A 52,512-nucleotide genomic window follows, 5' to 3' on the forward strand; every position below is an offset into this window, starting at 1 on the left:
AAAAACCACATGATCATATCACTAGATGCAGAAAAAGCATTTGATAAGGTACAGCACCCATTTATAATAAAAACACTCAGCAACATGGGAGGAGAGGGATTATTCCTCAACATAATAAAGGCCATATATGAGAGACCTGCAGCCAACATCATACTCAATGGGCAAAAACTTAAATCATTTCCACTAAGATCAGGAACAAGACAAGGTTGTCCACTTTCACCACTTCTACTCAACATAGTATTGGAAGTTTTAGCCACCACGATCAGACAAAAAAAAGGAAATAAAAGGCATCCAAATCAGAAAGGAGGAAACAAAACTGTCACTGTTTGCAGATGATGTGATAGTGTACATAGAAAATCCTATAGACTCTGCCAAAAAACTACTTGACCTAATAAATGAATTTGGCAAAACAGCAGGTTAAAAAGTCAATATCCAGAAATCAAAGGCATTTGTGTATACCAACAATGAATCAGCAGATGCAGAAATGAAGAAAAAATCCCATTTGATAATAGCAAAAAGAAAAATAAAATATGTAGGAATACCCCTAACCAAGGAGGTAAAAGACCTGTACTCAGAAATCTACACAACACTGAAGAAAGAACCCAAAGAAGACACAAACAAATGGAAATGTATACCGTGTTCATGGATCAGAAGAATTAACATCATCAAAATGGCCATGCTACCCAAAGCAATGTACGGATTCAATGCAATACCTATTAAAGTACCAATGGCATATTTCACAGACATAGAACAAACACTTCAAAAATGTATATGGAACCATAAGTGACCCCAAATAGCTGCAGCAATTTTGAAAAAGAAGAAAGTAGGAGGGATCACAATACCTGACACCAAACTGTATTATAAGGCCACTGTAATCAAAACAGGCTGGTACTGGCATAAAAACAGGCACATGGACCAATGGAACAGAACAGAGAGCCCAGAAACAAACCCAACACTCTACATTCGATTAATATTCAACAAAGGGGGCAGCAACATAAAATGGAGTAAAAATAGACTCTTCAACAAATGGTGTTGGGAGAACTGGACAGCTACATGCAAAAAAATGAAACTTGGGCACCAACTTACACCATACACAAAAATAAATTCAAGGTGGATAAAAGATTTAAATAGAAGTCATGACACCATTAAAGTCCTAGAGGAGAACATAGACAGGAAAATCTCAGATATTCCATGCAGCACCATTTTTACTAATATGTCCCCTAGAGCAAGGGACATAAAGCAAAGAATTAGCAAATAGGATCTCATCAAAATAAAAAGCTTCTACACAGCTAAAGAAAACAGTATTAAAATAAAAAGAGAACCAACCATATGGGAAAACATACTTGCCAATGATACCTCACACAAGGGTTTGATCTCCAAAATATATAAAGAACTTACACGACTCCACTCTAAGATGACAAGCAACCCAATTAAAAAATGGGCAAAGAACTTAAACAGACACTTCTCCAAGGAGGGCATACAGAGGATCCAGAGACACATGAAAATATGCTCAGTATCACTAACTATCAGAGAGATGCAAATTAAAACCACAATGAGATACCACTTCACATCAGTCAGAATGGCCACCATAAACAAAGCAACAAACAACAAGTGTTGGAGAGGTTGTGGAGAAAAGGGGACCCTACTGCACTGTTGGTGGGATTGTAGACTGGTGCAACCACTATGGAAAACAGTATGGAACTTCCTCAGAAAACTAAAAATGAATCTGCCTTTTGACCCAGCAATTCCACTGTTAGGATTATATCCTAAGAACCCTGAAACACCAATCCAAAAGAACCTATGCACCCCAATGTTCATAGCAGCACAATTTACAATAGCCAAGTGCTGGAAGCAACCTAGGTGCCCATCAGTAAATGAGTGGACCACAAAACTGTGGTACATTTACACAATGGAATTCTATGCAGCAGAAAGAAAGAAGGAGATCCTACCCTTTGCAACAGCATGGATGGAGCTGGAAAGCATTATGCTAAGCAAAATAAGCCAGGCAGTGAAAGACAAATACCATATGATCTCACCTTTAACAGGAACCTAAACAACAAAACAACCAAATAAGCAAAATATAACCAAAGACACTGAAATATAGAACAGGGTGACAACGACCAGAGGGGAGAGGGGAGGGAATTTCAGGGGAAAAGGGGAAGGGTTTACAGGAACAAGTATAAAGGACACATGGACAAAAACTAACGGGGAGTGGAAATGGGAGGGAGGCGGGGAGGGCTGAGTGGGTGGGCTGGCGTGGGAGTAAAAGACAGAAAACTGTACTTGAACAACAATTAAAATAAATAAAAATAACAACTTAAAAAAATTATATAGAATAAAAAAAACTCCAAAAAATCTCAGCAATCTTGAGAAAGAACAAAGTTGTAGGTATCACAATACCTGATATCAAAGTATACTCCAAGGCCAATCAAAATAGTCTGGTACTGGCATAAGAACAGAACCACACAGATCAATGGAGCAGAATAGAGAACCAGAAATAAACTCATGTCTCTATGGTTAATTATTACTTGACAAAGAGGGCACAAGCACACAATGGAGTAAAAAACAGTCTCTTCAACAAATGGTGTTGGAAAACTGTACAGGTACATGCAAGACAATGAAAGTAGACTACCAACTTACACCATACTCCAAAATAAACTCAAAATGGATAAAAGACTTAAATATAAGTCTTGATACCATGAAATTCCTAGCAGAAAATATAGGCAGTGAATTTCAGATATCACACGTAGCATATTTTTGCCAATATATCTCCTAGGGCAAGGGAAATAGAGGAAATAATAAACAAATGAGACTACATCAAATTAAAAGGCCTCTGCACAGCTAAAGAAACCATCATCAAAATGAAAAGGGAACCAATTGTACAGAACATATTTGCCAATGATACATTGGACAGGGGGTTAATCTTCAAAATACATAAAGAACTCACACGACTCAACACCAGGAAGACAGACAATCCAATTTAAAAATGGGCAAAGGAAGACATACATATGGCCCATCGACACATGAAAAAATGTTCAACATGACTGCCATTAGAGAGATGAAAATTAAAACCACAATGAGATACCACTTTATGCTGGTCAGAATGGCTGTCATTAACAAATCAACAAACAGCAAGTGCTGGCTAGGATGTGGAGAAAAGGGAACCCTAGTGTACTGTTGGGAATATGACTGGTGTAGCCACTGTGGAAAACAGTATAGAATTTCCACAAAAAATTAAAAATTAAAACAATTTTTAAAAAATTTTAGCCCAGTGTTTCCACTGCTGGCATTATACTCTAAGAATCCCAAAACACCAACTCAAAAGAACAAAATTAACTAATGAACAAAATAGAACCAGAGACACAGAAACATGGAACAGTGACAGCTGCCAGAGGGGAGGGAGGCAGCAGGGAATGGAGTAAAGAAGGGGAAGGCATTAGTCAAAAAATACGTATGAATGACCCATGGACATGAACAACAGTGTAGGGATTGACTGTGGGATCGGGGTTGGACTAGGCAGAGGAGGGCAAAGGGGGAAAAATTGGGACAACTGTAATAAAACAATTTTTAAAAAAAGAAGTATTACATATATACAATAAAATATTACTTGGCCATTTGTGACAACATAGAGAGCCCTAGAGGGTATCATGCTAAGTGAAATATGTCAGTCAGTGAAAGACAAATACCATACAGTTTCACTTATATGTGAAATCTAAAGAGCAAAATAAAGAAACAAACAAAATAAAAACAGATTCATAGATACAGAAACCTGAGGGTTGCTAGAGGGGTGGAGGGTTGAGGGACTGGGCTAAAAAGGTGAAGGGATTTAGACGAAGGCTAAAAAGGTGAAGGTGTAGCACAAATTGGTAGCTACAAATTAGTCACAGGGACATAAAGTGCAGCATAAGGCACATAGTCAATACTACTATAATAAGTATATATAGTACCAGGTGGACACTAGACTTATTGAGGGGATTACTTCAAAAGTTATATAAATGTGTAACCACTATGCTGTATACCTGAAACTAATATAAAGTATTGTCAACTGTAACTTAAAAATAATAACTAAAAAAATAGGCAGAACATGTAAACGAAATGATTCTACAAAATACAGTCAATCAGTTTTAATGAGAATGACCCACCTTTATTAGTATGTAATTCTGTGGCTATAACTATGACCCCCTAATAACAGGCTTATTCAAGCTAGAAGTCTAGTTCTCTGACATATAATGGCCCTGTTGTAGGTAGTCCTGGATTGGTGTACTGTCAGCAACATATGCTCCTTCAATATTCTGCTCTGAGATCCCCAAGATAGCAGTTCCCCAACTCTGCTGCACATTTGAATCACTTGGGGATTTTTAAACACACTACTGTCTGGCCTCCACCTCCAGACCCTCTTATTTGATTGGCTCATGGTATAACCTGGGCACTGGGATTTTTAAAAGCTCCCTAAGTAATTCTAACATGCAGAAAAGTTTGGGAATTACTTGCCCTAAGGAAATGTTTGCATCCCCATGGTCCAAGTTGGCTTACCTCATCTGCATTCCAAACAGTGGATAAGAGTATGGGGCATGAACCAAAAGCTGCACCCATCATTTCTAGTCATATCTCACTGACCAATCACATGACCATACTTGGCTGCATGAGATGCTGAAAAGGTAATTTTTATTTCAGTCAGCCAATTGCTCAGCTAAAAATTTTTATTTCAGTCAGCCAATTGTCCTTCTTAAAAAAAGAGTTTAGACTTCCAGCCAAGATGGAGGCATAGGTTGTGCCTCCTCACACAACCAAAAGGACAACAACAAACTTAAAAACAAAAAACAACCAAAACTGACAGAAAGTCAAACTGTATGGAAATCCGACAACCAAGGAGTTAAAGAAATATTCATCCAGACCCATAGGAAGGGCGGAGACAGGCATCCAGGCAGGGAGGACTCGAGGCAAGGCAGCAGCTGGAGGATCAGGGCAGGCAAGGCTAGGTTGGTGGGCAAGGTGGCAGCTGGCAGACAGAGCATCAGCGGCTTGCAGACTGGGTGATCCCACATTCATGTGCAGATAAACCAGGAGGAATAACTGGGGAGCAAGACAGACCGCACAACCCAGGATTTCAGTACGGAGAAATAAAGCCTCAAACCTCTGACTGAAAACACCTGTGGGGGTTGAGGCGGCAGCGGGAGAAACTCCCAGCCTCACAGGAGAGTTCATTGGAGAGATCAAAAGGGTCCTAGAATGTACACAAGCCTACCCATGTAGTAATCAGCACCAGAAGGGCTCAATTTGATTGTGGGTAGAGGGGGAAGTTACTGAAAACCAGCAAAGAGCAGAGCAAGTGGCATTGTCCCCTCTTAGATGCCTCCCCCACACAGAGTGCCACAACACAGCTCTGTAGGTTGCCCTACCCTAGTGAATACCTAAGGTTTGGCCCCTTACTATGTAACAGGCATACTGAGACAGATCGAAGCTCCAGAAAAAATACAACTAAGTAATGAAGAAAGAACCAACCTATCAGATGCAGAGTTCAAAATACTGGGAATCAGGATACTCACAGAAATGGTTGAGGATGGTCGCAAAATACAGGAAGAAGTGAAGCCTATGAAAAGTGAAATAAAGGAAAATGTACAGGGAATCAACAGTGAAGGGAAGGAAACTGGGACTCAAATCAAGAGTTTGGAGCAGAAGGAAGAAATAAACATTCAACCAGAACAGAATGAAGAAAAAAGAATTCAAAAAATGAGAGGCCTAGGAACATCTGGGACAACTTTAGACATTCCAACATCCAAATCATAGGGGTGCCAGATGGAAAAGAGGAAAAGCAAGAAATTGAAAACTTATTTGAAAAAATTATGAAGGACATCTTCCTCAATCAGGCAAAGGAAATAGACTTTCAGGAAGTCCAGGAAGCTCACAGAATCCCAAAGAAGTTATACCCAAGGAACCATACACCAAGGCACATCATAATTATGTTGCCCAAGATTAAAGATAAAGAGAGAATCTTAAAAGCAGCAAGAGAAAAGGAGACAGTTACCTACAGAGGAGTTCTCATAAGACTTCCAGCTGATTTCTCAAAAGAAACCTTGCAGTCACGAAGGGGCTGGAAAGTATTCAAAGTCAAGAAAGGCAAGGACCTACATCCAAGATTACTCTATCCAGCAAAGCTATCATTTAGAATGGAAGGGCAGATAAAGTGCTTCCCAGATAAGGTCAAGTTAAAGGAGTTCATCATCACCAAGCCCTTATTTTATGAAATGTTAAAAGGACTTATCTAAGAAAAGGAAGATAAAAAATTATTAACAGTACAATGACAACAAATTCACAGTTATTAACAACTGAACCTAAACAAAAACAAACTAGGCAAACAACTAGAACAGGAACAGAATCACAGAAATGAAAATCACTTGGAGGGTTATCAGCAGAGGAGTGGATGGGGAGAGAGAGGGAAAAGGTACAGAGAATAAGTAGCATAGATGGTAAGTAGAAAATAGACAGGGGGAGGGCAAGAATAGTATGGGAAATGCATAAGTCAAAGAACTTATATATATGACCCATGGACATGAATGGGGGGGAATGTGGGTGGGAGGGAGTGCACAGTGTAGAGGGTAATAAAGGGGGGAAATGGGACAACTGTAATAGCATAATCAATAAAATATTTTTTTAAAAAGATAAAAGATTTTTTTTTTTTTTTACTTTTAGAGAGAGGGGAAGGGAGGGAGAAAGAGAGGGAGAGAAATATCAATGTGTTGTTGCCTCTGGCATGCCCTCCACCGGGGACCCAACCCACAACCCAAGCATATGCCCTGACTGGGAATCAAACTAGCAATCCTTTGGTTCACAGACTGGCACTCAATCCACTGAGCCACACCAGCCAGGGCTAAAAATACTTTTATTAGACAAGAAGAGGACGACAAATATTGGCTATAACCATCAATCTCTCTCCCCACCCCTCCCTTTTTCTTTACTAAACATAAGCAGTCTGTTCGGGCAAAAATGCCAATCCTTGAATCTACAGACAAAACTCTAACAGACTTCTCTGACATTGTCAGATACCTTCCGTCCACAAGTACATGCAGCCAGAGGCTGTAACAAATCATCCTCAGAGGGTAGAAGATCCAAGCTTGATGAAGCATGTATCAGAATATCAACCCCAGAAAATTCCTGGGTTTTCAGGTGAGTAGATATGTTATGAGAGTCAAAAGCAGGCAGCAACATCCAAACTCCATGTGCATTATCCAGCTGACTGAACACAGTGATGCATTCTCAGTGCAGCAACATAGAAAAACTTCAAAGGGAGGGGTGGTCTTCTAAAATTCACCAAATGTGTCATCTTGGGCCTGAAACCATCTTGTTAACTACTTGTTGAGACTCTTTGTTCTAGATTTGTGTGTATTCAAAACTTCTTTTCCAGAAGAAATGCAGACACAATTAAATGGTAATTTCATCATCATGCATCTTGAATGCTGCAATTAGTCTAAATGAAATAAAATAAACATAAACATATGAAGTAACAGATCTTAGAAAACAGCATGAAACTGTTTATAATTCAACTTTCACATTATAAATCAAGCATTAACTAAACCATACCTTTATAGAAAATCACCTTTATGACACTCTAGTATTACATGTTCACAGATGAAAAATACTGAAGTTCAGAAAAATTAATAATTTCTTTAAACTGGTAAATTGGTAGGACTTCTAGGTCTGAAGTGCTAAGGGTCTGATTTCAAACTTCTCATATTTTTCATTATACTATGGAACATCCTACATACCATTGTATAGCTGTCTTGCTCTGCAAGGGTTTTCTTTATCTAAGGTATTTGCTGCTCCTATTCCACTCCCTCCCCAATCCCCTCTTCCAACCCCATGCCCACTTTACATAATGACAGGAGGAAAGACAGGCAGGGCAGAGGGGCCTACTGATCCACCATCTTTCAATATCTCTCTGTAGATCCTGGGCCCATTCAGGTGCTCCATTCACAACCACACTAAGATTCTGACACCATTAGATCTGGTTTCTCTGGACTTCTCATCTGTAATTTTGGTTCTTAATTAGTCTAATTCAGGCATTCCTTCATTTAAGATTGAGAATCCATTTCTTCTCTGATATCCCTGCCTCTGGTCTCTTCCCTCTGCTAGCCATTTGGGTATCCATTACTAAGTAAAACATCCAAAATTCACATTCATCACTCCTTAGCCAAGATCACCAGAAGCTCCCTGTTACTGATCCACACTGAAAACTCTCCAGTGCTACTAGGAGGAAGTCACTCAGTATTTTCTTTAGCACTGTTATGCAGTGCTGAATTTGCCTGATGTCTGTATTAAAGGCCAGACTGTAAAGCCTGTAGTGGTTTCTAAGGCAACCAGGTGCTTGTTAATAGCAGTAACATGCTGCAAAAGGGAAGATGGAACAAAATCTTCTAAGTAACTTTCTTATAAACCTGCTTATTTAAGTGAAGCATATAAAGGAAAATGTAGAAATCCTAATAAATGTTCACAAAGCAAAACTGAACACATCTGTGTCCCCACTGCCCAGATTCATAGCAGCAGATCATGAAACAGTGCCTAAGGAACTTGTGACTGAAAGAGGACCATCACAAGGCACTTCCCTTTCCTTCTGCTCTTTATTGTGTACCAGAAAGGATACTTAGGCTAGGGACTTGAGGAACTCGAGACAATTTCCTTTGGAGAAATTAAAAGCAAGCAGAAGTCTTGTTTTCAGAAGGGTCAAAACTGAAATAAAAGCAGACATCTCATTCCAAAGTGTTGTGAATGCAAAAATGCCACAGCAAACACAAGAGCAGAACATAGTTCCCATAACATTTAATCCAAGGTGAGTCTTCTACTTAACCAGGACTAGCTTAAGCAGGGAACTACTAATAGCTGAAGATTAGTGAGAATGGTCAAATTGTATCTTGGAGTTTACAGAAGTGCTGGGTGAAACTTCTAAAAAGTTTTCTTCAAAATGAGCAGAGAGAAATGCACACTGGTTTTCCTCTTCTTCCATCCTGTTGCCTGATATATATCTGTGACAGGTAGAGCCCTGGTACCATCCTGAGCCAGAATAATGAGGGGCACACTGCAGTGATGTAAGAATGTAAGAAAACTGGTTCCCAGGACTTTGATGAACCATCAAATTGACCCTGGAGGACCACCTCCAAACATTTTTTACATAAGAAATAAATTTCTAATTTGTTTAAGCCACTCATCTTTCATCTATAACATATAGTCAAACCTAAACTGAGAGTAACAACATTCCACGTGCCTCCTCATTCAACCCATTCCCGCTTGTACACCTTTTCTTCACAATGTATCCTACACATGAGCAGGCTCTTTCTCTCTTTGTGATAGTCCAGTGAAGTCTAATAATGCCTTTTCTTTACAAAGTTAACACCACTATGTCTTCTTTATATGCACTGTTCCTTTACAACATGTTCCACAAGAGCACACAGTACTCCCTGCAGAACAAGGAGAAGGTGGAAAAACTTTTTCCTATCAGCTATCAAGAATTACAATAAAGTTACAGTAATTAAGATAGAGTTGTATTGGCACAAAAAGAGATGTAGGTAAATATGGATAAGTAGTTGTTGAAATTATGACACTGCAGAGTAGTTGTGAGAAAGAACATGTATTCATTTCAACCTATAACACTATAGTAATCAAAACAGTGACGTACTGGCATAAAAGCAGACACACAGACCAATGGAACAGACTGGAAAGGCCAGAAATAAACCCATACATCTACATCCAACTAATATTTCACAAGGGAGCCAAGAATACTCAATGGAAAAAAGACAGTCTCTTCAAATAAATGATGCTGGGAAAATTGAGTATTCACATGTAAAAGAATGAAACTAGAACCCTATCTTATACTATTAACATAAATTAACTTGGAATTGATCAAAGACTTAAATGTAAAACTAGAAACTATAAAACTCCCAGGAGAAAACATTGGAAAAATGCTCCTTAACATTGGATCTTGGCAATAATTTTTTGGATATGACACCTAAGGCACAAGAAACAAAATAAAAAATAAGCAGGTAGGACTACATCAAACTAAAAAGCTTCTGCACAGCAAATAAATAAATAAATAACAACCTATGGAATGGTTAAAAAACTTTGCAAACCATATATCTGATAAGTGGTTAATATGCAAAATATATGAAGAACTCATACAACTCGGTAGAAAAAAATACAAAAGACAAAACAAAACAAAAAAAAGGAATTCAATTTAAAAATGGGCAAAGGACCTGAATAGACATTTTTTTCAAAGGTGGCATCAAGAACATGAAAAGTTGCTCACAATCACTAATCACTAGAGAAATGCAAATCAAAGCCACAGTATCACCTCATACTTGTTAAAATGCCTATTACCAAAAAGATAAGAAATGGCAAGCATTGGCAAGAATGTGGAGAAAAGGGAACCCTCATGCACTGTTGGTGAGATTGTAAATTGGTACAGCCACTGCGGAAAAGAGTAAGAAGGTTCATCAAAAAATTAAAAAATAGAACTGTCTTATGATCCAGCAATTCCACTTCTGGGAATATATTCAGAAGAAAAAAACCACTATGTTGAAGAGTCATCTGCACCCCAACATTCACAGCACCATTACTTACAACAATCAAGACATGGAAGCAACCTAAGTGTCCATCAGTGGATGATTAGATAAAGAAGCTGTGGTATAGTCCTGGACAGATAGCTCATTGGTTAGAGCATTGTCCCATATACCAAAAGATTGTGGGTTTAATCCCTGGTCAGAGTGCATACAGGAGTCAATGTTTCTCTCTCATAGAGATGTTTCCCTCTCTTCCCTCCTCTTCCTCTCTCTAAAATCAATAAATACACACCCTCTGGTGAGTATTTTTATTTAAAAAAAGAAGCTGTGGCATATAATATACAATGAATTATTATTCAGTCATAAAGGAAATCCTGCCATTTGCAGCAACATGGATGAAATTTGAGGGCACTATAAGGGAAATAAGTCAGAAAGAGAAATGCTGTATCATCTCACTTATATGTAGAAACAAGGAAAAAACACAAACTCATAGAAAATAGATCAGATTTGTGGTTACCAGAAGCAGGGTTTGGGGATGGGGGCATTGGATAAAGGGAGTCACAGGAAAAAAATTCAAATAATTAGACAAGTAAGTACTGGGGATATAATGTACAATATGAGGACTACAGCTAACACTATGGTATATATTAAAGTTGTTAAGAGAGTAAATCCTAAGAGTTCTCATCACAGAGAAAAAAAAATCCTTTTGTTTTTTTGGACCTATATAAGATAATGGATGTTAACTAAACTTACTGTAACAATCTTTTCACAATATATATGTCAACTCATTATACTGTACACCTTGAACTTATACAGCTATGTATGCCAATATATCTTAATAACACCAGAGAAAAGAAAAAATTCCATAAGAAAAAGGCCAATAATTCAACAGAAAAAAAATGGGCAGAATAGACATTTCAAAACTGGAGAATATCCATGGTCTATAAGCATACAAAAAGGTATTCGACCTCATGTATAATTATGGGAAATAAAAATTTAAAAGTGATACCATAGTAATACTCAATAAAAACGAGTAACATTCAAGTCTGCAAATATCAAGTGTTGATGAGAATGTGAAGCAATGATGGTAGGGCTACTGTGAACTGAAAAGCCTTTCTGAGAAATGGTGTAGAATTATCTATCTACTAAAAATGAGCATATGCTTTACCAGTGATCTAACAATCCCACTCCTACAATTACTCAAACTATAAGAAAGCAATGTAAAATACATACATACCTATTCATACCAGCCAACATTCAGCAAAATTTATTCTCATTGTTGACTATCAGCAACAATGGGAATAAAATTGGCAGATTCATAAAGTAGATACTGCACACAATAAAAACAAATGAACTATAGCTACAAGCAGCAACAGGTGAATAAAAAATGTAATGCTAGCAAAAGAAGTGTGCATACATAGGAATTCAACATGTGATTCTTTTGTACATAATGATAAATCAGGCAAAACTAAACTAGTATATAGTGTTTAGGGACACATACTTAGGTGGTGGTAAATCTATTTTAAAAAGCATGAACGTAAATAACCAGGGGTCAGGGTAGCCCTATTATCAGAGGGAGGATAGTGATGAAGAGGAAGCTCAGGGGAGGGGGGATTCTGAAGGGCTGGCAACGTCCTATTTCTTGAGCTGGGTGGTAGTTACAGTGATTTTCTAAATATAAATATCTCTGTGCCACACTTTTTAGTTTTATGTCTTTTCTTAATGTGTTAATTCCATAATTTAAAAAAGTTTATAGCCCTGACCAGGGTAGCTCAGTTGTCTGGGCATCATCCCACAAAGAGAAAGTTCATTGGTTTGATTCCCAGTCAGGGCACATGTCTGGGTTGTGGATTCAGTCCCAATTAGGGTACATACAAGAAGCGACTCATCGATGTTTCTCTCCCTCTCTTTCTCCCTCCCTTCCCCTATCTCAAAAAATAAATAAAATCTGCCCTGGCTGGCATAGCTCAGTGGATTGAGCGTGGGCTGGGAACCAAAGTGTCTCAGGTTCGATTCCCAGCCAGGGTACATTCCTGGGTTGCAGGCCATAACCCCCAGCAACCACACATTGATGTTTCTCTCTCTATCTCCCTCCCTCCCTTCCCTCTCTAAAAATAAATAAATAAAATCTTTTTTTAAAAGTTCATCTATATCTATACCTACCTACCCACCTACTTGTATCTGGTTTTAACGTAATTGGGGGAAACAATTACTCTTCATTCTCATGGTTTCCTTGAGAAGAGATTTCCCCCAAACTGCCCTACATCCCCATCCTTGGAAAGCCTGACCTAACCAGTGGGGTTCGGAGTAGAAGCTGAGCATGCCTGGCCCAGCTTCTTGCCTTTTTCCTCCTCAAACCTGGGTGTAGAGGGGATGATGTCTCATCTGCTCCCAACCACATACATAGAAACTTAGCTGCAAGTTCTGATGGAAGCAGGGGCAGGGTACGGGGGAGGAGGGCAGACCTCAAGAGTTAGGTGGCAAATTCAATTAAAAGGAGGGTAAGCAAATCAACTAGCTATTTCTAGGCTATTCCCTCCAACTGGAATTTCATAAAACTAATAAAGGTGGTATTTTAGAGTCTGATTTCTGTATCTTTCATTTGAAACTGGTAGAGAGAAAAGAGAATGTTATTTACTTTAGCCCTAAAATAAAAAGAGCAAATGATTTTTTTTTATATTCCTGTCTTCGCCACTGACAAACAAGGAGTGACCTCCTATATGTACTAGAATTCAACATTTAATTATGAGACAACAAAATCCACAACAAGGACCTATACTACCTATATTTAGAATTATAAATGATACTATTAATTTTTTAAGTTAGTGACTTAACTTAACAAGTTACAATCTTAACAAGCTAAAAGAATTACAGTATTGGGGGAAAAGAACAATTCGGAATATTACAAGGTGCTACAGCCCCATGCTCAAAGGTATAACATAATGGCAGAAGTTCTGTAATGAAAGAGGCCAAAACTCCACACAAGGAAGAAGAGCAATGTAACGCTGGGCAGCAAAGCCACAGGCCTTGCTGGCTGAGACACTCTGCTTTCCTTGATAAAGCTGTATCACCCACTCTGTTACACTGTTTCCTAGCCAAGAAACTATAGGGTAAAAACAAAATTCCTTCTCCAATCTCTTACTGCTCCTGGGGGGAAAAACAAAACAAAAACAAAAAAAACAACACTGTGCTCCTTCTTATTTTGAACACTTTATTGCTAATTACTATGGGAAAGAGGGATTATGAACTTGGAGAACTTCTTCTACAGTTATTGAGCACATGTGTCATAAAATGTATTAGGTTACTAAGGATAAAGATAAAAACCCAGCCCTGGCCAGTGTGGCTCAGTTGGTTGGAGCACTGTCCCATAAATCAAAGGGTTGCAGGTTCCATTCCCAGTCAGGGAACATGTCTGGATTGCAGGTTTGGTCCCCAGTCGGGGCACTTACAAGAAGCAACTGATCGATGTCTTCCTGCCTCCTCCCAACACCTCTCACTTTCTCCCTTCCTCTCTCTGGAATTAAAAAAAAAAAAAAAAGCCCATTTTTATTCTTACAGACACATAAACAAAAACACGGTTACGGGTGGAGATGCATGTATAGGTGCTAGGAGAGCCAGAAAAGTCCAAATAACCAGTGAGGAATTAAGAGAAATGAAGTCTGTGTAAAGTTTTACATGGTAAGAACTGAACCAGTGTTTGGGGAACTATGGAAAGCTCAGAACGGCAGGTATATGTGGTACAAAGAAGTGAGGTGGAGGCCACGTTACATGTACTGTGCTACATGTACTATGCTAAGGAGTGTAACATGATCCTAAAAGCACTAAAGAGCTACTAAGCAGTGGAGGGTGAAAATAAACCTGGGCTGGAACTGGAAAGGGACAAAAGAGGCAGGGAGACAAAGTGGCTGAAAGAATTCTTAGAACTCAGTAACAAATTAGTTCTGAAGGGTGAGAGGGAAAAATCCCAGATTGTGTTCTCTAAGAGAGTGGACCAGAACTCTTAACCAGAATGTAAAAACAAAAGTAATCTCTTTTGCTCTTGAGAGCAAATACTGTGTTCAATATTGCACTTGCTGAGCTCCCAGTGTCTGAGTTTCAGGAAAGGGATATAAACTGGAAATACATTTTGAGAATCTTTAGCATTCAGATTAGCAGATCTCAAATGTGTTTCTCTGGCCAAATTCATAGGAATTACCTAGGGAAACTTGGGACCACGGAGTGTTAGTCACTTCAACATGCTATACAATTTGAAAAAGTTTACCATTATAGATAAGAGATTATGAGAGTCAAGTATCAATGATTTCTTGTTTACTCAAGCAATGAAGACCTGATTTGCTTATTACAAATTGGAAGACTTCTGGCAAGATTGAGGCATAGGTGGACGCACCGTACCTCCATGCACAACCAAGATTAGAACAACAATTTAGAGGCAGAATAACACCCAGAATTGACAGAGAATTTATCTGAATGGAAGTCCGACAGCCAAGAAGTTGAAGTAGACCCGTTCATCCAGACCAGTAGGAGGGGCAGAGAGGAGCAGCTGGGCGCGGGTCGCAGCGTGCGGAGAACAGGGAGAACTGGGCGCATAAGGCAACCGGGAGCACGTAAGGCATCTGGGGTGCGCAAGATCACAGCGGGTGGACCCTGAGTACGCAAGCAGCAGCTGGCGGACCCAGTGAGGCGGCGATTGTGGACCAGGGCAGAGCGCGCAACCCAGGATCCCAGAGAAGAGACTGAGAGACTGAGATCCCAGGAGAACAGAGCTACAGCCATTGTTCCCTCCCACCCCCACCCCCACATACAAGGTCACAATCCAGCGACTGGGGTGCCCAGCCCCGGTGAACACCTAAGGCTCCACCCCTCACCATAACAGGAGCGACCAGACCAAAAAAAAAGAAAAAAAGAGAGAGAGAGAGAGACAAGTCTCAAACAGAACAGATCAATCCCCCAGGACTCATCCTTTTGAGTGACCAAGAGATAGCCAATCTATCACATGCACAGTTCAAAACACTGATCAGGGGGCTCACAGAATTGGTTGATTTGGGGCACAAATTAGATGAAAAAATGCAGGTTACCATAAAAGAGATGACGGAAGATGCGCAGAGAACCAATAGTGATGGGAAGGAAACTGGGACTCAAAACAATAGAGTGGATCAGAAGGAAGAAAAAAAACAACCAAACAGGAAAGAACAGAGAAATAAGAATTCAAAAAAATGAGAAGCTTAGGAACTTCCAGGACATCTTTAAATGTTCCAACATCCGAATTATAGGGGTACCAGAAGGGGGAGAGGAAAAGCAACAGATTGAACACGTATTTGAACAAATAATAAAAGAGAACTTCCCCAGTCTGGCCAAGGAAATAGACTTCCAGGAAATCCAGGAAGCTCAGAGAGTCCCAAAGAAGTTGGACCCAAGAAGAAACACACCAAGGCACATCATAATTACATTAGCCAAGGTAAAAATGAAGGAGAGAATCCCAGAAGCAGCAAGAGATAAGGGGACAGTCACCTACAAAGGAGTCCCCATAAGACTGTCAGCTGATTTCTCAAAAGAGACCTTACAGGCAAGAAGGGGCTGGAAAGAAGTATTCCAAGTCATGAAAGACAAGGACCTATATCCCAGACTACTCTACCCAGCAAAGCTTTCATTTAGAATGGAAGGGTAGATAAAGTGCTTGTCAGATAAGATCAAGTTAAAGGAGTTCATCATCACCAAGCCCTTATTTTATGAAATGTTAAAGGGACTTATCTAAGAAAAGAAGATAAAGAAAAAAACATGTATAGTAGAAGGACAGCAAACTCACAATTATTAACAACCACACCTAAAGCAAAATCAAAAGAAACTAAGCAAACAACTAGAACAGGAACAGAACCACAGAAATGGAGATCACATGGAGGGTTAGCAACAGGGGGAGTGGGAGGAGGAGAGAGGGGGAAAAGGTACAGAGAATAAGTAGCATAGATGGTAGGTTGAAAATAGATAGGGGGAGGGTAAGAATAGTATGGGAAATGTAGAAGCTAAAGAACTTATAAGTATGACACATGGACATGACTAAAGGGGGGATATGGGTGGGAGAGGGTGTACAGGGTGGAGGGGAGTGAAGGGGGGAAAATGGGACAACTGTAATAGCATAATCAATAAAATATATTTTAAAAAGAAATTGGGAGAAACCTCCAATTATAATAGCAAAAGATAAAAGAATCTATATGAAGAAAATTGTAAGATTTTTTTTTAAAGACTTTATTTCTTTTTAGAGATAGGGAAGGGGAAGCTGGAGAGAGAGAGAAACATCAATGTGTGGTTGCCTCTCTTACAGCCCCAACTGGGGGCCTGGCCCGCAACCCAGGCATGTGCCCTGACTGGGAATTGAACCGGCAACCCTTTGGTTCACAGGCTGGTGCTCAATCCACTGAGCCACACCAGCCAGGGCAAAAATTGTAAGATTTTATTGAAGAAATAAAACAAGACCAGAACAAATTGACAGCAAACCACATTCCTGGATGGGAAGACAATGTTTAAAAAATGTGAACTCTACCCAAATTAAGTTATATATTTAATGCTTTGGGGCGGAGGAAGAACCACAAGTTTTTTTGTCTTTGAAGAGAAAAAATGGTGAAAATTATTTCACAGCTTATATGCAATACACACCCAAGAACATATAACAAAAAGTATAAAAATAACAGTAAGAGAAGACTTACCTTTCTAGATTTCAGAAAATATTAAAAAGTCAATGAAAAATATTATGGTATTGCTATAAGAACATATAATATAGTTGAGAGGAATATAGAATCAAAAATCCAGAAATATAACTCATTATAAAAGAATTTCACATATAGCAAGTGTAGTACTTCAATTCAGTTTTTTTAAAAGAGGATGATTTTTTTAAAATAAATGGAGTAGGCACAACTCTCCATCCACCTGATCCATCTAATGAGTCCTGCTCAGTAGAGTAACCACATGCCACATGTGGCTGTTGAACACCTAAAATATGCCTAGTCTGAACTGAGATGTGATATAAGCAAAATATACACCAGATTTGAAATAGTATGAAAAAGAACATATCTCACTAACAATTATTTAAAATTAATTACATGTAAAAATAATATAATCAAGTTTGTAAAAATTAATCTCATTTTTTTACTTTTTTTTATTTTATTGTTGTACAGTTGTCCATCTTTTCCCCCCACCACTCCCCCACACCCCAGCCATCCCCACCTCCCTCCCCTGATTCCACATCCCCTTGGTTTTGTCCATGTGTCCTTTATAGTTGTCCCTGAAAACCCTCCACCCTTTTCCCCCCATTATCCCCTCCCACCTCCCCTCTGGTTACTGTCAGTTTGTTCTTAATTTCAATGACTCTGGTTATATTTTGCTATTTTTAAGTATATTTTATTGATTATGCTATTACAGTTGCCCCATTTTTTCTCTCCTTTATCCCCCTCCACCTTGCACCACCCCTCCTACCAGCATTCTCCCCAACCCTAGTTCATGTCCATGGGTCACACATAAAAGTTCTTTGGCTTCTCTATTTCCCATACTATTCTTAACTCCCTCATCTATTTTGTACCCACCAATTACACTTCTTATTCCCTGTACCTTTTCCCCCACCCTCCCTCCTTCCACTCCCCGCTGATAACCCTGTATGTGATCTCCATTTCTGTGATTCTGTTCCTGTTCTAGTTGTTTGCTTAGTATGTTTTCTATTTTTGTTTTCTAAGTTCAGTTGTTGATAGTTGTGAGTTTGTTATTTTACTATTCATATTTTTTATCATCTTTTTCTTAAGTAAGTCCCTTCAATATTTCATACAATAAGGGCTTGGTGATGATGAACTCCTTTAGCTTGACCTTATCTGGGAAGCACTTTATCTGCCCTTCCATTCTAAATGACAGCTTTACTGGATAGAGTAATCTTGGATGTAGGTCCTTGCCTTTCATGACTCTGAACACTTCTTTCCAACCCCTTCTTGAGAAATCAGCTGATAGTCTTATGGGAACTCCTTGTAGTTAACTCTCTCCTTTTCTCTTGCTGCTTTAAAGATTCTCTCCTTATGTTTAATCTTGGGTAACTTAATTGATGATGTGTCTTGGTGTGTTTCTCCTTGGGCCCAATTTCTTTGGGACTCTCTGAGGAAGCCTATTTCCTTCACCAGACTGGGGAAGTTCTCCTTCATTATTTATTCAAATAAATTTTTTAAAAGTATATATTTATTTTTAGGCAGAGGGGAAAAGAGGGAGAGAGGCAGTGAAACATCAGTGTGTGGTTGCCTCTCGTGCACCCATTTCAGACCTAACCTGCAACCCAGGCATGTGCCCTGAGAACTGAACCAGAATCAAACCAGCCACTCTGTGGTTCTCAGGTCAGCACTCAGTCCACTGAGCCACACCTGCCAGGGCTCAAATAGGTTTTCAATTTCTTGCTCTTCCTCTTCTTCTTCTGGTACCCCTATGATTCGTGTATTGGAATGTTTAAAGTTGTCCCAGAAGTTCCTAAGCCTCTCCTCATTTTTTAGCATTCTTGTCTCTTCCTTCTGTTACAGCTGAATGTTTATTTCTTCCGTCTGCTCGAAATCAATTATTTGAGTCCCATTTTCCTTCCCTTCACTGTTGGTTCCCTGTACATTTTCCTTTATTTCACTTTGCATAGCCTTCACTGTTTCCTCTATTTTGTGTCCATAATCAAAACACTTCATTGAGCATCCTGATTCCCAGTGTTTTGAACTCTGCATCTGATAGGTTGGCTATCTCCTTGTCACTTAGTTTTTTCTAGAATTTTGATTTGTTCTTTCATTTGGGCCATATTTCTTTGTCTCCATGCACCCCTTACATTGTACAGTGTGGAGCCTCAGGCATCCACCAGGGTGGGGCAACCCACTTTGCTGCATTGTGGCATTGTATGTGGGGAAGGAGTCAGAGACAGAACAATGCTAATTTCTCTGCTCTTGCCCTGCTTTCAGGCACTTCCCCCTCATTCACAGGCAAACTGGTCCTTCTGATTTTCAGATGGGTGGCCCTGTGTTCTAGGACCCTATGGGTATCTCCAATGAACTCTCAGTTTCTCCCACCACTGCAACCCCCACAGGTTTTTACAGTCAGAGGTTTTGAGGCTTTAGTTTCCCACACTGGAACCCTGGGTTGTGCTGTGTATCTCACTCCCCAGTCATTCCTTCTGGCTTATCCACACACAAATGTGGAACCACTTGGTCTGCCAGCTACTGCCTCACCCGGCCAGGTCTCTCACCTTGCCACATGTCCTCTCTGTTCCTTCTACGAGTTTGGATGAATGCTTCTTCTTTAACTCCTTGGTTGTCAAACTTACATCCAGTTTGATTTTCTGGCCATCTGGTTGTTTTTTGTTTTTAAATTGGCTGTTGTCCTTTTTTTGGTTGTGTAAGGAAGCAAAGTGTATCTGCCTAAAATTCCATATTGGCCACATGTCCCCTCTTTTTACTTTTTTTTTTAAATGCAGTCAGAAATAGAGGACTTAACATAAGTGCTTTACATTATATTTCTGATGGGCAGCACTGCCCTAGAGAAAAATAAAGATCTCCCCTTACATCGTATTTTTTAAAATAGAGATACTTAAATTAAAAATACTGTAAGAGAGCCCTGGCCAGTGTGGTTCAGTTAACTGGAGTGTCGTCCCACACACCAAAAGGCTGCAGGTTCGATTTCTGGTCAGGGCACACACCTAGGTTGCAGGTTTAATCCCCAGTCCAGGCACATATGATTGTATATGGGAGGCAACCAATTGATGTTTTCCTCTCACATCAATGTTTTCCCTTCTCTCTCTCTCCATCCCTCCCTCTCTGTCTAAAAAAAGCAATGAAAAGATGTCCTCAGGTGAGGATTTTTTTTAAAAAAGTACTATAAGAGAACCTAGGAATATAAATTAGAACCTGAGAATCAGGATGGATTTCTTAATGAAAACAACATGTCACACATAAATGACTATGTAGAAATTGATAAAAAGACAAAAAACCCAACAGGAGAAAGGGTCAAAGGACAGGACTAGAAATGCACAGAAAAAGAAATAATAGTAACAAAAAGGTACTCTAAATTGGGGTCCCCAAACCACAGCAATGCTCCATGGTCCATTAGGAACTAGCCTGCACAGCAGGTGATGAGTGGTATGTGAATAAGTTCTGTATTTACAGCCACTCCCCAGCACCTGCATTACCTCCTGAGCTCCGCTTCCTGTCCTGCATTATGGTGAGCTGTATAATTATTTCTCTCTATATTACAATGTAATAATAATAGAAATAAAGAGCACAATAAATGTAATGCACTTGAATGATCCTGAAACAATCACCCCCTTCCCTGTCTGTAGAAAAACTGTCTTTTACAAAATTGATCCCTGGTGCCAAAAAGGTTGGATGCCACTGCTCTAACTGACTAAGGAAGAGAAAATCCAATTCAAGTAACTAAGCCATTTCTACTGCCTGAAAAAAAATAAAACATACATAATACCTCTGCCAGGAATGTGGGAAAGGGACAAGCTCATGCATTGCTGCCAAGGGAAATATAAAGAATAACAGACTTCTGAAAAACCAATATGGCAATAACCATTAAAATCAGAATTACATACTATCCTTCAACACAGGAACCTTTCTCACAGTAATAAATCTACTATACATATTGACATATGTTCAAAGAACCTGCATTGTAACACTGTTTATGGAGCAGCAAAAAAAGGAAACTAAGTAACATTGAATAAGAAACTTAGTGTAATGTCCATCTGCTGACAAAAGGTTGAAAAAGTATGGTACCTACAGAACAAAACCAGTTATTCAATCATTAAAATTGTTAAATGAAAAATATCACCAAAATTCTTTTATTTGATAATGTCAGCACTGGCTCCATGATAGGGAAACAGATTATCTCATACTATGCTGGTGTGGGCATAAATAGCTACAACCTTATAGGAAAGAAGCTAGAAGACTCTATTAGATTATTTAAATTTCCATGCCTTTTGACTCAGCAGTCCAACTTCCAGAAATCTGTCCTACTAATATATGGTATGAAAGTCTAAACATACGTGTGCAAGTATATTAAATCATTATGTAGCATACCTTAAACTAAAACACAATGTTGAATGTCAATTATATCTCAATAAAACTGAAGAGGGGATATATGTACAAGGATGTTCACTATAGACTTTATTTAGAACCTAAATGTGCATTCTTAATAAAATGGCTGAATAAATTATGTATACAGAATGAAGTAATAAAAGACTTGAAAAAAATGAGGTAGCTCTATGTTACTGAACTAAAAGAAGACAGTATAAAGTATAAAAAGCCCAAAGTGAAGACTGTCTTTGAAATTTTTCATAATTAAAAAATAAAATAAAGGGGTTGGAGGGAATAGATAGTTTGTCTTTTTATGAGTAAGAATCTCAGTAATCTGGACAGCTGAACCCTCTCCACCCTGACCTACCATACATGACCTCCATCAGTTTCTACCTGCACAGCTAACATACTCATTTTCTCTATATGAGTCATTAATTATAAATCATCTTCTATCTTCCTCTCCTGATATAAAAACAATATTAAAAATGTATGTTTATAGGACTTCCGGCCAAGATGGAGGCACAGGTAGATACGCTTTGCTTCCTCACACAACCAAAAGGAAAACAATCAATTTTAAAAAAAGAAAGAAAGAAAAAAACTGCCAGAAAATTGAACTGCATGGAAGTCCGACCACCAAGGAGTTAAAGCAGAAACATTCATCCAGACTGGTAGGAGGGGCAGAGACCAGCAGCCAGGGGAGAGAGGATGCATGGCAAGGTGACAGCTGGTGGACCAGGTGGTCCCACATTCATTTGCAAATAAACCAGGAACATCTGGGGAGTGAGACAGACTACACAACCCAGGGTTCCAGCATAGGGAAATAATGCCTCAAAACCTCTGGCTGTAAAAACCTGTGGGGGTTGTGGCAGCAGGAGAAACTCCCAGTCTCACAGGAGAGTCAGTCAGAGGGACCCACACAGTTCTAGAACATACACAAACCCACCCACCCAGGAATCAGCACCAGAAGAGCCCAATTCACTTGTAGGTAGCATGGAAAGTGACTCAGAGCCGAGCAAGCAGCACTGTTCCCTCTCTGACATGCACATACCCTGCCCCCACATACAGTGCCACAATGCAGGGAAGTGGGTTGCCCTGCTCTGGTAATACCTAAGGTTCTACCCCTTACAACACGGGTGTCAAACTCATTTTCACAGGGGGCCAAATCAGCTTCACAGTTGCCTTCAAAGGGCCGAATGTAAGTTCAACTCCTTAACAGTTAAGTAGTAGTTACAGTTATACAGTCCTAAAATTATTTCAGCCCTTTGAAGGCAACCGCAAGGCTGATGTGGCCCCTGGTGAAAATGAGTTTGACACCCTGCCTTACAACACAACAGGTGCATTGAGAAAAAGAAAAATGGCCCAAATGAAAGAACAGATTGCCCTGACTGCTGTGGCTTAGTGGATTGAGCGTCAGCCTGTAAAACAAAGGGTTGCTAGTCATGGAACATGCCTGGGTGGTGGGCCAAGTCCCCAGTAGAGGGTTCGCAAGAGGAAACTACACATTAATGTTTCTCTCCCTCTCTTTTCCCCTCCCTTCCCATCTCTAAAAATAAATAAATAAAATCTTTAAGAGGACAAGCAATGTTTTGAAAAAAAGAAAAAAACAGATCCAAACTCCAGAAAAAGAACTAAGTGACAAGGAGATAGCCAACCTATCAGATGCAGAGTTCAAAACAATGGGAATCAGGATGCTCACAAAAATAATTGAGTGTGGCTGCAAAATACAGGAAGAAGTGAAACCTATACAAAGTGAAATAAAGGAAAATGTACAGGGAACCAACATGAAGGGAAGGAAACTGGGATTCGAATCAAAGAGTTGGAGCAGAAGGAAGAAATAAACATTCAACCAGAACAGAACGAAGAAAAAAGAATTCAAAAAATGAGGAGAGGGTTAGGAACCTCCAGAACATCTTTAAACGTTCCAACATCCAAATCATAGGGGTGCCAGAAGGAGGAAAGGAACAGCAAGAAATGGAAAACTTATTTGAAAAACAATGAAGGAAAACTTCCCCAGTCTGGCAAAGGAACTATACATGCAAGTCCAGGACACTCAGAGAGCCAAAGAATTTGGATACAAGAAGAAACACTCCAAGATACAACATAATTAAATTACCAGAGATTAAAAATAAGGAGAGAATCTTAAAAACAGCAAGAGAAAAGAAGAGAGTTACCTACAAAGGAGTTCCCAAAAGACACCCTGCAGGCAAGAAGGGGCTGGAAAAAAGTATTCAAAGTCATGAAAGGCAAGGACCTACATCCAAGATTACTCTATCCAGCAAAATATCATTTAGAATGGAAGGGAAGATTAAGTGCTTCCCACATAAAGGTAAAGGAGTTCATCATCACCAAGCCCTTATTATATGAAATGTTAAAGGGACTTATCTAAGAAAAATATTAACAGTAAAATTACAACAAACTCACAACTATCACCAACTGAACCTAAACAAACAAAAACAAAAAAAAACTACATGAACAACTAGAACAGGAACAGAACCACAGAAATGGAGATCACATGGAGGGTTATCAGCAGGAAGGAGAAGGGGGGAGAATGGGGGGAACAGTACAGGGAATAAGAATTATAAATGGTAGGTACAAAATGGGGGAGGTTAAGAATAGTGTAGGAAATGAAGAAGCCAAAGAACTTACATGTACAACCCATAGACATGAACTAAGGAGGGAGAATGCTGGAGGGAGGAGTGGTTCAGGGCAGAGGGGGAAAAGGGGAGAAAAAAAATGAGACAACTATAATAGCATCATCAATAAAATATGCTTGAAAAAAGAAGTATGTTTATAAATTTTCATCTCATTTAAGGAATCATCTCATTATTATAATTCATTTTTGCATATTACTGTGTTGGAAATCCCTTGGTTTAAATCAACATTACATACCTGTCACTCTCCCTCCAAAGCCAGGATAGAGGCTGACTGCCCAGTCACCCTACCTTAGCACTGAGGCGTTTTGTGAACTAGAACAAGTACTGTTGTGAAAACCCCTAATGATCCAATAACAATGGGGGTGGGGGAGTTAACAAATGTAATTTAAGTTTAATCCTCTCCAAACATTGGCTACCGAAAAGAGTGAACTAAAAGTAAAATAACATTAAACAAAAAGTACACCAACTGTATTTAGCATGTGTGACCAGAAATCTTTGTAATCTGAATATTTTCTGCAAGTAAACAGTTTGTAGCTCCCAGGATGAGAGGCTAAATACGGCACATTGTTTGTAAACAGTATCACAAGTTACACAGGAAGACGTTGGGCCACTGGTTATTGCCCTGGAAAGGTACACCGAAATTTGCTCATCTCTTTCAGTCAGCATTTTGCATGCCACGTGTTGGGGTAGAGAAGGCTGGGCAAACTGCCTTCTGCACCAGGGTCCTACACTCCTAGCCTGAGCTCTCCGGGACGCCCATCATACCCTCTTTCTCCAAAGTCACAGGCCTGCGAAGCTTCCAGCAGCAAGGTCGCTGTCATGCATTGGAGTCCACACAAGCACTATCTACTCCCGTGGAAAAGCTCAAGTCACATCCCTAGCAGTGAAAAGAACGGGTCTTGGTTTGCACGCAGCTTTAGGACGTTCAAGGCGCTTGCAGTTACGCGGAGCGACGATCTGAATATACAAAAGTGAGCAGCAGAATCGCAGTACCAGCTCTCTCGCGGCTCCCACTCCAGAAGAGACGGAGATCATTTCCTCAACGCCCGCCTAGCAGAGATACGGCGAGGAGCACTTGAAGCCCACGGCTGCGAGAACTTAACTCCCATTATAATAAATGGATAACTCTAAAGTAGTCGGAAGTGACGTACTCGGTGAGACTCGCAGATCAGCTACGTAAGTGGCTGCCACCTCAACTATCCACCTTCTCCCGGGACTGGCCGGCGGAGGATAACTGTAGCTCAAAGTCCGCCACCAGCCCCGCCTCTGCGGCTCCCAGCTGCACCCGAAACAAGCCAAGCCCGAGCCCTAACCAGACCGGAGAGCCTCGCAGCAAGCGCCCGGCGGCGCCTTGCGGGCAATGGGCTTCAGAGCTCGGCCACGCGCATGCGCGGCCCTCTCTCGGAGGAGTCCACGGATCACCTGGACGACCACGCTGCAGCCACCTGCACCTCCGGATCCTTTCCCGCCCTTCACTCCTGCTGCTCATTCTCACCTCTGGCCTCCGGCCTTTTGCAGGTACGGCTAAGCTCTCCCGCGGCCGCCCGCCGATACCCGGCTTCCACTGACTCGAGCCCCTCGGCGCGGCTTCCGTTTCCGGCGAGTATTGTGTGTCGCGCTGCGGGCGAGGGCGGGGTGGGGGGGAGGAGGAAGGAGGGAGGCAGCGCTCTGGCGGCTCCGCGCCCCGCACTGCCGGACCCGAGGCCGGGAAGGTAGGTGCTGTCCCGCCGCCGAGCCCGGGCCCCGGGGCGTGCCCCACCGGCCGGCTCCACACGCCGCGTCCCAGCACCCCGCCACTGCGCCACCGTCCCGCACGTAACCACAGCTGCCTCCGCCCGCCTCGGGCCCGGGCGGACGTTTTGCCACCCGGCGACGTCAGCGCGTCCGGCGTTGCTTGGCTACCCCGCCGTTCCCCTGTCCCGCTGCTGCTCGCCTCCCCGGGTGGAACTCTGACGCCGTCATCGCGGGTCTGGGCTGCTTTCTAGCAGCGGGCACCCCACCTTCACGTCACACTCCTCACCTGGACACGCATCCCTTCCTCTCTGCCAACCTCTCCCTCTCTCCAGTACCCTGCACCTGATCTGACGGTAGAAGATGGAGACGGGGGTGGGATCGAGTCGTGTGGACCACGCTCAGGAGAGGGTCGCAAGGTGGGACCCCGGACAGTGGTAGAAACAAAACGAGAACATTCCTGAAGTTTGCCCTTCTACAGAGATACGAGGAATGGAGGGAAACAAATGACCAACCCAGAGGTGCCCCGAGGCCTCGCTGTTGCTGTAGCCCCAAGTCCTTTCCATGCTTCCTAAGATTTTCCCCATTGTTTTCACACACTCTTTGCCAGTCTAGATCCCTAACGCCAGGTCCCTAACTCTGCATACGATCCAACTCGCCCCAGGTGAGGAGACCATCTAATTTCTAGAAGACTGGGAAAAGGGCCAGGTCACTACTTAAAGTTGGGGTTCCGTAGGTGGGAAACATCATCTAACTAAATAGTCTCTTCTGGTTGAGGAAACAAATTGAGATCCAAGTAAGTTACCACTCTAAATTAAACGCTTCACATGTGCCATCAATAGGCATACAGGAATAACAATCATTGTTAACTCAGCTCATCATATGGTTGCTCCTCTCTCAGCACGTAGACCTGCTGAAGTTCTTTTGTTGGATTCCTTGGAGGGGAGGGTCAGGATGGACAGGAGGGGTCATGGGGATATAGAAATCAACCATCTCATGGGTAAAAATTATATTTTAAGGATAGAGTAGGGGACCAGCTTCCGCTTTATAAATCTCTTTGATGTATTTCCAATTCTTTTGAGGCTTCACTTCAGGGAGATTTTGATTACCTCCTTACTTTTCTCTCCCAGCCATTCCAAAACCTATTAGCTGGAGGCACCATATGTCTAAGGAGTTAGTTATGGATAGCTGTTTCATGAGACTTTAGTTACTGCTGAATATTTCAAATAGACTTTTCAGCCCTCTTTTCAAGAAGTTATTGGCCTGGGCTCAGTAATACACTCTTTAGTATTGTTGCCATGAATTTATCACTTAAGTGGTTTTCAGGGGTCCAAATGCACAAATGGAAATGGGATGTCGTGTGAATCATTTCATTCCAAGAAGAGGGCACACTTCCTCTAGGCTAGTCTGATAAAAGGAAGAATAATATCAAAACTTTACTGAAAAGAGGAGGTTGTTACCTTTGCATAACTAATTCTGTTTGAAAAAGTGAGAGAACAGTGACAGAGAGTCAGGCTCAGGTTCCAATGGACTATGGTGATAAGATTATTCTGTAACATTAAACTTTATATACCTAATTTATGAAATCTTAGTACTTTGACTTTTATGGTACTCTGCACTGTCCCAAACTCCTTTCTCATCTATTAGAAAAATATGCAAAAACTAGGGATACATTGATCTAGAACTATTGGTTTTAGGATACAAGTAGGATGAGCCTGGATCAGGAGAAACAGCTAGAGTTGAAGGAGACCTCTGTTTCTAACAAGGGAAAGCAGAAATAAAAGACAGAAGATATTGGGGGCTGTGTGTCAGTTTGCTGACAAGGAAAAATAAATAAGTTGATAGCCAGGAATCACAAGTTTTGGAAATGGAGAAACAAAAGGTTGAATCTAGTGACAGAGAAAATGTAAAATACCAACATGAAGCTGAATCTGGAGTTAGGATTTTAGACGTGGGTAAATGTCAGGACAGAGATGCAAAAAAAATTAAACCTCCAACTAACATTTTTGTCTGCCCTCTTCCTATCCCTAAGTTAAATAATGGCAGAGACAAGTCTGTTAGAGGCTGGAGCCTCTGCGTCCTCCACAGCTGCAGCTCTGGAGAACTTACAGGTGGAGGCAAGTTGTTCTGTGTGCCTGGAGTATCTGAAGGAGCCTGTTATCATTGAGTGTGGGCATAACTTCTGCAAAGCGTGCATCACCCGCTGGTGGGAGGACCTAGAGAGGGACTTTCCTTGTCCTGTCTGTCGCAAGACCTCCCGCTACCGCAGTCTTCGCCCTAATCGTCAACTAGGCAGTATGGTGGAAATTGCCAAGCAGCTCCAGGCTGTCAAGCGGAAGATCCGGGATGAGAGCCTCTGCCCCCAGCACCATGAGGCCCTCAGCCTCTTCTGCTATGAGGACCAAGAAGCTGTATGTTTGATATGTGCAATTTCCCACACTCACCGGGCCCACAACGTCGCACCACTGGATGATGCCACACAGGAGTACAAGGTGGGGAACTAGACACATGTCAATGTGGGGCATAAGGGAGGAGCACAGAAGGGGGGCCCCCTGGGGAGAGCATCATATGAGGGGGGACCCAAAAAAAACCGGAATTATTTTCTGCAGGGTGGGCCCCTTGTAGTACAGGCTTCCCCCATGAGGTGAGTGTTCTAGACACCTATCTGTGTCAGTGTATCATCTGGCGTTGTTGTGAGAGGCTGTGTTCGGCTTCAGTGAATTTTTTTTAAGACTGTCAGTGCATTTGCTTATTTCATGATGGGTGATTTACGGGCGCACCTGCCCGCACTTCACTGAGTTGTTCAGCAGTTTTTGACCAGAAACAGCATGACCCCCATGCCCCACCCTTCCTATTCACTGATCTTGCCTCAAGCGACTTTTTTTTTTGTTTCCCCGAATGAAAAAAGTCCTCTAACAGAAACGTTTTGCCAATGTGGAAGAGGTGAAACAAGAAACGGCAGAAGCACTAAGAGACATCAAAATCGACGAGTTCAAAAACTGTTTTGAGCAGTGGAAAAAATGTCTCAATAGGTGTATTGCATCAAATGGAGAGTACTTTGAAGGTGACTGAAGTTTAAACATGTAAGAATAAATACACAATATTTTATAAATAAATTCCGGGTCTTTTTGGGTCCCCCCTTGTAAGCTCCTGAGGGCAAGATTGTATCTGGTCCTCATTCTATAGTCCCCTCAGAGCTGCATATGCAGGGGACACATAGTACATCTGATTAATTATACTCAAGCATGAAGAAGAGCAATGGCGAGGAGTACCCCAAAATTTCTCTCTGACTTTTCTAACACATTTGAGTATGAGTGGTCTTGGACTGTATCATATTTTGCATAAATGAATGAGACCACATGAAGAAGATCTAAGTTAGGAAGAATTGAAAGGTGGTCTGGTTTCTTCATTCTGTCCCTCTGCTCATAGTACCCCTTCTCTTCCCATTGGTATTGGGAATAACATCATTTCACTTTAGACTAATCACCACCAGAGAGAGGAAGGTGAATGAGTCTTGTTTGCATCTTCCCCAGATAATGAATTACATGGCATCTGGTTTAAGTTATTATTGGGACACACTGTAAATGTTTAAGTAACAGAAACTAGAGATTTTAATGTCTTAGCACTTCATCATGTACCTTGCTTAACTATGTTAATAAAACCTTGGATATAAGATTTAAGGTAGTTTACAGTATAATTAAGATTTTATTATATTTGCAGATGATTAGATTTGGGTGGGAATACAAGTTAAAAGAAGGACATTAGGGTACAGAAGGTCACTTTGACAGTGATAGGCAGTTACTTGAGTTAGGAGATGGATAGGGTTGGTGACAGCTGGACCACTGAGATTCAGTGAGAGGAAAGTTTTGGTGAGCAAGGAAGGCGATAGGGACGGGCTGGTGGCAGGAAGAGGAACCTGTAAGAAGTTAATGGTGAGATGGATAGGATGCAAACAGTTTAAAACAAATGAGTTAACATCTGAATGTAGGCTGTGCCAGTCAACCCCAGATGCCACCTTTCCCACTTCCAACCCCTCAGGAAAAACTGCAGAAGTGCCTGGAGCCCTTGGAGCAGAAGCTGCAGGAGATCACCCGCTGTAAGTCCTCTGAAGAGAAGAAGCCTGCAGAACTCAAGGTAAAGGCAAGAGATCCCATTTGGGCTTCATGGCAGGAAATTAACCAAACATTAACTACATATTATTTAATTCACCAGTTCTGATTCATTTAAAAAAAAAACACCATTCTCTCAAAAATGATGGTATTTTCTTAGGCTTGATTGTCATTAAGCATTGTACTTAAAATTACTTGTCATGAATTAAGTGTTGCAGAGAAGGATCAACGAAGTGAAGGACAGACAGAATGTCTTACGTCTGGCAAGTTGAGAGAGTTTGTGCCTCTTGGTCTCCTTTTCTTTGTATGCAGGGAAGGAGGCTCTGCTAAGAGTGCAGGTATAGGAGTTTCTTAGAGAAACTGAGGGGAGGAGAATTTGGAAGGGTCACTGGGGAGGAAGGAAGGAGGAACTGACCAAGAGTTTCCAGAACTGCCTGGTGACATTAGGACCACATTATCTTAAGTAAGCTCAAAAATGCCAGGTGATATTCCTAGAATGTTCTTTTCCTCCCCATCCTCTACCTATAGGATCTATCTGTCCTTTAGGCAGCTTGAAAGCCACTTCCTATGCAGCTTTTCCTGACCTTTCAGAAATTAGCTCTCTTAATTTTCATATAGTTTTGCATCTTTTTCATAACATTACCATATTTGTAGCATGATGTTCTGGTATCTGTCTTATTTCGTCTATTGGACAGTGAAAAATATTAATAGTAACAGTAATAACTGATATTTATTGAATTCTGTGCATTAATTCATTGAGTGTTCATGACTTTCAAAGCTTACAGCATTGTATTAGGTCTTAGGGTTCTGCCCCAGCTGGACTTATGAGTTCAGGCTAGATAACAAGAAGCCAGATAACAAAGGGAAGGAAGTCATAAGGTCATCTTTGGCAAGTGTGAACTTAGATACCTTATAAGGTAGGTATTATTACCCCCAATTTACACAGGTGGAAACAACCTGGATAGTCCAAGTCTAGTTCAAGATCATACAACCAGTTTGTGGCAAAACCAGGGATACTAGTTCAGCCCCTGAGCTCCTTGAGCTTACAGTCAAGTAGACAAAATAAATAATAATACAGCATAAAAAGCATAGTTGCAAGTTCATAAGAAGACAACATAGAAATTGGACTTAATTAAAGGATTCCAAAAGAAATACAGGTTTTTGATGTTGAGATTTCGGGCTCACTAGAAATTAAACACATTTGAAAATAGTAGAAATACTGATTTTTTACCAACGACATTTCAACAGAAAGCAAGTATTGTTATCTTAGTCCTTTATATATTTTAACAAAGCAAACATTTGAATTTTTTTTAATTCAACTAATTTTGATACAAAGGTGAACTTTAAAAAAAAGTTCTTTGATCTTTTGGATGGCTCCCGAGAAATTTAAAAATATGAAATTAAAGTTTCTTCCCAATCATTAACTTTCTTCTTCCTGTTCATCACCTTCTTAAAGGTAAGAGATAGAAAGGGGAATAAAAATATTTAAAAGCCTCTAAATACTTAAACAGAGATGTGGTGTTTTTAAAAATATAAATTACCACCAACCTTCCTTTTGTGACCATTTGAATTCTCCCTCTTTTTCACTCATCTCCATCTCCAAAATCAGACCCAATGCCCTTTTTAAAAATAATTTGTAATTATTTTTATGTAGATAAAAATATTCTATCTATATAATTTTAAAAAGAGACTTTCATGTCCAAATATAGTGTAATATAATGAAAAGAGAAGTAATTTGTAACAAAATATGCTGTGTAATATTTGAACATGACTACTCTGAAATACACTACAGTAGAGTCTTGTCCTTGCACCTACACATGACATCATCAACAATGCAGCAAATACAAATTCCGATTGAAGTTATTGTGAAGTAATGTTCACTCAAATACCACAAGCATCTTAACTCATGGTAACATAATTTTCTAAATGATAAATAACTTATGGTAAAGCTTTAAAAAAAAATACGGCCTTATTCAGCCATTCCTGAAAAATTCAGGTATGTTAAAAGTGTATAAGAAATACTCTGTGTTTATATATAAAACGGCACTGAAGTTCAGGCCTGTGTTTTTGAATGTGCAGCAGAGCTTTAGAAAATGGTGCAGGACAGTTCATCAGGGTTGAACAATATGTGAGGCAGGGTTGTCTCATATATTGAAGGAGTAGCTAGCATTTTTTCCAGGAGTGCCCACAATCATGGCAAATAAAAAAATGCACCCCACCCTGTTTCCAAAATACACCTAGAGGGAGGTAAAATACTCTCCTTAAGAACCAACAGAGTGAAAAAAGAGAAGAAATTATAGAATTATACGAGGGAGAGCCATTTTGCTTCCTTTTTACCACATTTATGAATCCTAAATTCCACCCATTCATCACCCCTAAACACACACACAGGCTGCTGTGCTTTATGTAAGGGTAAATGTAGTGGAAATGTATTTGGTTTGAATGTGGGCCTGAGAGGGCAAGAGTGAAATGGGAGCAGTGGCTGCTCTAGCACTGGAGCTAGAGCTAGTCAGCCTCTCCTGGAAACTGGCTTGAAATCCAGAAATAGTAGGCTTATACAACCCATCCTGGCCTTGGGGTGCCACTCCTTATTCACTCTTGGCCCTGCCTTTCAGTGCCTGTCCACTTTCTCCTTCCACAATCCTAGTCTGCTTCTCACTTTGCTCTCCTGTTGGGTTGATTCCTCCCCATTAGTGATATCACACTTGGAGGATCTTCCTTTGGGGAGATCATTTCTTGTTGCAGTAGAAGTACAGAAGGAAGATATGTTTGCTGATAACCCTCAGAAATAGTTCTGGCTGGTGTTTGAGTCCTATATTATCAAATTTCAGGAATGGTAGAGGTTCAAGTATATGTTCTGGCTGAGAGAAAACATGTTTCAAATTTCAAGCAACTCATTTACTAAGAAACTTTGGGCCCTGGTTGGTGTGGCTTTGTGGACTGAGCATGGGCCTGCCAACCAAAGGGTCACTGATTCAATTTCCAATCAGGGCACAAACCTGAGTTGCAGACCAGGTCTCCAGTAGGGGGAGCGCAAGAGGCAACCACACATTGAGAGGGAAAAAAAAGAAACTTTGGAACCTATTCCTAGGATGGCAACTGTCAATTCTCTGAAGTGACTTGAAACTATTTAACAGGTTCAGCCCTGAAATCTACATTTATATTTGTAACAGTCTGATGCAGACCCAGCCCATGTGTTGTGGATGTGATGAAAAAAATCACATAGACTACAAAAGTCCTGTGGAGAAAAAGGGACGGCCACTCTGAGTGAGAGAGGGCCCCAACCCCTGCCTGGACAAGCTTTTATTGCTTTCCTGGGCACATTACATGGAGGATGGTCCTCATTTACTATGAACAGGTTTGGTTTAAGTGGTTACCTTTTACAGAAAGCAAAGGAGAGGATGTTGCTAATTACATCAAAGAAGGATATTTGCAAATGCAAAGGGAAAAGTGGTTGAACTGGTTACACTCCATCCTTGGGAGGTTTAGCATAGATTTTAGGAAGTTACTTCAAAGATATGCAGTAAACATTTGTGCCTCAATTCAGGGTGAGGGAGTTGTAGCAAAAGCAAGACTCAAAGCAGTCTAGGTACAATGCAGGCTGATACCCCACAAGAGAACCTGTCCGTGGGTGTGGGTCCTGTGTGCTGACCTTGCTTCCAGTCAGTTTTCTGAATCAGGCTGAGCTACATTCCCCATGCCACGTAGAACAGTCCCCTATAACAGTTCACTACTAAAATCTTACTGATTCTAATATTTTTGCAGTTGGTTATATGTGGTATTTTCAACATACAAATGATGACAGTCTTACCTCATCACTTTCTGGTATTTTCACTTTCTTTTTCTTAAGAAATTATAATGGCTAGAACTTTATGAAATGGTTTGTCATATTATTGAGTTCTTATGTCTGTTAAACTGTTTTTAATGACACTGGAATCTATGTTAATTCATACACATGGCAGGTGGGGAAAGGGAGCCTGTCCCCCACTGGCTCTACTAAACATAGCACCCTCCCTCTTTTCTCAGAGACTGGTGGAGAGTCGCCGACAGCAGATCTTAAAGGAATTTGAAGAGCTTCATAGGCGGCTGGATGAAGAGCAACAGGTGTTGCTTTCACGACTAGAGGAGGAAGAACAGGACATTCTACAGCGCCTCAGAGAAAATGCTGCTCACCTTGGAGAGAAACGCCGGGACCTGGCCCACTTGGCTGCTGAGGTGGAGGGCAAGTGCTTACAGTCAGGCTTCGAGATGCTTAAGGTTCGACCTTTGCCCCTGCGTAGTCCCTCAGGTCGAGCACAGTATAGCTTTGCACAGGCTGTTCTGTCAGCCCGGGATGCTCACTTCTCTGCTTTGCTTCTTTAAACCCAGTTCTTTCTTCTAGACATACTCAAAGCATCTATTTCTACAGAAAGGCTTCTCTGATATCTCCCAACCCCTTCTAATCATTTCTGTGTTCTTATGTCTTGTCAACAATTATGTGCTTATGCCAAAGGAAAAAATCCACTCTTGAAAGGGAAGTCTAGTCTGAATTCATGAAAAAGGCTATGCATTAAAAATTGTGTAAATGCAGTTACCATTACTTTTAAGTCCTGGAACTTGATTTACCTACTGCTAAAAAAGAATAGAAACTAGTTTGAAAGACACTTGAAATTATGTATAAAAAGTATATTGTTTTTGATATGTAAATGCCTCTAAAATGTTTGAAATTATTTGTTCTCTTAAGCAGATGCATGGTGTTAGCAAGGCTATAGGAAATATGTTTCTTACCTTAGAGATCAGACTACCAGCATTTGAATCAGTGAGGTGCCGTTGTATATTGATCTGCATGCTAATGTACTCCTTGGTGTTTATTCTTATGTCCTTTCATGTATGTGTGTTCTGCCTTCCACATTAAACTGGGAAATCCTGGGGGGCAGAGATTTGTCTTCTTTGTCTTCTGGACCCCAAGTATTTGCAAATCAGGATTGGCACATAGTTCTTAATGTTTATTAACCAGTACCAGACAGGGGATACCAAACGATAGTGGGAAGTATGATCCATTCCTATACCACTAGTCTGGAACTATCTGTAATGATCCTCAAGGAGACAGGTGTGTGGTTGGTACTTGGGGGACAGAGGGAAGAGCAGACACAATCCCTGCACTTGCATTGAGCTCCCAGGGTCCTTGAGGAACAAAGACAAACACAAGAAACCATTTGGAAGTGATGTAAATTTCCAAGCTTCATGATGACCAGAAGTTGTAAGTGGGAATGAGGTTGGGAGAGAAGTACTATTCAGATCCCTCTGGAACTCTTCTCCTTTCACTGTGACCCTCAGTTACCCTATTCCTATTTTAGAGATCTAGAACTTTTGGGAGGAGAGGGATCCTTTTGCCTGTTCCTACACAGGCAAAAGGATCCCCCTCCTTGACTACCAGCACCAATATTGCTTTCTTTTCTCCTTCCCTCTAGGATGTCAAAAGTACCCTGGAAAAGTAAGTGATTCCTGCATCTCTTTGAGTGAGTTAGGTCTTGACTTAGAGACTTAGAGTACAGTGAGGAGTTGGGGGAATAAGGATGGAAAAGCCACACAGCTTCTGGGTAGGATATGGGAAAGGTTTATTACATCAATGAAACCAGTTAGAGAGTGATCATAGGGAATAATAGCCCCTTACCTTTTTCCCGTTGAGCATCAGGACTTTCTTGTTAAGGAAGATATCAAGGTAACGTGGAACCAGATTCTCCCTGTGCCTGTATGTGGAATTGTGTCCATACTAGATGGAAGGAGGAAGGGGTTGGGAGAAGGGAGGGTAATTACCCATTTGCATGAACTATAACAATATCCCCAGAAAGTTCTGAGACTCGTTCTTAAGATAAGGTTTTGTCCAAGGGACCATATGACTCTCCATAGATTGGCCAAAGAAAGCAATACGCAAGTGTTTGTCCTCAGGTAGGAGGGAGAAAGTGGGAGGATGGAGCTTCCCCTGACCCTGCCCTTTCTTCCCCTATCTCCCTGTCCCTCCTAGATGTGAAAAGGTGAAGACCATGGAGGTGACTTCAGTATCCATACAACTTGAAAAGAACTTCAGCAATTTCCCCCGACAGTACTTTGCCCTAAGGAAAATCCTTAAACAGCTAATTGGTGAGTTGTTCCCAAAAGAAAGGAACAGAGGAAATTGGCAGAGAGAAGAAAGTGTTTAGGTCCTACCTCATATGGGCTTCAGTTATCCTATCTGTTGTTTCCCATGCCCATACCCACACCCACCCTTTTACCTGGCTTTAGATCACTCAGAGTCACAGAACTCCAACTGAAAAGGCTCAGGTATCCTCTGTTTTTAGGCCCACACTTTCTTAATAGGGACTGAGAAAAGTTAAATAATTCGCCTAAAACTTGTTCACTCTTGAAAGTGAAAGAGAATGTCATTAATAATTTATTCACAGAAAGTAGTCATAAACCAGGACTATCCCTATACCCTGATGGTGTCTTCTCTATATCCTCAACATACGTTTTCCATTCTTGCCCTTGTTCTGTGCCTGGTACTTCTCTGCAGTGAGATGATGATGTCAGGGACCATGGAGGGGAGACCAGGCATAAGGAGCCTAAACCACTAACCCTTGCAAAATCAAGAGCACATTATTTGCTTATTTTAGGGCTGGGGTGAAAAGTGAAGCCAGTGTTTCCTCCGTTCCCTTAAGTGATACCATGGATTCAGAAAGTTAACCAAACCACTGCATCCTGGGGCCCCCTAAAGGAGCAGGCTCTGTAAGGCAGGCTGGAGGAGTGAGGCAGGGGTGTTGAGCTATTCCCATCCTCATCTAGCTCCCCACTCTGGCTTCTCCCGCCAGCGGATGTGACCCTGGACCCTGAGACTGCTCATCCTAACCTAGTTCTGTCGGAAGATCGTAAGAGCGTCAAGTTTGTGGAGACAAGACTCCGGGATCTACCTGACACACCACGGCGTTTCACCTTCTATCCTTGCGTCCTGGCTACTGAGGGTTTCACCTCAGGTCGACACTACTGGGAAGTAGAGGTGGGAGACAAGACCCACTGGGCAGTGGGTGTGTGCCGGGATTCTGTGAGCCGAAAGGGCGAGCTGACCCCACTACCTGAGACTGGCTACTGGAGGGTGCGACTGTGGAATGGGGACAAATATGCAGCCACCACCACGCCTTTTACTCCTTTGCACATCAAGGTGAAACCCAAGCGGGTGGGCATATTCCTAGACTATGAGGCCGGCACACTGTCTTTTTACAATGTCACAGACCGCTCTCATATCTACACCTTCACTGATACTTTTACTGAGAAACTGTGGCCCCTCTTCTACCCGGGCATCCGGGCTGGAAGGAAGAATGCTGCACCACTTACCATCAGGCCGCCAACAGACTGGGAGTGACAGGTAGGGACATGGGAATAACTGGAATGAGGCAGGACCAAGAGCAATGGGCCTTCCTTCCTGTGACCTGCTGGAATGTCTTCGTGTTTGCCTAGTTCCAGTCCTGAAACATCTGGGAGAAACACCTTGGTTTCTAGAATGGCGTATGTGGAGGAGTAGGTAGGACTGGTCTAGGATGAGAGCACAGCTATGTCTCCTCCCTAACTGAGTGAGGAGCTAGTTCACAGGGGATTATCTCCCCTGAGGTTCATCGGGTTTTCTATTACACAGGACAGGTTAGGAAGGAAGGAGAGGCTTTTCCAGAAACAAAAAATCTCTGGGAGAGTCTGACATGCTCAAACCAGAGGAGGAAACATAGAATATGTTTCCCAGAATAGTTGTGTTTCTTGAGGAAGAGCACAGGGGTGTGTATACCTCTAGATTGAAATGAAAATGAATGACAGTTGCTTTCACGGGTCTAGAAGTTGAGTTTTTCCAAGAACAGAGATTGGGCATCAAAAGTTTAGAAAGAAGGTCAGGGAAGGCGGCTAAAGGAGCAAATCCCTAGAGACTAATGAAGTGGAGAGGATTTCTTTGGTCTTCTATCCCCAGAGTGAGGTTGCCATTGTCAGTAGATTGGCCAGAGGAGAGGGTGAGAATGATGAGGAGGAGGACCCAGGTCCCTATCTCAGCCTTCAGCAGAGGTGGCTTATTGCCTGCCTCCTTACAGTTGATTGTCTCCAAGAAGTCAGTCACCTTCCTCTTCAGGGGTGAGGTACCAGAGATCCTGCAAGACAGTCTACCCTTTAACTGCTTTCCCAGGGGAACTTGGGAAGGAGAGAGTCAGGTATTAGAGAAAGAGAAACATTTCTATCCAAAGCTCTGGCCTTAAAAGAATGTTGCTAAATAGTTACTCCCAAGTTGTTAGCCTTATTACCTGGTTAAGGTGTCCAAGCCAGAAACTGAGAACGGAAATGGAGTCTTCCTCACGCTGAGGATGGGGCAGAAGAGGGTGGCGTGTATAGGGAAAGGCAAGATGGGCGACTTCCTTGTGCCTGTGTGCATCTGGCCTGGAACTAGTGTTCACAGGAGCCAGTCTTTTGCTTGTTTGCTGCCATCCTTCACCATTTGCCATTTCCTCTATCAGAGAATGTAAATCATTTAATGTTAGGCCAAAATAAACAATCTGTAGGGTACATATGTTGTCAAAAAAGGTAAAGTAATACATGCCAAACCAAACTAAAATGACTTGGACTATCTGCTGCTTCAGTAATGGGGTTCACAGAAGGTTGGGATAAGAAACTGCAGCTTAGTGAGGACATTTCAGTTCCTCCTACCACCTCAACAGGACTCTGTTCAGACTCTCCTCTTACCTTTGTGCCTTGACTGTGGTTCTTTGTGGCAAGATGCTTTGGTTGGTAAAACAATATGGAACAAAGGATCCACTGAAGTGATCTCTGTGTTGTGTGGTAATTTGACAACTGTTTCTCTTGATGTATAAGACTCGCTGTTAAAAATGCATGTTCCTGGGCTTACCCTTAGTGTTGTTCAAGGTCTGTGGTCCACCTACATTTTAAGCATACTTCTTTCCTTTGATTCTGGGGATACTTGTGAAACTCATCCCTGAAAAGGTTTCAGCCACTTCTGAGCCGGAGTCCTGGTCCCCTACCCAGCCTGATGGGGTTTGAGAGGGGAGAAAGACCTCACCCTCCCCTGATGTAAGCTACCCTCTTCCCATCTCAGGGTTCATTCATGTTCTACTCCTCCAGCTCACATCCCTCTACTCTGATCTCAGGAATTGGTGGCCCTTAACTATGAAGCAGAGGCAAACAGGATGCCAAAAAGAACAAATGGGACACAGAAAGGTCAGAGGGAGGGATTGTGATCCATGTCTGTCTGTGTTGGGGGTGGGGTGTAGTTTCAGGGGCAGGAGATACTGTTGTCAGGTTTCTGTGTCCCATACCTATGACTAGGAGTTAGTGAGGATCACCTGCTGTGTGTTTAGCACTGCATAACAGGAAATGTGTTTGTCTGGTTAAGTGGAAACGAGCTGTGTTCCCTGAGGGCCTGGAGCCCTCTTCCTTCACTCCACCACCCTCATGATCCTTTCGAATTTCACTCCCACTGACACCAGTGATTTTTTTTAAATGTGTAACTGCTGTTCCTTCTACCTGTAGATCTTCCAGATATCCACCTTTGGCTGCAGAGAGTAGGGCAGAAGGTCTGTCTGGGTATAAATTGCACAGAACCATCTCCCCACCCTAGCTGCCAAAGGACCTGTCTTCTGTCCTGAAGATGTATAGCAGTTTGAGATCCTCTCCTGTTCTACTAGCCTCTCTAGTCTTTACCTAGTATAAGTGATCATGGGCTCCAGTCTACCTAATATAACTCATATGGGCTTGAATGAGACTAGAAGGGAGCTAGAACTCATGCACGGACCCTGGCTTAGAATGCAATTCAAACAGATGGATCTATGAGGCCGCAAGGTGGCGCCAGAGTAAGGACCACAGCCGAGCGCCCAGCGCTTGGGAGCTCCGCTGCCCAGGAGGCTTTGCGCTGTTGCTGGTGCGTGTCTGTCTGAGGGGTGGGGCCTGCAGGCCTTCGACCTGGTGCCCTCGTGTTGCCTGAATGGCGGGGCCAGTGAAGGACCGTGAGGCTTTCCAGAGGCTCAGCTTCCTGTACCAGGTGAGTCTGCAAAAGGGGTGCTCAGGGAGGGCCCTCGTACCGCCAGCTGCTGAGTGACCGCCCCTCCCCTAGGCTGCCCACTGCGTCCTGTCGCAGGACCCCGAGAACCAGGCGCTGGCGAGGTTCTATTGCCACACGGAGAGGACCATCGCCAGGCGGCTCGTCTTGCGGCGGTGAGAGGCACGGAGCACAGCGGCCTGCAGGCCGGGGTGGTGGGGGGAGAGAATGCAAGAGCGGGTGTGCAGACCACCTTCCCCTCCTCCCGCAGGGACCCCTCGGTGAAGAGGACAGTCTGTCGAGGCTGTTTTTCCCTCCTCCTCCCCGGCCTGACCTGCACACAGCGCCAGAGACGTGAGTGCGCATATGGGGTGGGATCCGTAGGGAGCGCTGAAGGGCAGGTGACCCGTCCGTGCTTTGGATGGATGTTTGCTGGGGGATTCGCAGGAGCAAGAGTCGACTTCGTCCCACTGGAATTAACTCCACCAGGACAGGAAAGATGTTGCCAGATGAGGCAACCTCGCCAGTGTGTAAGAACAGATGTTATTTGGCATCGTGGAGGACGATTCATTGCCATTCATGCAACAAATATTTTTTTTCTAAGATGTGCCAAGCATTGTAATTGATTCATTATTCTCATTGAAGATGTAGTGTGATGGGACAGGCTAAGATAGCAACAAAATAGTGTAGAAAATGCTTTAATTTGGGGAGTAAAATGCTGTTACTTATGCCAGTGGTGGTGAGATTCATAAGAAGAAGAGATGGTAGCAGATGGAAATTCTAGCCTTGTGTGTTGACCTTGAGATGAGAGGTTGTGCTGCTGTGAAGAAAATGAGAGTTTAAGAGGCTGGAGTGTGAAGTGCACACGACACGAGGCTGGAAAAGGAAATGGCAGGTCTTGTAGAATCTTGTAAAGGAGTTTGGACTTCATCTTAAAAGAGTACCAAGAAATTGATAGTTTATGCAGGGATCTCACACTATCAAATTTGCATTCAAAGTAGGTGAGAGGTGGAATTCCTACTAGAAAACAGTGGAGACAGAACTGAGTGGAGGACACTTTTACTTCTCCGAAACGAAGGTACTCTGTTCCATGTTCCCACTTTTATTCCAGGCTGCAGGGGACAGCGCTGGACAGTACAGACCTGCCTAACATGCCAGCGCAGCCAGCGGTTCCTCAATGATCCTGGACATGTGCTCTGGGGAGACCGGCCTGAGGCCCAGCTAGGCAGCCAGGCAGGTAAGAAGTAGACAAAAATGTGGGATATGCCAGGTGGATAGGGATGGTGGGGGACAGAGGGCTGAAGAGGACACCAAGGTGAGTTCTGGGTTGACATGAGAGGTGTCACAGCCTTAGAAAACTCTAACTTTGCTCATCTGTCCAGATTCCAAACCATCACAGTCCCTGCCAAACACAGCCCACCTTATTGAGGAGAAAGTGCTGCCTCAGAACTCCAGTAACCAGTGATGGATTCACCCTGTCTTCCAAATAAATAAAGTTTAATTCTGTTTCACTTTGGTGAGCCTGTGAGTATTTCAACTCTTAATTTCATTTTCTTCTGTTTCTGTCTGTATTCTCTGTCACCAGCTAATTTCTCCTTTGTCTTTATCATCCTCCTACTCCCACCATTCAGGGAGATCCAATCTTCATAGACAACTTGGCCCCACGGTGCAGCTCACTCGTCCAGGATCCTTGGGCCCCTTCACACCTGCTTCTCAGTGCAGGGTCATGAATGGAACTCAGGCTCTAGGATTGTCTTCAAAGGAACTGAGCCTGCTTAGGGTGTTCCATATTTACGGCACTCCTGACTAAAGGGCTGGACAGACTGCTGTTTTTAAATAAGGGAAATATGTTGTTGGGGGAGGACTTAAGATCCTCTCAGTCCCCTTAAGATTGTCTTTTACAATCCCTGGGTTTTCTTCTTTAAAATTTAATAAGGGAAACTGTACAGACCCAACTTACAAGGTCAAAGATGATAATCAAAAGGACACTTGCAAACATTATTCAAGTACACTCCATAAGTATATCCCCCAAGGTTTTCTTGAGAATTAGTAAACAACAAAAACAAGTTTTTGTTTTTGTTTTTGATTTTCAGCATTCCTGGAGTTGCTCAGTGCCAACTAATCAGTTTACCACAAAAATATACAAACAACATTTACTATTTCCAGAATGCAGTATTCTTCCCTTTCTCTTATAAATCCTGTGTTTCACTTACTGCTGCATTAAAATCAACAACTTCATTAAAATGAAGTCTTTAGAATGTCGCTTAAATCAACAGTGATTTGTTAGGCTATCTAAGGCCTTGGCTGGGTGTTCTTCTGTTCCAAACAGCACTCCACTGCATTTAGCTGGTGGCTGATACCTGGTCTGAAAGATCCAAGCAGCTTCATTGTGCATGTATGACACCTTATTGCTTCTCCATTCGGCCTTGCTATAGCTGGCTTTGACGTCCTCACAGAATGGTTGTCTTAGGATGGTTAGACTTTCTTCTAAGAAGACAAGGTGCAAATGCTTATCAAGCCTCTGTTCTCACCATACTTGCTAATTAATGTCCCCTTGACCAAAGCAAGTCACATGGCCAAGCCCAGATTCAATACCAGGGCATGAATACTGGGAGGTCCATTGGTTCCCTGGGGACCACTGATACAGCAATATACTTGTATTCTTGTTTTGCCTTTGTCCCTGACTCAATCTCTCCACTTACTCCTTTACATGTCTAAATTATTCACCTGGAAAATACTAAATAGTATGTAACTAAATGTTTCTGAGTTATTCTTTCACCATTTATTTCTGGCACTAATGCCTACTTGGACCAACTGTAGCAGACAATAGAAACATGTATCCCAGAGAACTTTCTGTAGCTAGAGGAAGGAGAGCTAGCTCAGAAGGAGAAGATAGATTCAAAGCACAAGGAGGACTCAAGGGGAAGTTGCCAGTTTGAAGATGGAGAGGGCAACATGATGTGGAGGTCAAGTAGCTTGAAGAAGCTGATAGATGATGCGATCACCCACCAGCAGTGACCACGGAACGCTGTGGATGGCTCGTCAATACTCGAGAAAAACACACAGAGACAACCAAGTCCTGTGGGGAAGTAGGAACGGAATGGCCACTGTCTGTGGTGGGGAGAGCGTGCCATTCCCCTGCCAGAGAGGCTTTTTATTGGTTTCATTTGCATAAAAATTCAGGTAAAGCTCATTACTCATTGCTAGGAAGTAAGTATCAAACAATAGGTAACAAGGAAGTCTGAGGGCCTATTTTGAGTCAGGGTCAAAGAGCTGTAAAAAACTTTAAGGAACAAACTTACTTCTTCCCTGGACCCTCATCATTCATCTAAGAGCATTCTAAACAAAGCAGGTTTCACAGGATTTTACATATTCTTTCTTAGGCCTGATCACCTGGAGAACCCGCCCTTTTCAGCACAGAGCTGCACCACCCTGTCATTGTTTCAGGCTTAGGTGGAGCAAGGGAACTAAGGCAACCAAGAGATAAGGAGATTTTCTTACAGGCAATGAGGACTGAAGCTATGTCAAAGCCAAGGGACAAGGGTCCATCACCCCCTTTTACTGTAGCCCCCAAAGTCCTTTCTTGGGGACCTCCCACGTGATCATGCCTGCCTTAGGTTGTTCCCCCCTTGGGGAATCTTACCCATCATTGGCTGACCAACCAAGCATTGGGGGTCAAGTAAAAGGAGAAGGCAAGGTGAAGTAAAAGGAGCAGAAGCAGCGCTCCTGCCAGGGAGATAAGCTTTGGTCTCCTTGCTGGCTTACGGTCCAAGGTCATTCCCTCAGCCTTAGCCTTGGCGGGGGCGGGGGGGTTGTTACAGCTTCTGATACTAGGCAGGGCGGTTCCCAACAGATAGAGGCTCTTAGCTGATGGCCATCAACAAAACAGGAGCCTCATCCTTGCAGCCCAAATAACTGAATTCTGTCAACACACTGAATGAGTTTGGAAAGAGAGACTCCCTCAGAGCCTCCAGATAAGAGTCCAGCTCACCAACACTTGATATCAGCCTGTGAAACCTGAGCCAGAACTAGCTGAGTTCACCAGACTCCTGGCCTCCAGAACTTGGCTGGAATGCTGATCTTTTCTGTTGGACTGGGACTTACACCACTGATTCTCCTGGTTCTCAGGACTTTGAACTTGGACTAGAACTATACCACTGGCTTTCTTGGATCTCCAGCTTGCAGACCACAGTTTGTGGGACTTCTTAGCTTCCATAATTATGTGAGCCAATTTCTTAAGATACCTGTCTATGTACCTACTATTCATTCTGGTTTCCTGTAGAACCCTGACTAATACAGCATATATGTATATTTATGTGCACACACACAAAGCTAGAAATACAGGTTATGAAATATTTTTAATCCTCTTGCTGGAAAGGAAAAGTATAAAAGCCTATATCACTTTGAGTTTTGAAAAGAATATCAGTGGGAAGGGGTAGGGATGCAGACAACGTATCCCCAGTTTCAGGATATTGGGGAACCACTATAACTGTAATACAAACAACTATAATTGAACAACAATAAAATAAAAAAAGAATATCAGTAATAGCTCTAAACATTCAACTTGATGACAGAAATGAAAATTGTATTACAAAAATAAATTTCTTTTTGATTACTCTAGACTTATAGTATATTTTGATATCAGGTAGCATGATCCCTCCAAATTTGTTTTTCCTTCTCGATTACTTTGGCATTTCAGGGTCTTTTGTGGTTCCATATAAATTTTAGGACTATTTATTCTAGTTCTGTGAAAAATGCTGTTGGTATTTTGATGGGAGTTGCATTGAATCTATACAATGCTTTGGCTGGTATGGACATTTTAACTATGTTAATTCTTCCTATCCATGAACACAGTATATGCTTCCATTTATTTGTATCTTCTTCCATTTCTTTCTTCATTGTCTTACAATTTTCTGAATACCAGACCTTTTAGCTCCTGGGTTAAATTTATTTCTAGGTAATTTTTATGCAGTTGTAAATGTGATTGTTTTCTTAATTTCTGCTTCTGATAGTTTTCTATATTGGTGAAATGATTTCTGAATATTAAAAAAAGAAAAAGAAAAAGAAAAAAGAAACATGCAGCCCAACAGTGCATCCCATGCAGACATGGATATTTTTCACCTTTGGCTCCCCTTCTGTGGCTGCACCCACAAGTCTGGTTTCTGAGGTTGCTGGCCCTTGCACACTAAATCTGAAGTTTGTTCTGACTGTGATTATGAGTGCACATGACTGCACACATGCCCACAATGGGATAGGAGTGGGAGAACTCTTGAGTTTTGATTTCCTGGCTGAGTCATTAAGTGATTCCTTTTGTATAGGAGACCGTAGGAATCAGGTCCTAGTTGGGAGGCAGATGAAACAATGTGGAACATGGTTCACTTATAAGTTGTGGCTTGTTGATCTGTTTTATGTTTTTGCTATATAGGTCCCTCTAACTAGAGATCCCTTCCCCCCCTTCCAAAACTCTGTCCTTTTTCATGTGTACTTATGACATGACAGTTGTAAATATATATGCAAAAATGGATTTCTTGTAACAAAGAAGAAATCAAATCCCTAGAATGCAATGGTCATCTTTCTTTAATATTTCTAAACAATTGAGTAATTCAAAATGTGTGCCCTTTTGGGACTCTATAAATAAAGTTAAACAGAGAAGAAACTTAGGTCTTTCCAATTGTATCAAGAAAATGATTGCACTTTCTGCAGTGCTTATGTATTAAGACAGTAGGTAATGTTATGGTCCTATTAATTTTCTTTGGAATTCAATGTAGTTGTGTGTTGAACTTAATAGAAGGAAAGTTATATAGCAATGAGATTGAGAACTCTGAGCACTTGCAACAAGCCTAGCTTCCCCTAAACTACCCCGTAGTTTGTTAATATCAGTATTCAGATTCCTGATTCATTTATATATCTGTTTCCATGTGGCAGGGACATTCTGATACTTAATGAACAATGCTTTGAGTTCCATAGTTAACTTTCAAGTCTTCTAGAGGATTGTAAACAACCAAAAAGGTTTATTGAATTCCATCTTGCTATGCAAAGTTTTATCAAATGAGCAAGTAGTGGATCGAATGCATCCCCAATTATGTACCATTTTCAAACCAAGTCTTAACTTTTTCAATACATTGTAGTAACTAATTCAGGGGAGGGGAAAGGATAACCCAGGTTTTTAGACGGACTATTTTTGAGCTATGGGGCTCATTTTGAAAGACTGCTGTCCAGATAAACTGTTTCTACAGATATTAGAAGATTCTTATGAATCCAAGTTGTTCATTCACTCATAGCCTAATTTAAAAATGAGATTTTTTGCATATGAGCAAAAACCTTTTGCTGAGTACAGAAGAAGGTGGACTCTATCTACAGTTATCTTCTGACCACAGCACCAGCTCTGGATAAGGTAATGTGGAGGGGTAATTTATCAAGCCATAGAAAGAAAATCAAAACTCTAGGAAGGGTGCAACCTCCCACCATTTTAGAAGGTACCAGATTCATTTGTACTATTAGGAATGCTAGTTTTGTGCAAAAATAATGCCTTACCTGTTTTCCCCCCAAATTTAGATTGAAAAGCTTTCAAATCTTACAAGTTATGCCAAACCAAAAAAAAAGAAAAAAGAAAAACAACAGAAAGAAAATTTAAAACAAAAAAAAATATTTTAAACCTACACAAAAATAAAAAGCCCACACCTTTTATTTCGGCTTTGAAATGCAAATAGTAGATCTCAGTTTCTCTGACAGTATAAAGACAGCTTTGTAAGTTAGTTACCTGTCCTACTGGGAGTGCTGTATGAAACCACCCCTCAGCAGCCTCCCAGATCTACCCAATGCACTCTTTTACTGGGGTACCATTTGCTCTTTTTCTTTTTAAGCTTTGTCTTTACTTGTGTATCCTGACCAAGAAATATCTCTGATTATGATCAATGTTTATGTCAAAGTGTAGGCTAGTTAAACTTTTGTAAAGTTGCCTGATAGGTCATTTGTTAGGTTATAAACATCTCAATGAAGGGTTCTATGTGTTGTATACAAATCTTAATTATTTTGAAACGGACAAACTTATCATTATATTTGTAACTTTGTTCAATTTTTTACTATGTGCCTAGCTTGGTGTCAGTTCAGCTAAAATTGAAAAAGAAAAGGTGCATGAAGAGTTAAAAATCATAAATTAAACCAACTATAGCCCTGGCTGGTGTGGTTCAGTGGACTGAGTGCCCACCTGCGAACCACATGGTCTCAAGATAGATTCCCAGTCAGGGCACATGCCTCAGTTGCAGGCCAGGTCCCCAGTTGGAAAATGGGAGAGGCAACCACACGTTGATGTTTCTCTCCCTCTCTCTTTTCCCCTCTCTCAAAATAAATAAAATCTTCTAAAAAATAAAGCATATGTAGAGATGACTATTTTATATGACATGACCCAATCCTGCATTTATTTCTACCCCTTTTTTGAAAGCATTTATAGAACTAGTTGAGGACAGGTGTACTTTTTTAAGTATTTAGTACAATTTGTGCCTTTTTTGTCTGTATGTGAATAAATGCTGCACATTTTGCAATGAAAAAAAAGAGAAAAGAAAATGGGATCTTCCAAATGCCACAGAAACCAAGACTTAATCCCCAAACCTTAGGTACATTTAGCACTTTTTTTTTAATCCTCCCCCAAGGATGTGCTTACTGATTTTAGAGACGGGGAAGGAAAGGAGAAAAGGAGAGAAACATCAATGTGAGTGAAAAACACTGATCAGTTGCCTTTCCTAAGCACCCCGACCAGGATGAACCCACAACATAGACATGTGCCCTGACCGGTAATCAAACCCCTGACCTTTCAGTTTGTGGGATGACACCCAACCAACTGAGCCACACTGTCCAGGGCCATTTAACACTTTTTGAAACTGGTAAAAAATGAGTATCATTATTGTCAGGGGGTGAGCAAAAAAGGATGGAGAGACCATCCTTCTGAATTCAAAAGAGAATTACAAAATTACTTAGATTCTAACAAAGGGAATAATAAAAATTCTATTTTTTTCTACATTAGAGTGACTCAGATAGTTCCTCTACCTCATAGTTACTCTATGAGGTAATAGATGTGAAGGCACTTTGAAAATGATATTAGAGGGCACTGCATCAAGTGTAAGTAGTAATCATAACACTTTGGGAACAATAATAAGTAGCAAAGTGTATTAGAAAAGATGGGTCCTGGACATCAAGGAATCTGAGTTATTGTCCCCACAATACATATTTTTTTAATGAAGCAGTTTAACAATATCCTTTTCCTATAGCTTCTTCCAACTCTGGAAACTAGCAGATGGAGTTATCCAATTTTCCCATTAGATGTCAGAAAGCCAGGGTGTCTTTTAGATTTTTTTCATACACTTATTAAATATTTTCAAAAGATCTGCTGTGTGGCAGGGCATTGCTCAAGACTTGGGATACATATTAGTGAACAAAATACTTGGAGGGAAGATGAGCAAAAAGCTGTGTATGATAAATAACTTATATATCATAAGGAGATGTGTGCAATAGAAAAAAACAGGAAGGTAAGGAAGCTATGGGGCTTCCATTTCTAAATAGGGCAGTCTAGGTAAACAGCACTGAGAAAGTGCCCAGAGCAGACTCTGAAGATGCTCCTTCTGTGTCACCCAGACAACCCCAGAGAAGGTTACTTCCTGCAGTTACTTCCTATTCATAACAACAGTTTCTGTCTCTCTGCCCAAGAGTATTATATAGAAGCAGGATAGGCCTAATGTGCTAGGAAATAATGCTGCTGGGAGTTACCACAAACAGTGAGACGTGGGTGTTGGTGGATAAATACTCTTTTCTACGTAATCTCTCCTGATCCAGCAAGGCTGAGCCCTGGTGACACCAGTGCTTAGACGTGCCCTTTATATACTTCCTTCCTTCGCCTGTTTCAATCCCCACTCCCTCACCATAATTCCTCAATGATATTCCAGGTAAACTACCTGTTAGGGTAGCCATTGCCAAAGGCTATGAAGGAATTCACAAAAACAGGAAAGAGCAGAGAGCAAAGTGTATTCACTTTCCAAGTGAGGAAAGGGGCTAAGCATGGAGAAATGTACCAGCATCAAAAGGTTGGGACTGTGAGCTTTTATTGGATTATAAAGATGGTGGGGGCATGTGCATTGCTTTGTGTGGCCACTGGGCTGTTAGGGGTGTTGCAACACAGGAGGTTTCAGTTGGTTTTGTGTAAACTGCAGTTTTCTCCAATGTTATCTTTTGCCTACAGCTGTGGGGAATAGTTAGGTATATTCTGTTCTTGCTCTTCCTGTAATTTTTTCAGTCCTGGGGACATAAGCTCAGAAGAATAAAATGGTAGTCATGTTTAAAGAGGTCATAAGCCTGCTCAGCAAATGGCACCACAACAGCAAATGGCTTGAGCTTTATCCTTCCATTCCTCTTTCTGGTTTTAAAATTATTTTATTCTTAATGATTGGACCCAACCAGGGCACTATGGGTGAAGGTCTTATCTTCTTATGGCTACTTCCTGCTAGTTAGGATATAGAGTTGTCCCTACCTAAGGGTCCAGATATGGGTCATTAAGAGGAAGACGGTGAAATTGGACAGCCCAAAAAGCAAGAGCTATGGTCAGAGGCCATTTGTGGAGGGAATCTCCTAGAGCCTGGACATTTCACTGAATGAAGGATATGAGATATTTGAGGAGAGATGGCCCAAAAGTGAGAATAAAGAAAAAGGCAGCATCTGACTCCTGCTCTCACAGCCATTGCAGTACATTGAGCTCCATAGAGACAGTGTAGGGACAAGTGCACACTGGACGGGCACTGGGCAACTCTGTGCTTGCTGAGGAAAAGTAATTAATTACAGGCAAAGGAGATCCTAAGAAACCAGAGGCAAAATGTAATCATATGCTCTCTTTGTGAAAACTTGCCGGGAGGAGCACAAGAAGAAGCATCCAGATGCTTCAGTCAACTTCTCAGAGTTTTCTAAGAAGTGCTCTGAGGGGTGGAAGATCATGTCTGGTAAAGAGAAAGGAAAACTTGAAGACATGGCAAAGGCAGACAAGGCCCATTATGAAAGAGAAATGAAAACTTATATTCCTCCTAAAGGGGAAACAAAAAAGAAGTTCAAAGATCCCAATGCACCCAAGAGGCCCCCTTTGGCCTTTTTCTTGTTTTGTTCTGAGTATCGCCCCAAAATTAAAGGAGAGCATTCCAGCCTATCCATTGGTGATGTTGCAAAGAAGCTGGGAGAGATGTGGAATAACACTGCTGCAGATGACAAACAGCCTTATGAAAAGAAGGCTGCTAAGCTGAAGGAGAAATATGGGAAGGATATTGCTGCATACCAAGCTAAAGAAAAGCCTGATGCTGCAAAAAGGGGAGTCGTCAAGACTGAAAAAAGTAAGAAAAAGAAGGAAGAAGAGGAGGAAGATGAAGATGATGATGAATAAATTGGCTCTAGCGCATTTTTTTTCTTGTCTATAAAGCATTTAACCTCCTGTACATAACTCACTCCTTTTAAAGAAAAAAATTGAAAGATAAGGCTGTGTACAATTTGTTTTTGAACTGTACAGTGTCTTTTTTTTTTTTTGTATAGTTAACATACTGCCGAATGTGTCTTTAGATAGCCCTGTCCTGGTGGTATTTTCAATAGCCACTAACCTTTCCTGGTACAGTATGGGGGTTGTAAACTGGCATGGAAGTTTAAAGCAGGTTCTTGTTGGTGCACAGCACAAATTAGTTATATATGGGGATGGTAGTTTTTTCATCTTCAGTTGTCTCTGATGCAGCTTATACAAAATAATTGTTCTGTTAAGTAAATACCACTCTATAATTGCAAAAAAAAAAAGTTGCCTCTTCTAAATGCTTCTAAGTACATACAATCTTTTTTATTTAAAAAAAAAATGAGAGAGAGAAAAGAGAATGGTTAATATAGGTCCTAGGGAGTCAGCCAGGAAAATCAGGACCAGATATTGGCCTTAAAATTTCACCAGTAAAATCCTCCTGAGGCCCATTCTTTATAGTACTTGTTGGTTTTGTCAATGATATTTTTAAATTGTTTTGTATTTTTCCAAATAGGTTATTACTAAGAATGAGTGAGTGAAGACCTGATCTCCCAGAGCCCAAGGAGGCTGGGGATTTGCAGAGTGGCCTGAGGCCTTCTATCCACCCCTGTGATGGAGATAGGAGAGGGAGCCAAAGGGCCCCACAACTCAGAAAGAGCAGAGTAAGTGGCTCTGGTATCAATTACAAAATCAGTTAGCCCTGGCTGGTGTGGCTCCGTGGATTGAGCACCAGCCTGAGAATGAAAGGATCGTTGGTCCCAGTCAGGGCATATACCTGGATTGTGGGCCAGGTCCCCATTAGAGGGCACATGAAAGGCAACCATACATTGATGTTTCTCTCCCTCTCCAGAAAAGAAAGAAAGGAAGAAAGAAAGAAAGAAAGAAAGAAAGAAAGAAAGAAAGAAAGAAAGAAAGGAAGGAAGGAAGGAAGGAAGGAAGGAAGGAAGGAAGGAAGGAAGGAAGGAAGGAAGGAAGGAAGGAAGAAAAGAAATCAATTAGTGTACCTACAACGGAAAGAGTTACCTGGGGCTCAACCAATTTGATGGTGAAAGTGGAGCCTGGTCTGATGTCAGGACCTGTCAGTCCAATGTCTGAAGGAGGCCAAGGAGGTCTGTGGGTATGGAGGGAGCCTTTCTAGGAGTGCCTGCTGGCGCTGGAAGGGGAGTTCCCTCTCCTCTCTTGAGGGGAGGGCACTCCCTCTTTCAGTGCCCTATCTTTTTACAACATGGGCACACTCCTGGAAGATTTTTTTAGGACACTCTTTGCTCCAGTGACCCTCTTGTTTGCAGTTGAAGCAGGTTCAGAGCCCTGGTGCCCCCAATGGGCTGTCCTTGCTGCTGTGTTGGGGGCCTCAGGTAAGTTTCTCCCTGAAGAGACCCCTTAACTGCTGAGGCTACTGATTGGGAAATCTCTTTTTGCTCCTGGGATCATTGTCAGTCCCACTCCCTTTTCTTCTCTTGTCTAGTCTCATCAAAATTGTTTCAGATTTTGAAAGCCAGATTGACTAACTCTGATTATGGAGTCTGAGGGCCCTTTTCTAGTTTTTGGAGTTTGCATCAAATGTCAGGTGCTGACTGGGAGATGAAGTGCATTGCTAGGACAGACTGACCTTTCTTAGAATTAGAGTTTAGGTGAGTATAGAGGCAAAGGCCTCCAAGAGCCTAGAGAGGAAAAGGGCAGTATTCTCATCTGGCCATTGAGTGATTTCCTTATCCTGGTCATAATTAACAGGCTCAGGAGTCTCCCTCTTCATTCTCTCTATGAGGCAGGAGAGCATGTGTTCTTGTTTATGGCAACCAGGAGACTCCCGCTGATAGTGTCAATTAGGGTCCTGGTCAGGGTCAGCC

At 41.6% G+C, this 52,512-nt stretch overlaps 2 protein-coding genes, 1 long non-coding RNA gene and 1 pseudogene across 6 annotated transcripts; 3 read left to right on the forward strand and 1 right to left on the reverse strand.

Moving 5' to 3' along the window:
* Positions 1-7,040: 7,040 nt before the first annotated feature.
* LOC123810463 lies at positions 7,041-25,901 on the reverse strand. Its single transcript, XR_006784247.1, has 2 exons — positions 25,763-25,901; positions 7,041-7,465 (listed from the first exon to the last, which is right to left on the reverse strand). It is a non-coding gene; the product is annotated as an uncharacterized LOC123810463 (long non-coding RNA).
* Positions 25,328-38,912, forward strand: LOC123810452 (E3 ubiquitin-protein ligase TRIM39). 4 transcript variants are annotated; one of them, XM_045826213.1, is made up of 8 exons: positions 25,328-25,785; positions 26,334-26,417; positions 28,031-28,490; positions 30,037-30,132; positions 34,134-34,364; positions 35,558-35,580; positions 36,112-36,227; positions 36,932-38,912. In XM_045826213.1, the coding sequence occupies exons 3-8, from the start codon at positions 28,038-28,040 to the stop codon at positions 37,477-37,479; spliced, it is 1,467 nt and encodes a 488-aa protein (XP_045682169.1). In that variant the 5' UTR covers positions 25,328-25,785; positions 26,334-26,417; positions 28,031-28,037; the 3' UTR covers positions 37,480-38,912. The 4 variants fall into 4 exon arrangements, with proteins under 4 accessions (XP_045682169.1, XP_045682168.1, XP_045682167.1 ...); XM_045826212.1 differs by lacking the exon at positions 26,334-26,417; XM_045826211.1 differs by lacking the exons at positions 25,328-25,785; positions 26,334-26,417 and adding an exon at positions 25,908-25,979.
* Positions 38,913-39,983: 1,071 nt separating this feature from the next.
* On the forward strand, positions 39,984-41,651 carry RPP21 (ribonuclease P/MRP subunit p21). The gene is made up of 5 exons (XM_045826222.1): positions 39,984-40,143; positions 40,216-40,316; positions 40,412-40,494; positions 41,252-41,377; positions 41,523-41,651. Exons 1-5 carry the CDS (start codon positions 40,087-40,089, stop codon positions 41,603-41,605), a joined length of 450 nt encoding a protein of 149 aa, XP_045682178.1. The 5' UTR covers positions 39,984-40,086; the 3' UTR covers positions 41,606-41,651.
* An 8,319-nt stretch (positions 41,652-49,970) lies between these two features.
* On the forward strand, positions 49,971-50,551 carry LOC123810441 (annotated as a pseudogene).
* Positions 50,552-52,512: the final 1,961 nt, after the last annotated feature.

This window comes from Phyllostomus hastatus, unplaced genomic scaffold (genome assembly GCF_019186645.2).
Source record: "Phyllostomus hastatus isolate PE091 unplaced genomic scaffold, TTU_PhHast_1.1 phas_scaffold_60, whole genome shotgun sequence".
In the NCBI taxonomy this organism is placed as follows: domain Eukaryota; kingdom Metazoa; phylum Chordata; class Mammalia; order Chiroptera; family Phyllostomidae; genus Phyllostomus; species Phyllostomus hastatus.

What these genes read in the sequence shown, in the direction of transcription:
- RPP21 (XM_045826222.1), top strand. Translation starts at nt 40,087, where the DNA reads ATGGCGGGGCCAGTGAAGGACCGTGAGGCTTTCCAGAGGCTCAGCTTC. An exon ending in GGCTCAGCTTCCTGTACCAG is followed by an intron (nt 40,144 to 40,215) that starts GTGAGTCTGCAA and finishes CCCCTCCCCTAG; the next exon opens with GCTGCCCACTGCGTCCTGTC. An exon ending in CCAGCTAGGCAGCCAGGCAG is followed by an intron (nt 41,378 to 41,522) that starts GTAAGAAGTAGA and finishes TCATCTGTCCAG; the next exon opens with ATTCCAAACCATCACAGTCC.
- LOC123810452 (XM_045826213.1), top strand. Translation starts at nt 28,038, where the DNA reads ATGGCAGAGACAAGTCTGTTAGAGGCTGGAGCCTCTGCGTCCTCCACA. An exon ending in AGAAGCCTGCAGAACTCAAG is followed by an intron (nt 30,133 to 34,133) that starts GTAAAGGCAAGA and finishes CTCTTTTCTCAG; the next exon opens with AGACTGGTGGAGAGTCGCCG. An exon ending in GTCAAAAGTACCCTGGAAAA is followed by an intron (nt 35,581 to 36,111) that starts GTAAGTGATTCC and finishes TGTCCCTCCTAG; the next exon opens with ATGTGAAAAGGTGAAGACCA.